General features: G+C 46.5%; 1 protein-coding gene and 1 pseudogene across 2 annotated transcripts in view; both read right to left on the reverse strand.

The window, feature by feature from the left end:
* Positions 1 to 6,532: 6,532 nt before the first annotated feature.
* LOC146175799 (protein-cysteine N-palmitoyltransferase HHAT-like) lies at positions 6,533 to 42,624 on the reverse strand. Its single transcript, XM_084582156.1, has 12 exons — positions 42,465 to 42,624; positions 33,960 to 34,051; positions 27,801 to 27,868; positions 25,708 to 25,818; positions 23,055 to 23,249; positions 19,471 to 19,704; positions 17,744 to 17,859; positions 16,056 to 16,262; positions 15,677 to 15,712; positions 11,475 to 11,676; positions 9,344 to 9,488; positions 6,533 to 6,826 (listed from the first exon to the last, which is right to left on the reverse strand). The coding sequence occupies exons 1-12, from the start codon at positions 42,608 to 42,610 to the stop codon at positions 6,708 to 6,710; spliced, it is 1,671 nt and encodes a 556-aa protein (XP_084438282.1). The 5' UTR covers positions 42,611 to 42,624; the 3' UTR covers positions 6,533 to 6,707.
* A 1,974-nt stretch (positions 42,625 to 44,598) lies between these two features.
* Positions 44,599 to 72,089, reverse strand: part of LOC146175800 (protein-cysteine N-palmitoyltransferase HHAT-like protein) — a 34,851-nt pseudogene continuing 7,360 nt past the window's right edge. The window contains exons 3-12 of the transcript XR_014701344.1: positions 68,705 to 68,772; positions 68,351 to 68,461; positions 66,606 to 66,800; positions 65,399 to 65,632; positions 54,901 to 55,016; positions 52,146 to 52,352; positions 51,189 to 51,224; positions 46,648 to 46,849; positions 46,305 to 46,446; positions 44,599 to 44,909 (exon numbers count right to left, since the gene is read on the reverse strand). The product of XR_014701344.1 is annotated as a protein-cysteine N-palmitoyltransferase HHAT-like protein (transcript). The remainder of the gene's footprint in view (positions 44,910 to 46,304; positions 46,447 to 46,647; positions 46,850 to 51,188; positions 51,225 to 52,145; positions 52,353 to 54,900; positions 55,017 to 65,398; positions 65,633 to 66,605; positions 66,801 to 68,350; positions 68,462 to 68,704; positions 68,773 to 72,089) is intronic.

The following is a 72,089-nucleotide window of genomic DNA, read 5'->3' on the forward strand; positions in this document are numbered from 1 at the left end:
ATGTCGGTAACTTAGTTATTTCTCTGACCCACTCTGCACATCCGCCTCGCATGCAAGAGGACCGGGGTTCAGATCCCGGTGCCGCGCAATTCTCCACCGGATAAAAAAAAAAATTCTGTGTGTCGATGGAACTACATAAACAGGTTTGGGGTGCGACCTGATGGCGGTGAACACCTCCGGCAACGCACTCCCTCACCAGAACAGGAGTTGGCCACCCTGGGGCAGTAATTGGCTGCACCTCCCATGATAAGCTCCGCTCTCAATAGTGCTTGAAAACTCGAGAACGCTTGAGAGAGCGACTTCGGGCTAAGCAGGTTCGGGCTCGATTGCACTTGAAAGTTGCCTCCCATGATAAGCTCCCATGATAAGCTCCGCTCTCAATAGTGCTTGAAAACTCGAGAACGCTTGAAAGAGCGACTTCGGGCTAAGCAGGTTCGGGCTCGATTGCACTTGAAAGTTGCCGCGTGCAACCTTGATCTGCATTGATTTGAATGCAGATCGTTACTGACGAGGAGCTGTATAAAGAAACAATGAGCCCAAAGTGGTTCTGACGCACTCTTCGATTTACGGCTGAGGGAGGTTTAAAAACAGCATAGACTCATACATGCAGCTACCCATCCAGGCGCCTGAGCAACGAGACGTGTCAGGCGTCGAACCAGTCCCATCGCTCTAAATCGAACGGTTTTCATTGCGATCATATGACACGATGAAGCCGGCAGCGCAAGACACTCAGCGTGCTGCACGCCTATATGACCGCATCACTTCGTATGTTACGCGCCTAGCTGCCTCTCCAGATTCATTCGAACAGCTCACGACAAGGCACTGCCCTATTTCATTACACGTATTACAATTCTGAAGTTTAATACTTTCCTGTTACACTATTGCCTTCTATTTTATGCATGCAATGACCGCCACATATATCGACGATGTCGGCTATCTCCAGAAGTATAAGTTCCGCTCGCGCCTCCGGATCGCAGACCAATAGCGGTTGGGATCCTTTGCAACGTACTACGCACGTGTTCAGCATATCTGTCAAGGAATACAGTTGAGCAAGTTGGTATACACTGATCTTGAGAAAACAAAAGTGCTACAAACACGAACACAAGGGGGAACACAGCGCTATCCACGCATATCCATGTCGGGACATTTATTCCGTCGTCCCGAGTCGGCGCACTTCGTCACGCATGTAATGCTGAAATACTTTTTATCTCCTAGCAGCAACAGTGAAGGTTTCGTACCTTTGAAACCACGTCGTCCCGTCTTTACTTTTTTGTCTAGCAAAAGCTCAGACTTCACTCTATTGCGCTTTGGAGATTTCGGAGCAAGTGGGAGGCGGCACGCTCACTCACTCCGGTGAGCTCGCTGTCTATGCGGCATTTGGATGAGATAGAAAGCTGATGCTGACTACTTCTTATGCCAGCCACAGCATATCTTTTGCCTGCTTTGACAACCATCGGTTCTCCAGTCTCGCTTTGATCTTCTTTCGGAGGTACACGGCGGACAGCGAAGAGTAGACGCCATATCTTTCTTTAAGGGAGGTGGGTGTCTCGAAGACGAGACGAACGCGAACACAGAAAACCCGGGAAATAAAAAAAGAAACGCTTCTCAGTCACGTTACAACACTCTAATAATTGCAGTTATGTTAGAAATGTGATCAAGATAACAAGGTTTAGGATTTCCGTTTGTATTAAGGCGTAGCTCCTAACCTTGATCTGTGGACTATATTCAGCGACCCCGTAGATTTCCCAGCACTGCCAAGAAAAGTTGCCGCGGAGTATAGAATGGCTCATCGCTACTGAACCGAATGTCGAATGCTCCCTTAAGGGGTAAGTATGACGTAGAGTATACTGGTTCGACTAATTATCAAAGCCTGGATTATGCGCAGAAGATTCTTTTCCTTATTTCCGTATACGTCCTCAGCCTTTGTTCGAAACACGGCGGATGAGGTTATTTCTAATTTCGCCATTACTACGTTGAAGAGAAGAGGTGAGAGTACCGAGCCCAATGCCCAGAGGGAAGGGTGATGATGTTCTATCGCGAAATTTAAAGCGGGTACTACGTCCTCTCAAGACATTTTTGACATTAGTTATATGTTTTTTCCCCTACATTTAGTGCCGAAAGGCCGTCCATGACTCCGGGGTGCGAGATATTGTCACGTAGGGGTGACAAGGTCGACGACACAAATGAAGGGTCGATGATTGCACTGAAGAAACTCTTTATTGGGCTGACTTGCGCCCGCAAAAGAACTAAGCAACTCGTCGGCGGCGATAGCAACAATCGTGCTCGTCGGTCGTCGGACAAAGAATGCTCGTCACGCTCGGCAACGCTCAATTTAAAGGCTGTACAGAACAATCTAGATAACGTCGCACACAGCTACCAGCACGGGCTGGAACATTGTGGAAAGACACCCGAGTGGCCGGAACCTTCGAGACAGATCTCGGTGCATCAAAACTGATAAAGGTGTGACTCGCGACATCGAGCATTAACAAACAAAGATTACGGAACTGATACGCGGTCCAGAATCAGAGTGATAAGCCTGTATGCCGGCGGCTGTTAAAAAACAACAAATACTGCTTTGAAGGTTTCGCGGCAATATTATCGAATGCCTTCTTTAGATCTAGCCCAAGGACGGCCTTAGCATCTTTGCTCTTGGACCGGATAATGCCATGTTCCAAATGGACCATGAGGTGCTGTTTCAAGAAATGGGAGTGGAAGCCTACCATTTCCATCGGGAACAGGTCGTGTCAGTCGATGTAAGATATGTCTGGTTAAGATATGACAAGCTCCAGTAGCTTTCCCAAGCATGTTAGAGATATCGGCCGTAGATTATCTATCTGAAGCGGTTTACAAGGCTTGGGTATGAAAATAATGCCAACCGTTTTCCATTACTGAGGTATTTCTCCTTGCTCCCAGCGTTCATGCATCAGCTGAGTTAGTGGGGCTACCGATTCGTCATCTATAAGTTTTGCAGTATTTTAATTCGCACAAGTATTAAAAAAGCCCTAGGTCTCCCGCGCTGTACTTTCACCGCGAGCCCCCTGCAACTGGGTAACCATAACACATGAGATGAGGTCGCGGAAGCGGTGCGTACCTAGCAAGTAGAACCTCCGCCTAACATCCACAGGCAGATCCATACGGGAAAAACTAGCGATCGACACTTGCGGAGGTGCTTAGCCAAAATTTGAAATAGACAAGGCTGTATGGGACAGGCTATGGATACCCTTGCTGCAAAAAAAAAAAAAAAAAAAAAAAAAAAAAAAAAAAAAAAAAAAAAAAAAAACATGCATCCCGAACACCATAAGCAGCGTCCAGAAAAGAGAGCTCAAATGCTCAGCAGGAAATTTAGCCGCCGGAAGAAGTCGCCTTTGTAGATGTAGCCGGAGGGACAAGCCCCTTTATGGTTGCAGCGGTAAAGAGCGGGTCTGGTAAACCGATCACCAAGGCAACCCTAAAACTAGGTATCCGGAGACAGCTGAGGAAGTGGCTGTAGCTCTAGCCTGCGTGCAGATGAAGGCGCGTTCAGTGGTCTGCAACAGCAAAACTGCCATAGAAAACTACGGTCGTGGGTTGATTCCCCTGTCGAATCGAATATTACACCAAACTCTGATCTCGCAAAATGTACAGCTGATTTGGACTCCGGCGCACACTGGCGTTCCCGGCAACGAATCCGCCCATACCCTGGCTCGAGGGCTATACTACCGAGCCGGCAGCAGATATGAGGGACTTGGAGCGGGGAGCGTAGAGTGTGCCAAATGTTATAATTCTACAGCACTAGCGACTGAGTAGGCAGGTGGCTGCTGCGGAAGCCCCTATCCTAAACTGCAGGCAGGCCGTCGCCTGGCGCCGCCTTCAGAATGGGGCAATCTCATACCCGCTCCCGGTGAGTCATATGCTCCCATGAGAAAGATCAGAGTACTGCGTAAACTGTGACTCGACAGGGATCCTTGAAAGCATCATCTGGGACTGCCTTTTTTCTCCACGGAGTGGCCTAAATCTGACGCCGCAACCCCGTGAGACCGTGCTGCGCTGCTCGGATCCTGGGCTCCATGGTAGCCGCCAATCCAGCTGGCGTGGGACGCCACCGGCCAACAACGTCTGCCGGCCTGCGTCTGAGCCAACGTTGCTAGGTCTGAGCAACATCCTCGGCGGGCCCCCCGCCATCCGTCCCAAGCGACGGAGGCCCGAAATCCTTCATCCGCTGATGACACAAGACTGGCTTCAGTGTTTATTTTATTGATTTCTTTCACGTTGTAACGATTATGAGGATATAATTGAGATAACTATAGTAAGCTGCCATGGTTTATGTTTATTAGTGAAATTATAAGTCAGTCTAGAAGAAAGGAAAGGAGGCACATTCTGGCTGGGTACTTGAACCATGTTGTAAATGAAGGGAGGAAGGAAGTATTGAAAGAACTGCCATAGTGGAAGCTAGGGTCCGGAAAATGGCGGCGGCCCTCCAAATTTAGCAGTTGCTTTACGCACAGTGTGGCTGGTCAACCAAATCTGGCACCCGGTCGCTCTCCTATTTGAGTTGGCACCGCTATAGACGATTTTACCGAAGGGTGAAGGGTGCTGCCATATTGGGACGCTGGGCTGCTTCCGTAGAAAAGGAAACAGTTGACGACCCCCGCCCCCCCCCCCTCCCCACTTAACAGCCCAGTTAAACCGGTTTCTCCGAAGGTCGTAAAATGGTCTATAGCAAAGGCTTTGGTATGGGTGGTGGTGGTGGTGAAAACATTTATTATTATAATACATATAGGTATGTATGTACACTAGGTGGGATGCCTAGACAGGCACTCCATTGGCGTTTGCCGCAGCCCGGGCGCGCTGCGTTAAGACCTTTTGGGCCTCTAAGGTACAGCAGCCGGACAGGGTCGCCTCCCAGTTCTCTCGGGTGGGGTTGGGGATAGGGGGCAAAGATGGGGTTTTTTGGCAGGCCCACACCATGTGGTAGATGTCAGACACCTCCCCACAGTGCGAGCACAGCCCGTCGAATTGCGGATCAAAATGTTTTAGAATAGCCGGGCACAACATTGTATTGGTGAGCAGGCGCAGGAGCACCCGCTCGTTAGCCTTCCCCAGCCCTTTGCACGGGGTGGGAAGAGTTTGGTGCGTAGATCTGTAATATTCACATATTTCTTTAAATTTGTACACTGGGCTGAAATCAAAATCCCGGTCCGCGTCGGGTCCCGTGGGAAATGCCCGGAGAGAAAGCGCGCGGGCGGCGGCGTCGGCTGCCTCATTCCCTTGGAGACCTTGGTGACCTGGAGCCCAAACGAGAGATCGGTACGCGGGATCCGAATCTCGACTGCAATTTTTGTATATGCGGTAAGCTAGAGGAGCAGTCCACCCTTGCTGGACGTTCCGACAAGCCGCTCGCGAGTCGGTTATGATGTATTTGGAGGAGGAGTCAGAGGCTGCGAGGGCGATGGCAACCTCTTCTGCGTGTGTTGGTGACTGGGCCTTGAACGTAAGGCCATCTACTGTTTTGCCCTTGTGGATGACCGCGGCTGTGTACCAACCCCTAGGGTTTGGGCCGGAGACATCCACATAGAAAACTCCTGGTTTGCTTCCATAATGGCGGTCCAAGGCTTCCGCCCGCGCCAGGCGCCGACCATTATGGTCATCTTTGGACATGTTGGCGGGTAGAGGCCGCACATGGAGGGCGCGTCTCCATTTTTCGGGAATGCGACATCGCTCCTCTGTGAGTTGGGTGTGTTGGATGTGAAGTCGGGCAAGAAGGCGGCGACCCGACTCTGTCTTTGTTAGACGCGTGTACTGATTGGTGAGGTGGGCCTCCCGAAGCTCCTTGAAAGTATTCACCACACCCAGCGCCATGAGACGGCTGGTAGAGGTGGAGACCGGGAGGTCCAGTGCTCGTTTCATGATTTTACGGAGGATAACTTCGAGAGTATCCTCCCCCTGTTTCCGCAGGTGGAGGTAGGGAGTCGAATACAAGATTCGACTGGTCACGAATGCGTTCGCCAGCCGCAAGGCGTCCTTGCATCGTAACCCACCGCGCTTGTTGGAAATCCGGCGGCAGCTCGTCTGTGCAGGCTTTATTACTTAATAAAGCGTGTCGTATTGTTTGTTGCGTAACGATCCTCGGGTGGTAAAAAGTATTCCGGAGCCCTCCACTATGGCGCCTATTTTTTCCCTTTCACTCCCTCCTTACCATAGGCGTGGTGCAGGTGTGCAAAAAGAGGAGTGATAGATACTGCGCCTTTCCTTTGCACTACCTTGAGAACGACGTTCGTATGGAGGCTTCTTAGACTAGCCTTAGACTTAGTTGCGAGGTAGCGCTTGTCCGTGTCTGTCTTCCTTCCGTCCTTCGTGTACTTTCACGCTATTTTCCATCATGAATGCTTCTTAGGCTACCCTCACTTCTACTTTCCACGGCAACTGGCGCTGTGTTGCCATGGAAACCGCCATTTATTTACGATTCACAGAATAATGTGACATCGGTAGAAGTGAACCAGGCTTTGAAATGTCCAAAATTTCTGGGTATGATTCCTACCGAAATGCCATTCGCTTGAAAGAAAAAAAAAAAAAAGATGAGGCCTATTTTGAGTGCGCATGGGTGCTAGTGAAGAAGACCCAAAGAGTTCAAAAGGGGATGATGAAAACGAAACAACGAAAGTCTGATGGTATCACATGAGTCGAGTTGTCCGACTGTTCCAGTCGCAGCGAATTATTTTGTAAGTAGTTTATGAGGAATTTGTTTTTTTTCTGGTAGATGCCGACTCCTCCCACTCCTCCGCGTCCATGGCAGCGTGACATGCACAGTAGAGGACAGCTAATACAGGAACAAGTGGGAACGGAAAACCTGGAAAAACAAATGAAAAATAAATCTTAGAGCTTTATGTAAGTTGGCAAGTATGACGATATAGGCGCAAATAATGTCAGCTGTGTTCGTGAATAGGGTGACTTCAAGGCAAACGGCAGCAAATATTTCCCTCTCATATGTCAAATATAAGAGCACTGTCAACTATGATTGTGTGCGGCTATATGAATGCTGAGGCCGAGCTAAAACATTGAATTTAACCACGAAGGCAACCACTCACTTTCATGAACTCTGCTTGACGTACTTGTTCTTCAGCCAACTGATGAGTTGCTTATGTGTGAAGCGTGTGTACTGTATTGTGCTTGATTACTGTCAATTGGCGTAGTCTGGATAACTTCAAGGACGTATAAGAAAACAAATCGTCATTGATTAACTATCTTTCTCCGTCTTTTCTATCTTTCTCTTTGGATTCGTCGCGTGGTTTTTCTGGGATTTAAAATTGCAAGAAAAGGTATTTAAATTTCTTCTAAGACTAGAGACGAGTGTTGCAGATGTAGAGGAGAAGCGGAACTCATATTTATTTTTTTTTCTTGTACCTTTGCTGTGTTGTATGGGATAAGCAGCATTTGTGACCCCAATATTTATGAAAAAGATTGCGAATATTGATTTCATTTTACAATCGTTGTATTTATGAAGATACACAATGACAGAAAAAGGGAAAATGTGCCAAGGAACTACGCGACAGTTCCCACTCCTACCACAAACCTTGCATAAAAAAGTAACTGTTCAATCCCAGACGCGTAACGCATCTGCGGAAACCGCTGTTAGATGCGCATATCTATGCACTATGCAAAATGGATCAGTAATAAAGTACCCACGCTAATAACTTCAATGGATGCTCCTCGCTGCAATTACGAACGGCCCTATACGTAGTTTAGGAGCAGTATTCATTGACTCAAGATTCAAGAGGCCTGGATTCAATTCCTATATCACAAGAGCTAGCCGGGTAGGCAGCTGCTATCAGTTCGACAACCCGTTGACCATGGCAGTGCTTATTCACGTAACCCGCATGCCACCTACTGCCTGCCAGAAATGTTATCGTGAGTGTTCGCTCAATACGCTGAAGCCGCCGGATTTTCTTGAGAACGAGGCCTTTCTACTGCGTTGAAATTACGTCACATATTTAGGAGATGCCGTCAAGAAAACAGAGAAACGTGCCCCCCCCCCTTCCTCCTCCCCCTTCTTCATTCCTTCAAGGAAGTATGAAGTAGAAGTTTTCCCAATTTCTGTGCTTGATCTTCATTTCTCTGCCTTTTTGTTATCAGACCAGATATGCTTGATCCTCTAATGTGTCTCTGTCACAAATCCCCGCCTTTACGGTCAACACAGGCGCGGGATCCCCTTTACGGTTACCCGCTGTACCTCCATGAGGTTTGAGGACATAGTTAAAAGTTAGGCCGGTCAACCCGTGAAGTACGTGTGTCAGTGTGTGATTGAGGAATAAGTCCAAGAAAGTCACCTTTTTTACAAAACAATTGGATATTTATAGCTAGTAGTCCAAATTATACTGCATAATAATTGAACAAAAAAAATAAGGAAGAAACGCCACGACACGATAGTGATAAAAGACGACTCGGTAACTGAAAAGAGGAAAGCCCGAGAATGAACAAACACTGCGATAAAAGAAGACTATAAAGGTAACAAAGCAAGTATTCCGGACATAGTAAGTAGAGGCAAGAGTTACGCAGAAATCACAGCGTAAAATATTAAGCTAGATCAAGGTTTACACAAAGGCAAAACAATATTCAATTAACCGTTTTTTCGTTAATTGAATATTGTCGTTTTTTTTTGTATGTGTGTGTGTGTGAGTGTTTGTATGCGCTCATTACGGCTGCCTGACCAAGTTTATTCTGTACTGGACCGTCTACTAGCCCCTCGGCTATCGGTCCAAATATTCTTTATGTATTTCGTTTCCTACAAATAAAGATCACTTGATTGATTGATTGATTGATTGAACCGAGTCCGTGGCAAAAAGGAATTCTCACGGCTTTCTTGTTCGATGAGGCGTCGTAGTCGCAGAGTTGATCGCTAGCGGCGGCCGTATAGGTGAGGAGAAACGATGAGTTGATCGCGGGATTGGTGAAAAAAAAAAACACTTTTCCCAAAGCGAGCGACCGCGAGAGATGCCCGGAAGACTGAATCTTCCCAGAGCGCATTGCTGCGGGCGTGCTGCGGTCTGCCTTATATACTCTCGGCTGGTTGCGCTGCGGCCCATCGTCAAGGACGCGCGCTGGCCGGTCGCTGCCCCGGAGATTCATGTCGAAGTATGCTCGGAGGAGCGGGAAGATCCCGTAAGTTCCGCTCTATATGTGAGGCAGGCGATCCCGTAACTTCCGCTCTGTATGTGAGGCAGCTTGTGGCAGTCTCCTCTCAGTTTAGTATCGCACTATTCGGCGCTGTTGTTACAATCAATTATTAGGTGATAGTTGCTACTTGTCACATGGATGGACAGACGCCACAAACACGGAATAATAATGCTGCGACAAACGCCCTTCATACCTGTCACAGTCTTCCTGCAGATCACCAGGATAGTGTCCAATTCCGCCAGATGGAATAGGCAAGCGCAGATGGTGAGCATAAATTGAGGGGTTCCGATCAAGGCCGTGACCACTCGCATTCGATGAGGTGAAGCCAGATAACGACTCTGTAGCAGAAAATAACATTCAAGATCTGAATTCGCGGACGTTGCTTCTTCACAGACCAGAACATATCGTAAGGACGGTTGAACGGTTTGTACTTGACGAGTTAATTTCCCGTCATATAACGTCCAGGCTTCGGCGCCAACTTCACCCTGCCTGTTATGTCAAGGAGCTCACGTCATGGAGCTCAAGGCACTCGGAAAAGAAGGAGCGTGTGTATCGTTCTGAAGCCCCATCAGACATAAAAACCCGAATGTCCATATTTCCTGCGGGCGCTCGCGCTATATAGGATATACTTATTATTTATTTTTGCTTAGACCAAATGGTCCACTTATTTAAAGACACGTACTCGCGCAAGAAACACGTAGACAAATGAAATAACGGAGAGGAGAAGGAACAATCCCCTCCTTTTCCTCAGTTAATGCTCACCTTTACGTTTCGTCGAGTTTCCGCCAAATTTTTACATGCTAATTTTGATGTTATGAACTGTGTTTCCGGACAGTTTTAGAGCCGTTAATTCACTTTACTGCCTCTGCGTTTTGTTGGTGTCTAATTTTTATGTTTAATTCTTGTCTCTATCAGTTCGTTACCTCCCTCCCTTTACTCTATGCTACGAACTGGGATCTCCAAGGTATATTGAATAAATAAATAAATTTTTTCAGTGGCACGTACACGCGAAAGAAAGCGAATAAAAACTAAGATGTTACTTCGTGTATACGTACCACTGCAAATATAGTTCACGTATTTACATTTGACGGTGAGCATCGAATGAGAAAAAGTTGTTCGGGCTCCTCTCCATGCGTTCACGTGTAGTCCTAGCCAGTACATTTTTAGCTGTGAACTTAAGGGGAAACCTCAAGAGTTCTAAGCTGGTGTCACGATGTAAATGTTGCAGTGATTGTAGAACGCGAATGAAACGCAATAACTGAACGTAAATCATGGACTTGAAATTATGACTCGCTCAATCTTGTTGTATCATCCGCAGCAAATCAGATCATGTAAAGCTTAATCAAAAGTTTATTCTCCGAAGGAGAGAAAAATTCTAAGGACGATTACGATATTCCACAATGCGGAATTCTAGCTCAGGTACTTAAGCTTTTTTTGCTATATATTGCGGCAAAGATTTTGAGGGATCCTTACATGTATTACGAATGCGCAGTTACAAAGCACTATTTTCTCACGAGTCAAATAGAATTTCTCAAAAAAAAAAAAAAAAGATAGAAGAGGTAGAAGCGAGCGGCGCAGTGCTCGCGGCTCTTCTTTCTTTTCTGAGAATTCTCTTGGCTCTTCCGCACGATTACGGTAACGACAACAAATGGCGATGTGGCTCGACCGCCGAACAAGAGCAGCTCTTAACAACAATCAGATCTGTTTCAGTAGCCGATAAGTGCACGATTCGCCGTTTATCGAGACACGAGCGCTAACAAATGCTGCCATTTTGTCGCCGTTAAAATCATAATTTGGCTATCTAACGTTCTACGCCTTTCTTCCTACACATATAGTTGCTGCTTGCGGTTATTAGTTTGTTCATAAAACGCAGTATATGGTTAGTATATTGTCAGTACTAGTTATTCAAGGATTATAATTTTAACGCAGCTGCCAACTTTCAACTCCAAAAATCAAGGAAAAAGAGTGTTCTCGATGACAACTTTGCAAAAAGCATCAAAATTGGGACACATCGGAAGGGCTTTTGTCTTACAATAAACATAGTCAGGCTGCAGCTGATGATGATAGTCTTGTAATGCATCTGAACCTCGACCCGTGGGCCTATTATTGGAGCGGTCGCAATCACGGACTCAGAAGCATTACGCAGCTGCCAGAAAGACTGTCGTCGCAGTGAAGACTGTCGCGCAATTCCCAGCTGTCTGGGCATGCAGTGCCCTAACTTCACGCGCTTGCAAGTAGCAAAGCACGCAAGCGGTAGCACGCGGTCTTACGGCTTACGTGTTTTAATTTGCACCACAGCACAGCGTATAGCTGCAGTCAAATACCTCGAGATTCCTGATGGGCTGCCACTTCCTGATTTCAACGACCAGCACCTCCAGGGTGATGCCCAGCACACTCAGTGAGCACCAGATGGCGTCTCTTGTTAGCATGCTGTGCCATGCCCAGGTGAAAGTGAAGGCCACGGCCGCCCCGAGTATCAGCCTGACGAAGCGTTTGCCTTCGCCAACTACAGGCTCATAGATGTACCTGCGTGTGCAGCGACACGTTTGCAACGAGATGATATCCGCCTGGGACGCGGGGTCCATGACAACTAACGCCAGTATCACTGCCATATTGCCAATACTTTTTGTCACTATCGTCATTATCATCGTAATAAGCCTAGCCATGGTCACCTAGCTTATGCTCCTGTCACGCGGCCACTTTCAGAGGCTATTGAGTCGACGGACTTAGGGATTCTCAATCGCGATCGAACTCGAAGGAGCTAATCGCCGTAGAGATTCCAGCATCTTACAGTGAGGTGTTGCAGCGCCACCAAAGCCCCAATAATCTTGCAGGCATTATGGGCTTAGTTAGACCTTAAGCATCAGCTAATATTAATCAAACTAATTACAATTGGGAAGGTGAAATTACGGCCAGTTTGCGTTCAGCACCAACGTATTTACTTTAATTCGACCTTTTAGATCTTTAGGCTGAGGATTAGCTGCACTTAAGCACTCACGTTAGGCTTAAGATGGCGTAATTACACCAAAAGAGTTTTTATACATGTTCAAACTTCAATTCCTAAAAAAAAAAAAAGGGATTTACAGGGCTCGATACAGAATATAAATTCGTGATTTGCATACATTCTGTTTATAGAGTACCTCCACATTTGGTTCGCACCTTTGATGCCATACCGAGCATGGTTTTTCTAACAAATGAACTAAAAGATTTTTTCATGAAACCACGTTTTACCAGTGAGGTGCCTTCTAAAACATCACTACTCGTGTGTCTAAGAACGGGGCTCTCAGCCTTCGCAATATAACAGCGGTGTTTTTGCCATAAAGGAACGTATGCTTTTGTGAGGCGAAGTGTATTTCTTTCATGAAGGCCTGTTTTCCGAGGTGCTACACGACGGATGAGCCGAGTAGTTTGATGAGCATGAGTCTGGACTGCTTTGAATTATAGGCTTACAAGTTTTTAAAACATCAAAAAATAAAACTATTATTCATTGAACAAATATTATTCACTCTTGATATGAATTTGTTGTTTTGGTGTAGCTTTATGGCATCCTTGCACTATTCGGAAAGCTGGTTTTGGTTGTTTCTGTGTCGCTAGGAACAATGGTATTGTGCTCGCTGCTGCGCTTCAAATCCACTCTGCTCTTTTGGTTTTGGAAAATAAGTTGTTCAGTCTGAAATTTATACTTATTTATGATTATACCGCTCTAATATTCACCAGCGCATTACTACAGTGCTCCGCGCGAGAGAGTGCGCGTTGCCACCGCTCGAAGGCCTTCGAGATCTCGATAGAGTTCCGAGCTGAGCCGTTGACTCAGGCTACTGGCTCAATGGTCATCGAAACCGCTTGTGTAGCAGCACTCAAAGGTCTTTGAGTTGAGAGACTTCGGTACAAGAGCCTTAGAAATACCTGCTTCATAGGGGTATTAGTCCACAGCAGCACAAATACCTATCTAGCTGCCCTCCAATCAGCCCTAGCTGTCCTGGTCTGCTGCGGCCGGCAGATATGTCAGCAAGTTATTACAGTGCGAAATGACTTCTAGTCGAGAGCGACTCATAATTCGCGGATTTCAGGTTTAAGTCCGCATGGTCCCCAAGTATTGTAACCAAGTCCAGCTTTATTAGGTATACATTGTACTCTTGACCTGCTGTGAGTGACCACAACTACCATGACCAGGACCAAGGCCAGAGCTAATTAGATCTAATTGACGGTATTAATTCTGACCAAGACACAGGACAGGAATTGAAGTTTGAACATGTAAGAAAACACTTTTGGTGTAATTACGCCTTCTTAAGCCTAAGTCGAGTGCGTAAGCACAGTTAATCCTCAGTCTAAAGGTCTGCAAGGTCACACTAAAGTAATACGTTGGTGCTGAACGCACACTGGCCGTAATTTCACATTCCCAAGCCCAATTAAGCTTGATTAATATTAGCTAATGCTCAATGCTTAACTAAGTCTATTTAGTGCAAAACCACTTCTAGCTGTCGCAAGCAAAACTTGCACTTGCATATGACTAAACCTCCGCCATTTTTTTTTTATTTCGTCATATCTTATCTCTCCCTGCACGAGACCTGAACTTCAAACAGAACTGTACTCTTGGTTTGTAAAAATGACATCGCTCTTATTTTCTGTACCCCTGGAACGCTGCAAGCATTTGATCACAAACCATATACGTGGCATGTATCTACATTGTATAAAGTAACCTGCGACCTTTATATGGCAAAAACGCAGCTGTTATATTGTGAAGGCTTAGAGCCCCGTTCTTAAACACACGAGTAGTGATGTTTTAAAAGGCACCTCACTGGTAAAACGTGGCTCTGTGAAAAAGCCTTTTAGTTCATATGTTAGAACAACCATGTTCGGTATGCATCCAAGCTGCGAACCAAATATGGTGGTACTCTATAATCAGAGTGTATGCAAAGCACAAATTTATATACTGGATCGAACCGTGCAAATTCCTCTTTTTGTTAATATAAAGCAGAACCCTCTTGTTCGCACAATTTGACTAGTGCGCTGTTCTTCTCATTTTACTTTATTCCTAATCAAATGAAAAAGAGCAAACACCGAGGCATACTTCACCCTCTATATTAGTTGCCGCTTGCCCAGATTGTGCTTTAAAAGGCGCTGCTTTTGCGCAATCCAGCACTTGTAATTCTTGTTTAAATTAAGCGCAACTAGTTAAATTATACGTACATAATTTTACATTTCGGTACAGACGCGTCCTACGAGCTTCGACATATTGTGAGAATGGCATAGATTAGTGAATACGTAAGCGAACAAGCAATGAGCGAAGAAAGAAGTAAATGATTAGATAAATAAAAAAAATGAAAGTCACGTGTCATTCTGTTTTGAACCCGAAATATCGACTGATCACTTTGTGTGGTCTTGCCGCTTTTCCTCATTATGAATGTGCCTGAAAGTTAACCTCCTTGAACGGTTCGGTCTGAGTTTGTCTACTGGCTATGCAAGCAAAATCTCACACTCCATGACTCCCTCCAGAACGGATGCATTCAGGTACTAATGCATCCTTTCTCGAGGGTGTTGAAGCCACTGAAAAGGGCGCGATTTTTTAAGTGATATATGGGGATCTTACTTCCCTTGGCGCACAGTAAGGCAGTGGCCTCCGCCATTGAACGCATCCTTCAGAGACGAAACGAGTCCCGTTATTAATAATCTTTGAATGCCAACTTATTTTTCTTTATGCTCCAAATTTCTTTTGTAATTTATATGTTTAAAGCTCCGTGCACCTAGCCATATAGCCCTAGCCATGAATTCAATATTCTATTTGAGAAAAAACATATTTATTCATATATTATATTAGCTCTTCACCTATACTTCGTGCTTTTCAAAACATCTTTGAACATTCTTCAGCAAAAGCCCATCTCTTGGCCGATTCCCGCTAGTGGGCACCCGCCATTTTAATCTAGGATAACAGGTACATGCACTTGGGGCTGCCCCACAGCCCTTGGAACACTATCGTCTGAAAAAGGAAATTGCGTAAGAATATAGGTGTGAGCAATAACTTCGTAATTTTACGTGTAGTATATATCGGGCGTGAATAGTTATCTCTGCATTTATTAGACTTTATCTAGCTCTGCATATATTTACAAAGGCTCTAGAATCTTTAATTATTGTGTATTTAATATGCGCCGAAGTAAACATAGGGTGCTCTTAGTATAAAGCATTTGTGTTAAAACTCGCTCGTTGTCCTGCAGAATGAATCTTCTATAGCATAGGTATGAAACATTCCAAAATCTCACAAGAATTTTCAGGAGCGGGAAACAAAGAAGTAGAAACTGGAGTCTAGTTTTTGTCTCAGTATCTGTCAAGATGGTAATGCCGTATATCGCACACAGGTCGTGCGTCCTTCTTCTTATTAATATTATTATTCTGACAACGCAAGGAACTAACTTCGCGGAGGTTTCTAGTGAGAAAAATCAAGAATGAATGCGCATGTTCCGATAGCGGCATGTGTATCGCTAACAAGACTTCATATGATAGTTGAGTGATGTGTAGTTCAGATGCGTACCTTCGTATCCATAGGTGCATGCCCCGGTCGAAGTGCCTGCAAGGGAGATCATGTGACGATATGTTTTATTATGCGTAAATACGCAATCTCTTCATTTTCTATACTGCCTAAAGCGACTGCTGTGGAGTCAGGCTAAAACATGTTTATTGCGGCGTACAGCAACGTGTCATGCACTTGGAACTTGCGTCGCAATTATCGCTAACAACATCTTGTTCCGGATTCGTAGCAACAGTACCATTTAGGCCGTTTCCCTTTTCCTTTTTGGCTTTCTGCTCTTTTGACATTCATGGGATAAACTCATGTAATTCTGCAATGTACTTTTAACGTGTTGTGCGGACGCAGTGTACGCCCTGGGCAGAAATCGACTCGGGACACTAACCTCCAGAAGAAAGAGCATCGGGACATCCTTGCGATGCACTTTCCGGGGGGCGGTACGTCGAAGCCTTCTGCGCGGCCGAGGGCCCCGGGAAATCCGTAGGTGAAAAAGTAGCGCACATAGAAGGAGAACAAGAGGGCCAAGGCGAGGCCCACGATACTGGTGGGGTCCAGTGTCGCGACTACCATTGACTGCTTGGACATTGCTGCACTGTAAGGTCAGAATGGGAAAAGAGAAAAGTGAGGTTAGGGATGGAGGTGAGAAAAGCAAAGTCGTTTTTCACTGAAAGTAACCAGTCAATAGAGTGCTGTTTCTGAGCCAAGAAATAAAGCTTTTATGGCATATGCCTTAAGCTCTATGTTTGTGTAAGGCAAGAACGCCTGTCTTCACTTTTAGAAATATTTTTAGTACGTAAGGGCTCGGTAAGGGCTGTTTTACACTGCATGACAGGCAAACCCCGTTGCCCGATTATTTCTGACAAATAACGTATGAGACAAGTTTTGGATGATTCGCAAAGCGGGAATAAATTTTCATACGGTGGGGGAGACGCTGCGAATTCCGGAAAATGAGTAAGGCCATACATCTTGTAAGGCAGGGCTAAAGTGTCAGTGTGTTAAGGCAACATGCACCGTGAGGTCGATTGCTGAGAAATGACGCAACTGCGAACAGTAATCATGACTTTTAAGGGAGCGAGGCCGTCGGCCAAATGCCGTACGCGGTGATGGGCCGCTTTCAAACTATCATTAAAATAGGGTTTGGAATGGCACAGTTTACTTACTTTCGCCATGAGACAACCCTGCCTGCTTGACGTGCTTCGGATTAGCAGCGCTGCTGATATCAATAACACGTTCGTCTAGTAATTATATTGAGCGCTGCTTAGAAAGTGGCGTTCACATGACGGGTAAGGTGACATAGACACAATGAATTGCATTAGTTGTCATTACATGCTGTCCTCACTTTTGCGTGAATGTAATTTATAAGCTGTGTACGAAGTTCTTAATTACCAAACAAAATTGTAAACCAACTAGCTCAACAACTTTGTCTGCTCAATCGCAATCGTGCAAGGGAAAGCTGCGGCGACTACTGTAATTTCACAGTCGATGACATGCCCAGGCCAACAATTATTGATTACAGAGGAAACCTACCATGTTTTATCAGAAGATGGTCACGTGATGGTACAAATTCTCATAGGACCAGGTTATTAATAGCAGTACAACTTAGGAAATTGCGGAATATCTTCTTAAAATGAAACTCTGGGGAACCAGCTGATGTGGCCGTTGGTTGGTGACCCGGTCCGCTGAGGTGGAACGTGCTGTTCAAGCGACGGTTAATGTGTTCTTGGTAAACTATTAACTTTCTTGTCAGTGTCCGACAGCCCGATTAAGCATGTATGTGACTGAAAAGCAGCTTCTGAGTGAGGGGGAGTTTATTAACATGCTTCTAAAAGGTGTTCTTAAATGACATCCTAGAGGCGCTGCAAATGAAGTTATGTGACGTTAGGAAGATAGTGAGAGACCGGAAAGCGTGGCGTGATGTGGTCCATAGGGTCACGAAGAGTCGGACACGACTGAAAGACTGAACTGAACTGAAAAGGTGTTCACAATTCTGGCAAGTTATACGTTAAACCTGGGTTTAAGACTTTATTCGTGAGAGGCCCGTGCTTCCATAGTAAGCCTTGAGAAACCACTTACCTGTACAAATAGTGAGTCATGAGCTCCATGAGAAGATAATGTGCACCGCTGCGCAGAATCCTTCCGACGCAAGAAGCGATCTCTAGCAGCGTGCAGCTTGGCCTTGGCTTGTTCATCTGTGGAAGCGAAGTTCAAGGAGTTTATTTCTAAAGATCCATGCATGGAGCTAGCTAGAAGTGTATATGATTGATTACAATCAGTAATAGGAAAATATCTCGTAAACAGCGTGTCTAAAATAGCTCCATTACAACGAGTTTGCAGGTGTAGACATTGTAACAGTTAACAGTTCGCGGTCACTGGCGAAGTAATGAGTTGATGTTTCAGAGCCAATACGGGGCCATTTTTGACAGGAGCCTTGCTAGTGGACAACGGAAAGTATAGTGGTCCTGAAATTTGATTAAATAATTGAATTATTGCAGGTAAGTAGCATCTACAATCTTGTTTTCAACTCCAAAGTATTTCGCAGTTCTCTTCAATCGATTCATATGGACAAATGAAAAAGGCGCATCTATAGCTTCAAGTCATTATCATCATCAGCCTGACTATTCCCACTGCAGGGCGAAGGCCTCTCCCATATTTCTTCAATTAATCCTGTTCTGTGCTAGCTGCATCCATTTGACCCCTGCGAACTTCTTAACCTCATCCGCCCACGTAACTTTCTGCCGCCCCCTGCTACGCTTTCCTTCCTTGGAATCCAGTTTGTTACCCTAAGCGACAATCGGTTATCCTCTCTTCGCACTACATGTCCTGCCCATGCCCATTTATTCTTCTTAATTTCCACTAGAATGTCGGTAACTTCAGTTATTTCTCTGACCCACTCTGCACGCTTCCTATCTCTTAATGTTATACCCCTACCATTTTTCGTTCCATAGCCCTCTGCGTTGTCCTCAACTTAAGTAGAGCCCTCTTGGTTAGCTTCTAGTATTGTCACCTTGATCGCCTTTCGTGCTGTCTTTCAGCTGAGCTTTTACGCTTTGTGCTATTCACATCGTGATAAAAGATCGAAGGCTTCTACACGATTCTACATAAGGCATCCCCGTCCCACTATGTATTCGCGGTTGCGAAGAAGGAATGCTTTCAGGCAATTTCTTCGTGATATCAGACTTCGCCTGAAATGGTAACTGCGATAGCTAGAAACGCTCTAGCTGGTTATGCTAGGAGAGATAGAGCAATGTAGAAAAAAAGACTGCTCCACGGGTGCTCTGAGGTTTTATTTAAACTTTGTGTAAAATGTTGCTACGTCCGAACAGTATTCGTGCCGCTCATTGTTGGGCATAATGTAATCAGTATCTGAGAACAAAGTCAAGCTCGTAATATTAGCCAATGTTTTTACTCGCTGAATGCGACTTATAAGGGTAGGTATTGGTAGTTGCACAAACTCATATTGTTCCGCGCAAGCGCATCACAGACAATGTGTGAGTGTAAATATTTATAAAATTATGAATGTAAAATGAGACCCTGTGCTCCAGAGAGTCCCTAACTTGAATTCCAGTCTTCATATCTTGCATTGCTCTTTCTCAGAATAGCCTGCACCCTAAGCTAAAAAAAAAAAAAAAAAAAGCTGCTTACTGCTCTTGCTTTTTCGGGCTGTACTGGTGACCGTTTCTTTTCTTTCTTTTTTTTTGGGTGCTGCCTTGTGTTTATTAGCGTGTGAGCTGAACGATAGCTAGCTCGAACTGCACCTTGGTAGAGGTGAGTTGACATGCATGTACAAACACGTATAATACCTGGACCAAGAAGTCGTCGTAGTTCTGCGGAGGCCCCATGTACACCGTGGGCAGATAGAACGAGTAAGCGAGCGTCTTCCAGTAAGGCGGCCAGTTCTGGCGGCGGCTTTCATCCTTCTTGGCCCGCTGGCAGCGGATGAACTCAAGGCTGAAGCTGATTCCACGCATCAGGTTCCAGTGGAATGTGACGAAGGCTGCCCGGTATGGCATGATTCCATACTTGGGATACATATACTATGGAAAGGAAACAGGAAGGTAAATCCGATTTAGTGAGTCAGTCACATGACCCATTGCCAAAAAAGACTATGCAATGCTTACCCGCTGCCGCCCACTGCTCTAAAATGAACGGGAAGCGTGCCGCGTATGCGCTCTGCGCAACTTTCAGCGGCTTCGCGCAACATTAGTGGATGCAACCTCTGCTAGAATCAACACCACACAATCTCGCCTTTCCCTCCCAGTTTCCACTGCGCTTACTCTCACTTGCGTCCGCAAGAGGGGCCGAACTTACCGGTACGGCGGTGCTCCTTCTGCCTGCCCCGCCGCAGTGGTGCAGTGGTTATGGCGCTTGACTACAGTGCCTACGGATGCGGGACCGAATCCCGGTCTCGGCGGCCACTTTTCTATGGAGGCGAAAAGCAAGGCGACCGTGTGCTGTGCGATGTCGGTGCACGTTAAAGAACTCCAGGTGGTCGAAATTTTCGGAGTCCTCCACTACGGCGTCTCTCATAGCCTGAGCCGATTTGGGACGTTAAACGCTAAGAACCAAACCGATCTTCTCTGTCGTTTCGTCTCACCCACGGCTGACCAGCGTGTGCGTGTCGAGGGACGTGCAATATACAGGGCTCGCTGTACATTTCTATCTCGCACACACTGAATGAATATCTAAGTGGATTAAATTGTTAAAATGATATCTTCGTATCACTACACTATTTCACGACTATGTATAAACAAGACATAACAAAAAGGGAAACGCATTAACACCCTTAGCGGTGCTTCAAGACAGCATAAATACATACTCTTTTCCTTTTATGTTCCGCCGCAGGCCAAATGCGTCCGGTAGCAACTAACAATAGAGAGTTTTAGTATACCGTGATCCGCCATCGCGCATTCCACTGCGCATGCCCAGATCCCCTTGACGCCGATAGATGGCACCACCTACTGGATGTCGGCACACAGACTTACCGCGTCGGGACCAATAAGCTTGTGCGCCCGCCCACGCGCGGTAACAGGTCACGGTGGCGGATCGCGGATCACAGTAAACTAAATCTCTCTAATTATATTAAAACTCACTGCAGAAGCTGCGTTAAGTGTGCAAGTTGTTCTGCCTTCTTCCTCTTTGACCCGCCAGACGGTGGCCCAGTCGATGAGCTACTAAGCTGGAGCATCAAGGCTCAATCTTGAAGTATTTTTTTTTAAGCGTGGCGCAACGGGGCACAAGAAACAGAGTAGACAAGAGAAGAGAAGAGACAAGAGAAGGCGCTACTAGTTGGTGTATTTCTTAACTATCCTGCATTAGCGTCCTCGCTTAATCCTGGTCTCTGCGGCCGCGTTTCGATGTCGACGAAATGCAAAAAGCGTTCGTGTGCTGTGCGACAACAACGTATGTTAAACAACTCCAGGTGGATTAAATGCATGTGGGGCCCTACGACGCTCTTTATAGCTTTGCGACACACAGGGACGTTAAATCTTGCTTAGGTCAGTCTTTTTTCAAAACGTTTAGCCTAAATTGGAAAAGTCGTTATTGTCCCACTGCTCTTGTACAACGTCGCCACGAACTCATGTGCTAGCTAGTGATTTTACCTTTTGTCCTTGAATCTATTATTCCGGTCAAATAGAGTACAATTCGGCTTGTTGTGCAAAGAATAACTGAACCCGAGAGTGAAGAAGTCAGGAATTGTTGAAACACGCGCCAGAGTAATGCCCCTCCGGCCTGCTGTTCCTATAATGGCCAAGGGTACACGAGTAAGAAAGAGTAAATGGCGGTAGGTGAAGACGTCATCTTACAACAAACTAAACACGTGGTGTTCAAAATAAAATCTTTGTCCATCAGCCAGGCTTCGGCTGTAGGCAGCATATCGCTGCAAATGAACACGGTTACATCTGTCGGCAAAATTCCTGCAAAAGCAGATGTTTCCTTTTATGCCAAGATTGGGCTGCGGTACCCCTACCGGGCGCTTTTTTTTTTGTCCAAAATTTTAAGCAGAAGGTAACCGACTTTAGACTTATTTCAGTCCTGTGACCATAATAGGGGCTAGGAGGACACCAGGTAAAGTGCAGAATGCTCCAAATAGGTCGCTGCTTGACCACATACGTTGATTAACATTTTATTGCGAAAGAAATACTACGCCAGGTTTTGGCCCGCCGCGTAGTCCGTGACTGCAGTCATGAATGACCTTGAGCAGCCGCGAAGAAGTCGAAGACGAAGAAGAAGAGGAACGCTCAGTCACCCGCAGCTAATGCTTGGGCACAGTCACAGGCCTGTTTTTACCGCCATGCAAAATTTTTTACTGCACTCAAATCGTTTGCCTAGCTAAATATTTAAGCATCACTTGTTCTACAATTGTAGTGTCAATCTCCCGTGAGTGTTACCACTTTTCATTTTATATTTCACTTATTTCCCGTTTTGTGTCCTTTCCTCTACCCCTCAAATCATTTTTTATGCAAGTATACTTAAAAAACAAATAATAATAAAAAAAATTCTTTGCTACCCAATTCTTGGCCGACCCCCCTCTGTGGGTATGTGCCATAAGTTATTTGGACAACAACAACAGCTAATGCTTTTTCTTCATATTCGATTCAGCAGCGTTGAACATAAATTTTTAGAGGTGTTGTATTTTCAAAATCCGAGCTCCTCTCCGAATAATACAGCCGAGAATTGTTTCTTAAAACAAACTGTCGCACGTGTTACGAGGCCTAAAGATGTCGCGGTTTTACCCAGTAACAAAGCGCGCGCGATTTCGTCACTTTTCTGGCATATCTAGATGGACGCTTGGCGGCAATATCGTTTCGACCTCGGCCTCGCTGATAGCCGCTGCGTCGGTACCCAATGCGCGCAATCGTTTCGCTGGAAATTCGCCCTCGTAACGCTCATTGGCGGATCTACCAACGCAAGACACGCCCTCTGGCACTGTGTTGCGTTGTGAAGGCGCCCACCAGGCTGACATATTCGGACCTCGTAAAGTTCACGTAATTTTTTAATAGAAACATATCTTCTTGGCTATCATATTGAGAACAAGCTCAAATTCCGAAAATACAACAGTCTCCTAAAATAAAACCAAAAGTTAATTAGCGAACCAGTGGAAGAATTCTGCCTTTGACCTGGCGTGCGCCGTAGCCCCCAATATAGCCTCAGGGCCAAAATACCTAAAGTCAGTCACATTCTTATTAAAATTTTTGGACTTTCTAAAGAAAGCACCTGGTATACCATCCATTTCTTGTGGAACAATGGAAATGAATGCGTTATTTCTCCTTTTCTCCATTTCTCTTTTCCTGATGCTTTGTAGCGGCAACGACTAGCAGAGTTATAAACTGGATTTTAAGAATTAGCTTCAGGCGCGAAGAAGAGAATTATCAATGAGATTTACCTCCTCCCACTCGTATGGAATGACGAATTTCTGGAAGTGTATCGCGAATGCGACCGCGTAGCACAGTATGGGCTTCCGAAACCAAGTGACGGCGTAGAATGCGGCGTGTTGGCCCAGGAACAAGACCAATACTTCCCAGCCGAAGAGCCAAGCCACGAACATCGACGAGTACGTGGCGTAGAACACAGGAAGGAGCTGAAATGTCGGAAGGGTCATATACTACTTTACTACTAAGCATTTACTACTACTCCGAATAAACTGTTAGGTTAGTTCTCTCATCCTACTAGAGAGACTATGATGATTCAAGTTTTCGCTTTTTAATTTCAAGTGAAAAAAAAAAAAAGTGACCGAGAGAGAACTAAAATTAGAACGGCTGAACTGCCTCTAAAATTGCTTAAAAACGTGCTCTTGGCCTAATAAATGCAGCATTACTGACGTCCACGCATTTGTCTGGAGCGCTCGAACAGAGACCTTCGATGTATGCTGCCTTCAATTAGGACAGACCTTTTGACTAAAATATCAATTTCGCAGATGCATATTTGTAAAGGTCATGGTTTACTTTGCCCGTCTCAAAAGCCAGCATCTCTACCGGTAGGCAGCGAAAGAAGCCACGACCAGTTAACAGAGCGTTCGATTCGAATGTTCTTTACAATTGTGTGGACGACTCGACAAAAACAGGCTGCCTATCTAAACGGTGTGATAAATGCGTTTAAACACACACACACACACACACACACACACACACACACACACACACACACACACACACACACACACACACACACACACACACACACACACACACACACACACACACACACACACACACACACACACACACACACACACACACACACACACACACACACACACACACACACACACACACACACACACACACACACACACACACACACACACACACACACACACACACACACACACACACACACACACACACACACACACACACACACACACACACACACACACGCACGCACGCACGCACGCACGCACGCACGCACGCACGCACGCACGCACGCACGCACGCACGCACGCGCGCGCACGCACGCACGCACGCACGCACGCACGCACGCACGCACACACACACACACACACACACACACACACACACACACACACACACACACACACACACACACACACACACACACACACACACACACACACACACACACACACACACACACACACACACACACACACACACACACACACACACACACACACACACACACACACACACACACACACACACACACACACACACACACACACACACACACACACACACACACACACGCACACACACGCACGCACGCGGCTTGTCTTCTTTTAAGACGAGCAGCTGCTTGAGTCTTGCTGCAATTACATATATGTTCGGAATGACACAAAACACAGGCTTCGTGCTTCTGAGGACGGCGCTACCTAGGTAGGGTAGAACACTGTTTTATGCGAAGCATATTGCTAGAGGTAAACCACAGCCCTTCGTGACGGTTACACGCCATGCAAAGAATGTGGAATGCTACGTCACACCACGTGATACGCTGACGTCACGACAGAGGAGAGACGGGGGTCCAGCTCGCGCCGTCGGCTGCGGTTGCACGCCGTGCGGACCACGTGGTATGGTGACGTCACACCACGTGATACACTGACGTCACGACAGAGGAGAGACGGGGACCGGCTCGTGCCGTCGGCTGCGGTTGCACGCTGTGCGGATCACGTGGTATAGCGCAGGTTTATATATAAAGGGGAGACGATGGGGCTGGGACAGTTGGGTCACTGCCGCTTGCGGCGGGGGCTGGCCTGTTCGAATTTTTACCTGTTGTAGGCCGTCATTGCACCCGCCACTTCTTCGGTGGTGGACGACGGCTGTTGTTGCGGCGCGCGTCTTTCTCTCCCTCACCCTTTTATTTCTTCTCTATTTTCTCTTCTATCTGCACGAGGCAGCGGAGGTGGCTCAGCTACAGAGCCAGTAGCAGGCCCGTGCATTTTCTTTTCTTTCTTCCTATACAGCCACAACAACAACAACAACGCCTCTCCGCATATTCTTCACTAGCCCGGCTGGCTGGTGAAGACGTAACGACCGTTGGTGCACGTCAAGCCGGCTGGATACGGGTAGTTTACGGGGAGGCTTTCCCATACGACCGTGTTGTTGCCGAAGAAATCAAAATCGTTGATTCCTTTAGCACGTCGGTGTTCTAAGAGCTTTTGCTTTGTGTACATATTCGCGTAGTGGCAATCGAGTATCGTTGGCCTTGGGGACGACATGTTCGTTGTGCGTGTCGGTAACACAGTTAGATTAGAGATGAACGAGTCATGCTATTACCTAGTTTTATGCGATGGGAAAACATTGTGCATTCCAAGTTTAAACCGTGTAAAAGCACGTGCAACCAAGGAAAGAAAAGTTTAGCCAAGTGTAACCATGAAAAGCCGAGTTTAGCAATCAATATGCTTCGCATCTGACCAGGCTTAACCAAGCTAAGCCTCAGCCATTTGTTTTTCAATACTCGGTGGAATTGGTGATAATGGGGCGAAGAACATCGACAGCCGCACGTTATGAGTGCGACATATTGAAAACATGCCCATCGGATGTCGCTACACTTTGTTCTTGTAATAATTTCTTGCCCACCGATGGTGCGAAGTTGGCGGTAAGTCTGGCCAAGACGGGGTGCAGGAGGTACCACTTCCATCCTTTGCGAGCCACAAATTTTGTTGTCCGCCATCCCCAGTTCGACATGTCCTGCGCACCATGACAAAACAGCATTGTCGGCGTTTAGGTAGAATCTATATTATAACACATGAGAAGTGCCCCGCCGGGGTGGTGCAGTGGCAAGACGCCCGAACACTGTGTTGGAGTTCCCGGGTTCGAACCCGACCACGGCAGCCGCGTTTCGATGGAGGCGAAAACGAAGTGGCATCCGTGTGCTGTGCAAATTTCAGCGCACGTTAGAGACCCCCAAGTGGTCGAAATTACTCCGTAGCCCCCCACTACGGCTCCTCCCTCTCTCTTTCCACTTTCACTCCCACCTTTCTCCCTTCTCTAATGGCACGTGTCAGGTGTCTACGAGAGGCGCCTTTTTACTATAAATGCAAAAGGAACCACTGCGACATGGGCTGGTACTTGATTGTGTCCGCCAGTTACCGCGTGCCTACACCGGCCTTTACAGGAATGGTCCAATCTTACAATGCACAGCAAAATCTTTCTTTTAAAGTTTCTTCTTCGCTGGCACGGAATAGATGAGGGTGCCATAAGAAACTATTATGTAAAGTTCTAAATAGATAATAAATTGGTTCACAGGAAGTGAAAGGCCGCAGTATCTGTCACACTTGTTCGATGGACATCTGAATCGCGCAGTAAGAGAAGGGAGGAAGGAGGGTGGTGAAAGTGGAAAGACAGAAAGAGGAGCCATTGTGGTGGGCTAGGAAGTAATTTCCACCACCTGGGTATCTTTTAATCTATTTTCTCTTCTTTCTGCAAGAGGCAGCACAGGTGGCTCAGCTACAGAGCCAGTAGCAGGCCCGTGCATTTTCTTTTCCTTTTTCCTACAGCCACAACAACAACAACAGCAAAGTAGAGTTCTGGGTTAGTTGGTAAGACATGATTACTGAGAGGCTTAGCGCGGAACAAACAAGGACAAGAGAGGCACACAGGACGAGTGCTATTTCTGGGCTAGTTGGTAAGACATGATTACTGGGAAGCTTAGCGCGGAACAGACAAGGACAAGAGAGGCACACAGGACGAGCGCTAAATTAGCGCTCGTCCTGTGTGCCTCTCTTATCCTTGCCTGTTCCGCGCTAAGCCTCCCAGTAAACAACAGCACTGACATCGCACAGTACGCGTGCGCTTCTTCGTTTCTCCTTAATCGAAATGCAACTGCTGCGGTCGGTATTGAATCCGGGTACTCTGGGAAAGTAGTGGAACACCTCAACCATGCCGCTGTGCGTGTAAAATTCTTGAGTGTTGCAGATTTCTTGAGTAACTAAAACAATAATCACAAAAAAAACTACGGGTATCCCCAGGAAAGACCTGCGGATATATTGATAGTTATAGCAGTAGTTTACGATATGCAAAAATTGAGTTCATAAACAACTTTCCTTAAAAAATGCGCTTGTTGATAAATCACGGCAATGTTAATACACCGAACACATTTAGCACCTGTAGCCAAAGTGCTTCCGATTAAGAGAGCGCTCCACACAAAAGAATGTTTATTCAGTATGTTAGGCGTTTTGGGAGAGTGTCGTTGGTTATACCTTTATTTCCGGCACCTTATAGTGTTTCCTTCGTCACTTGTTTTTCAAGTGCATTTTGTATTCAGAGGGTTCTTGTGCACGGTTATATTGTACTGAACTGGGTGCGAAAAAGATTTGCCTTGTGCTGTCATTGAAGGGCCATTTGTTTAATCTACACCAGTTACACGAGTGTAGAAAATCTCCTATACACCTACAATGGATTTTTGTTGCCCTGGTGTAGCTGAGTGTAGCTGGTGTAGATAAAAAAAAAAAAAAAGGCCCTTAAGATAGGCTTTAGATACCACACATGTGTAATTTGAGCGTACAAGCTCGTTTATATTTCACAAGATTGACACGTATGAATATACAGTGAGATAGAGTTTTAAAGCGACTCGTGCTGCGATGTAACAATGAGAACATTGCACTTTTCACTTATGCCTATTGTCATCGTGATGACCTTTTAACCTCTCTTTAAAGCAGCGCGTAGCTTACCTGCGGGCTTTTGAGTCCATACGGACTGCGGGCGAAGGCATACCGCATACTCCTCGGGAGGGCTGCACCTGAGGAGCAGAGAAAAGAATACCGTGGACCACCTGTCAAAAAAGCTAGTCATTGTTGAGTGACTACCCTGTTACAATTAAGTTGAAGCCATTGCAACTGAAGAGGCCAGTTTTAGAAGCTAAATATAATAAATTATCGCAGCAACACGTCGGTTTTGAGAGAGATGGAAGATTAACTTTACTGAACCAATTACGTTTAGTTGCCTAGAGAACGAGCCGACTACGCCTGGTGAAGTCGACAAACTGGTCCGAGGCCAAATAGGCACACCATGAGAATTGGTGTGGGTTAGAAATAGGGCGGGGGGGGGGGGGGGGTATAGTGACTGGGCACGGATTGTTTTGCTATGACGGGGATGCTGGGCTGTTAAAATTTTCTCATTTGCAAATAATCTATCATTGCCGAGAAAACCTAATAATCTTACCGCGTGCGATTGAATCTGTGACCCCCCTTCCACCAAGTATAATTCGCTGCTACCGTTTGGATGGATCTCGGATCCGCATCGGACTTATTATCGAAAGCGACCGATGATGAATCTTTGTCATTATAGCGCCGTAGGCTAACGACACTATCGACAGATCTATAGACAGAAATCCACTTCAATTGGTTATCGGAGTCCTTTTAACGCTCCCCGGCATCACACGGTACACAGGCGCTGATTCCTCTTTGTGGCGTGAGTTGCAGGTAAGATGAATAAACGAAGGATAAAAAGGCCGGTGGAAAATTTCGACTTGTGTGCATAGCGCAGCCACCTTACCGTCGCTATCCGTAAAAGTGCTTATATGTTAGTCTAATGTAGAACGAGAGGAAGATGATGGTAGCAGAAAATAGCGCAGAAGACGGGACAAAGAAGTAGACAACCCGAGCGCCGACTAACTTCCGTGTATTCACACGCTCACGCTTTGAATACATTCAGTTGTTAGTCGGCGCTCGTGTTGTGTCTACTGCCTTGTCTCGTCTCCTGCGCTATTTTCGTCTACCATGATCAGTCATGAACTCGCCCAGCAACACACTTTGAGAGAGAAAGATGGTTACACAGTATGAAAGACGCACGAACAAGGGCTGAAACTTGTCGAAACATTGGGTCGGCTTACCAGCCTTTGTTCAGTGCTCTTTCATATACTTATGTTTCCTGGTCAGTGGAGATTTGCTTGCTAATTTTGCCTATACGTGCGAGCCCAACGGTACTTCATTAATATGTGACTTGTGTAAGACTTTCAGGGAGGTGTTTAATGTGCACTAGTACGCATTTACGACAAGGGGATTCCAGTCCGCTGAGATTCATCAGTCGCAAAGCGGAGGAACTGGGATGGAGCCAAAACGAACGACATCCTTGAATTTAATAACAGGAATGCTTGGCTCCTAGAGATATTTGAAACTTATCTATACATATAATAAAGTGATTGCGACGTGTGACGTTTCAGCTTATCTCAAAGATGAAGCAGCCTAAGATGATATTCCAACGACATGGACGTTTCATGCAGCAAAACTTTTGTTGAAGAGACCTTTTCCAAGAAGCGACCTTCAACGGTATCCATATCACTAACGATTTTAAGCGTTTTTTTTACCATCCTTACAACTAAGCCTTTCTATCGTCCCTGCTGCAGCTTTGAACTTGGTTTGAGATTACATCCTGTAACAAGTAGAACTTGACGAAAAGTTCAACGTGTGACTGGAATGTATGCCAAACTAGATTAAGAGTGAAAATTATTTTCTATTGGCAACGTTCTTGAATATTCTGGTCGTTGTCCTACGTTATCCCTGCTTAGCTGCAGTAACGGGAAATTCTGTTGTTTACTATTAATCTTTTTCTCGTTATTATCTTTTTATGTTTATTTTTTTTTTTTGATCGGCTTTTGGCTATTGTTTATCCCGCTGAATCCTGCGGACAAATCTCGCCCACGTGTGATTTTGACCAAAGTACGAAGTAAAGTTTTCGCCTTAAATAAGTAATATAGGCTTGGCAACCAGGTTAATTGGAGAAATATGGGAGAGGCCTTCGCCCTGCAGTGGGTATAGTCAGGCTGATGATGATGATGGCTGCAAAATAGACTATTTGCAACAATATTTTCGATTCTGTTTTGCCAAACGGTATCGAAAATATTGTTGCAAATAGTCTATTTTGCAGCCATCATCATCATCATCATCATCATCATCATCAGCCTGACTATACCCACTGCAGGGTGAAGGCCTCTCCCATATTTCTCCAATTAACCTGGTTGCCAAGTCTATATTACTCATTTAAGGCGAAAACTTTACTTTGTACTTTGGTCAAAATCACACGTGGGCAACCCAACATAAGACGGTTGTGATTACTGATCTCGAGCCGGGCATCCTGAAGAGTGAAGTTGAATGGGCCTTAGCCAGCCTTGCTAAGAACAAAGCTAGCGGAATTGATGGTATTCCAGCTGAGTTGCTTCAAAACCTCAACCATGACGCTGTTAACATTCTGCATACATTATGTCAGAAGATTTGGACAGCCCTGCAGTGGCCACAGGATTGGAGGAGGTCAGTTTACATCCCCATTCCAAAGAAAGGCAGTGCCAAAGATTGTTCCAACTACCGCACGATCGCGCTTATTTCGCATGCTAGCAAGATGATGTTGAAAATCCTCCAAGGTAGGCTGCAGCAGTACGTGAATCGGGAGCTTCCGGACGTGCAAGCTGGGTTTCGCAAGGGCAGAGGAACTAGAGACCAAATTGCTAACCTTCGCTGGATCATGGAAAAAGCAAGAGAGTTCCAGAAACCAATCTGCTTCTGCTTTATTGATTATGCGAAAGCGTTTGACTGCGTAGATCACAGCAGATTGTGGCAAGCTCTCCAAGAGATGGGAGTTTCAATTCACCTCATCTGTCTCCTCAGGAACCTATATGAAGGGCAAGAGGCCACAGTCAGAACTGGGCATGGTCTTAATGATTGGTTTCCGATCGAGAAAGGAGTGAGGCAAGGCTGCATACTGTCGCCCTGCCTATTTAACTTATATGCGGAGTGCATCATGAGGAAGGCTGGTCTGGACGAGTCTTCAGCTGGAGTGAAGATTGCTGGAAAACGTATCAACAACCTTAGATATGCGGATGATACCACTTTAATGGCAGAAAATGAAGTGGAACTCAAGAGACTTCTGATGCGCGTACAAGAAGAGAGGGAGAAGCTTGGGCTTAAACTGAACATTAAAAAGACGAAGATCATGGCGTCTTGCCCTATCAAGTCCTGGAGCATCAACGGACAAGAAGTGGAAGCTGTGACAGATTTTCTGTTCTTGGGCTCCAAGATTACCTCGGAAGGAGACTGCAGCCATGAAATTAGGAGACGCCTGCTTCTGGGAAAGAGAGCAATGGTTAGCCTTGACCGCCTAGTAAAGAGCAGAGACATTAGTCTGCCAACCAAGATCCGTATAACTCGTGCTATGGTCTTTCCAGTTGTGATGTATGGATGCGAGAGTTGGACTGTGAAAAAGGCTGACAGTCGAAGAATTGACGCGTTTGAATTGTGGTGCTGGCGAAGACTCTTGAGAGTTCCTTGGACTGCCAGAAGATCAAATCAGTCGATATTGTCGACCAAAAACCCTGACTGCTCATTGGAGGGTCAAACTCTAAAGTTAAAGCTCAGCTACTTTGGTCATCTGATGAGAAGAGAGGAGTCGCTGGAGAAAGATTTGATGTTGGGAAAGGTTGAGGGTCGCCGGAGAAGGGGTAGGCAGCGAACGCAATGGTTAGATGGCATCCTCGAGGCACTGCAGATGAAGTTATGTGATGTTAGGAAGATAGTGAGAGACCGGAAAGCGTGGCGTGACATGGTCCATAGGGTCACGAAGAGTCGGACACGACTGAACGACTGAACTTATATATATATATATATATATATATATATATATATATATATATATATATATATATATATATATATATATATATATATATAACACGAACGGCGCCCACCAAGCTATAGCACGCGAGCTATCGTGCGTCAGAAAAAAAGATCGGGATGACGCCACCGAAACAGCACCTGTTCGCCCACGCCTGCACGCCCGGGTGACATTATTGATTTCTCTGTAAGCGGAAGCTGTTCTGACGGGAGCTGAGCAGCGCATGTTGGTAAATGTCGAAGTGCGGCAGCGTCTAGAACAATGTGTTCCCGCACTCTGCCGCTGGCAATTAGTGTACAAGGCCGCGTGTAATTGTAAGAAAAAATAGGAAGCGCAATTTGTGTAATCGTTAGCCTTCCTTATTTTCAAAGCTATAAATAAGTGGTAGAAGCATCATTCACGTTCAAATAATGGTCGTGCTTGTCTCGAATAGAATTGGTGTCTGTGCGAGCTATAGGGATCGTAAATCCTGTCGTCATGTCGATTTCGAAAGCGACACATGCACCCCATTGATAAGGTATCTTTTTTTGTTTTTTTACGCGGACCCTCTCCAGAGTCCCACATATTTTACTTTTACGCCCCCTCCCCCCTCATTTTTTTCTCATTAGGTTTTTGCATTCGCAGATGTTTTTCGCCATAGAAACCTCAAAAATACTAAAATAAACATATTTGACCGCAGCCATAGTACTCCAAATGTGTACTATCCTCAGTTCTTTCTTGCGGAAGCCAACAGAAACTACTTCGTTTTATATGCATACCGCGTATTCCAACTAAATGTTATGAAAGTTTAAAAAGTATGTGGTTCACTGTAGCCCTGCAAAACCAACTGAAAAGTTCTTGAGAGTCGCCTATACTAATCTGCAAAGATTTTTCGTGCACCAAAATTAGTAATTTTTAAACACATGTTAGCTAACTTTTCATTTATTGACTTGAGGAACAAAATGTCAGCGCAAAAGTTGTACACCGGCTTAAAGAACTACTAGCTGCGCTGTTTTCATCAAGCTGCGGTTTATACAGCTTTTTATTGGCCTTCAAATAGAGCTGTCACGGGACGAGCTGCTACCTTAAATCACTGTTTTAGTGCGCACACAAAGGTTTATCAAAGTGAACGAGTCTGCAATTAAACAAAAAAAAAATATTTTACCTGAGACGCGTCTCGCCACTGAAGTGGCCGAACTGTCGCGTGAAAACTTTTTCATCCTTTTTATGACCGGTAATTTACGAAGACTTTAGCTTGATGAAAATAAAGTAGCTAGCTACTTTTCGAGACTATCTACAACTTTTGCGTTGGCATGTTCTTCCTAAAGTCAGTAAATAAAAGTCAGGCAATCAGTATTTAGAATGAAATAACTTTAGTGAACGGAACAAAACCTGCAGACTGCTGACGGGTCAGACAACTATAAACTCATCGTAGTTTTACTACGATGAGACACACCGTCTTTTTTATGATCATTGATTTAGTTTAGCTATGATATATATCACGGATTAGCTGTGTAGTCTTCAAGTTTAATATTGACGTTTAGGCCGAAGTACGGCTGGAACGTTTATCACAATTGCGTAACATAGCCAAGAATCAACTTTCCAATACGTATTCCCAGTTGATGACTCGTGTGCTGTTATGTCAAGCCGAAAGGGCAAATGTCACTTCCCAACTTATTATCGCAGGGCTTTGTTTCGGCTTCTACGAGCATAGGAAGCTTATTGACTAATGACAGATTTAGCTAACGATAGTATTCGAGCGCGCTGTGCTTGTCGCAAACAGTAGCAAAGCCACGAAATTATAGTTATATGAACCAGCTAACTATTGCTTTGGCAAATCATGCCGAAATGCGATGGTCGCGTCAGTGCGACTGAGTCACGTGGTCCAAGTCTGCACAAACTGGAAATAGGGGGGGCAGCAGTAAAAATATCATCGTCAGCCCTCCACTCACTCCATGATTACCCGTTTGGGTAACAATGTTCTAATTGTAACCAAAAAAAAAAAAAAACGTATTTGGTGCACCTGTCGGGACGTTGTCGATACGTTGAGCTTGCATTATACTCACATGATCGACCTTACATTCGCCCTATTTCAATGGCGGCAATCGAATGTATTTTCAAAAGTTAACGCAGCTATAAGTATATTCAGATTAATGCTGTTTTTACATCGCCTAACAAAACAAGCAACCAAAGCTGAGCAAAAAGGAGCGGAAATAAGTTTTTTTTTAATATTTCACAATGAGACTTACTTTGTTCGTTGGTCGCGAAACACCACATTGCGTAGGCGACGCCTGCAATAGTGACGGTCCAGTGGATTGCTTTTTCTAGGTCCCATCTCCACCTTCGAGAAACACGTTCATTGTTACGCTTGCATCAGTTCGATACGCAGGCGAGTTTCGTATCGGTCACGCCATCTTGGGCACCCCGCTAAGAAATAATAATTCACAATTCACTAAAACCTACTTCATACTTTTAAATCAGAGCAAGGCATTAGCAGCTTATCGGTATCGCTCAAGAGGACAGTATACAACAGTTGCATCTTACCTGTACTCACCTATGGGGCTGAAACGTGGAGGCTAACCAAGAGGGTTCTACTTAAGTTGAGGACAGCGCAGAGGGCTATGGAACGAAAAATGGTAGGGGTAACATTAAGAGATAGAAAGCGTGCAGAGTGGTTCAGAGAAATAACTCAAGTTACCGACATTCTAGTGGAAATCAAGAAGAAGAAATGGGCATGCATGGGCAGGACATGTATTGCGAAGAGAGGATAACCGATGGTCGCTTAGGGTAACAAACAGGATTCCAAGGGAAGGAAAGCGTAGCAGGGGGCGGCAGAAAGTTAGGTGGGCGGATGAGGTTAAGGAGTTCGCAGGGGTCAAGTGGATGCAGCTAGCACAGGACAGGGCTAATTAGAGAATTATGGGAGAGGCCTTCGCCCTGCAGTGGGTATAGTCAGGCTGATGATGATGATGATGATGATGATGATGATGAAGAAGAAGGCATTAGTTGTCCCCTTAGGTGCCACTGTGCGTTTCTTGAGTTCGTAATTTTTCTCGAACTGCTTTTAGGGCAAAATCTTTACTGGCCCAGTAGAAGCGAGCAAAATCACCCAAGCAGCACAATAATCACGGCCCAATATTGGTTCTTTGTTGGTCATGCATTGTTCAGGAGGTGGGCCAAAATTATCAGCGCAGTACCAAGATTGGACCAATGTTTGTGTTGCCTGGGAGCCTTGCACATGCACACGCACTTGCGGCACGCCGAACCGGTGGCGCTCGCTCCTTCTGCTGCAGAGAGCTTTATACTCTTACCTAGAGGGAAAGTTGTGTCGCCATCTATGGTAGTTTGCATGGAGCTTCCTGATGACTAGTTCAGCCACCATGGGCGCCCAAAGCATCATGGGGCGGAGAGCTACCGAGTACAGAACTACAACATTTGACAAAAATAACGCAAAAATAAACGTTGTTCTACAACAAGAAATGTCGCAAAATTTCATATTGTGACTATAAATTGCAACAAACGAGCGTAACACTATGCAAGTGTAAAGTCCAAAATAAGCGATAGCTTTCTCTCCTATTGGCTAAGTATTGACCAGCACAGAAACCAATATTTCGCATCCAATAGGCACACATCAAAAAGAAAAAAAAAATGTTTTGAAAATATATATGGCTGCTCAACCCCTTTAGGAAGTTCTTTAGCGGCATTTTGGAAAACAAGAATCTTTTATTGGCGTCGTCTGCTTTTGCGCGTTACCACTGTATCTTTTGCACTCTACGTTCGCGCCTCGAGATGATGATGATGATGCTGCTGCTGCTGCTGCTGCTGCTGCTGCTGCTGCTGCTGCTGCTGCTGCTGCTGCTGCTGCTGCTGCTGCTGCTGCTGCTGCTGCTGCTGCTGCTGCTGCTGCTGCTGCTGCTGCTGCTGCTGCTGCTGCTGCTGCTGCTGCTGCTGCTGCTGCTGCTGCTGCTGCTGCTGCTGCTGCTGCTGCTGCTGCTGCTGCTGCTGCTGCTGCTGCTGCTGCTGCTGCTGCTGCTGCTGCTGCTGCTGCTGCTGCTGCTGCTGCTGCTGCTGCTGCTGCTGCTGCTGCTGCTGCTGCTGCTGCTGCTGCTGCTGCTGCTGCTGCTGCTGCTGCTGCTGCTGCTGCTGCTGCTGCTGCTGCTGCTGCTGCTGCTGCTGCTGCTGCTGCTGCTGCTGCTGCTGCTGCTGCTGCTGCTGCTGCTGCTGCTGCTGCTGCTGCTGCTGCTGCTGCTGCTGCTGCTGCTGCTGCTGCTGCTGCTGCTGCTGCTGCTGCTGCTGCTGCTGCTGCTGCTGCTGCTGCTGCTGCTGCTGCTGCTGCTGCTGCTGCTGCTGCTGCTGCTGCTGCTGCTGCTGCTGCTGCTGCTGCTGCTGCTGCTGCTGCTGCTGCTGCTGCTGCTGCTGCTGCTGCTGCTGCTGCTGCTGCTGCTGCTGCTGCTGCTGCTGCTGCTGCTGCTGCTGCTGCTGCTGCTGCTGCTGCTGCTGCTGCTGCTGCTGCTGCTGCTGCTGCTGCTGCTGCTGCTGCTGCTGCTGCTGCTGCTGCTGCTGCTGCTGCTGCTGCTGCTGCTGCTGCTGCTGCTGCTGCTGCTGCTGCTGCTGCTGCTGCTGCTGCTGCTGCTGCTGCTGCTGCTGCTGCTGCTGCTGCTGCTGCTGCTGCTGCTGCTGCTGCTGCTGCTGCTGCTGCTGCTGCTGCTGCTGCTGCTGCTGCTGCTGCTGCTGCTGCTGCTGCTGCTGCTGCTGCTGCTGCTGCTGCTGCTGCTGCTGCTGCTGCTGCTGCTGCTGCTGCTGCTGCTGCTGCTGCTGCTGCTGCTGCTGCTGCTGCTGCTGCTGCTGCTGCTGCTGCTGCTGCTGCTGCTGCTGCTGCTGCTGCTGCTGCTGCTGCTGCTGCTGCTGCTGCTGCTGCTGCTGCTGCTGCTGCTGCTGCTGCTGCTGCTGCTGCTGCTGCTGCTGCTGCTGCTGCTGCTGCTGCTGCTGCTGCTGCTGCTGCTGCTGCTGCTGCTGCTGCTGCTGCTGCTGCTGCTGCTGCTGCTGCTGCTGCTGCTGCTGCTGCTGCTGCTGCTGCTGCTGCTGCTGCTGCTGCTGCTGCTGCTGCTGCTGCTGCTGCTGCTGCTGCTGCTGCTGCTGCTGCTGCTGCTGCTGCTGCTGCTGCTGCTGCTGCTGCTGCTGCTGCTGCTGCTGCTGCTGCTGCTGCTGCTGCTGCTGCTGCTGCTGCTGCTGCTGCTGCTGCTGCTGCTGCTGCTGCTGCTGCTGCTGCTGCTGCTGCTGCTGCTGCTGCTGCTGCTGCTGCTGCTGCTGCTGCTGCTGCTGCTGCTGCTGCTGCTGCTGCTGCTGCTGCTGCTGCTGCTGCTGCTGCTGCTGCTGCTGCTGCTGCTGCTGCTGCTGCTGCTGCTGCTGCTGCTGCTGCTGCTGCTGCTGCTGCTGCTGCTGCTGCTGCTGCTGCTGCTGCTGCTGCTGCTGCTGCTGCTGCTGCTGCTGCTGCTGCTGCTGCTGCTGCTGCTGCTGCTGCTGCTGCTGCTGCTGCTGCTGCTGCTGCTGCTGCTGCTGCTGCTGCTGCTGCTGCTGCTGCTGCTGCTGCTGCTGCTGCTGCTGCTGCTGCTGCTGCTGCTGCTGCTGCTGCTGCTGCTGCTGCTGCTGCTGCTGCTGCTGCTGCTGCTGCTGCTGCTGCTGCTGCTGCTGCTGCTGCTGCTGCTGCTGCTGCTGCTGCTGCTGCTGCTGCTGCTGCTGCTGCTGCTGCTGCTGCTGCTGCTGCTGCTGCTGCTGCTGCTGCTGCTGCTGCTGCTGCTGCTGCTGCTGCTGCTGCTGCTGCTGCTGCTGCTGCTGCTGCTGCTGCTGCTGCTGCTGCTGCTGCTGCTGCTGCTGCTGCTGCTGCTGCTGCTGCTGCTGCTGCTGCTGCTGCTGCTGCTGCTGCTGCTGCTGCTGCTGCTGCTGCTGCTGCTGCTGCTGCTGCTGCTGCTGCTGCTGCTGCTGCTGCTGCTGCTGCTGCTGCTGCTGCTGCTGCTGCTGCTGCTGCTGCTGCTGCTGCTGCTGCTGCTGCTGCTGCTGCTGCTGCTGCTGCTGCTGCTGCTGCTGCTGCTGCTGCTGCTGCTGCTGCTGCTGCTGCTGCTGCTGCTGCTGCTGCTGCTGCTGCTGCTGCTGCTGCTGCTGCTGCTGCTGCTGCTGCTGCTGCTGCTGCTGCTGCTGCTGCTGCTGCTGCTGCTGCTGCTGCTGCTGCTGCTGCTGCTGCTGCTGCTGCTGCTGCTGCTGCTGCTGCTGCTGCTGCTGCTGCTGCTGCTGCTGCTGCTGCTGCTGCTGCTGCTGCTGCTGCTGCTGCTGCTGCTGCTGCTGCTGCTGCTGCTGCTGCTGCTGCTGCTGCTGCTGCTGCTGCTGCTGCTGCTGCTGCTGCTGCTGCTGCTGCTGCTGCTGCTGCTGCTGCTGCTGCTGCTGCTGCTGCTGCTGCTGCTGCTGCTGCTGCTGCTGCTGCTGCTGCTGCTGCTGCTGCTGCTGCTGCTGCTGCTGCTGCTGCTGCTGCTGCTGCTGCTGCTGCTGCTGCTGCTGCTGCTGCTGCTGCTGCTGCTGCTGCTGCTGCTGCTGCTGCTGCTGCTGCTGCTGCTGCTGCTGCTGCTGCTGCTGCTGCTGCTGCTGCTGCTGCTGCTGCTGCTGCTGCTGCTGCTGCTGCTGCTGCTGCTGCTGCTGCTGCTGCTGCTGCTGCTGCTGCTGCTGCTGCTGCTGCTGCTGCTGCTGCTGCTGCTGCTGCTGCTGCTGCTGCTGCTGCTGCTGCTGCTGCTGCTGCTGCTGCTGCTGCTGCTGCTGCTGCTGCTGCTGCTGCTGCTGCTGCTGCTGCTGCTGCTGCTGCTGCTGCTGCTGCTGCTGCTGCTGCTGCTGCTGCTGCTGCTGCTGCTGCTGCTGCTGCTGCTGCTGCTGCTGCTGCTGCTGCTGCTGCTGCTGCTGCTGCTGCTGCTGCTGCTGCTGCTGCTGCTGCTGCTGCTGCTGCTGCTGCTGCTGCTGCTGCTGCTGCTGCTGCTGCTGCTGCTGCTGCTGCTGCTGCTGCTGCTGCTGCTGCTGCTGCTGCTGCTGCTGCTGCTGCTGCTGCTGCTGCTGCTGCTGCTGCTGCTGCTGCTGCTGCTGCTGCTGCTGCTGCTGCTGCTGCTGCTGCTGCTGCTGCTGCTGCTGCTGCTGCTGCTGCTGCTGCTGCTGCTGCTGCTGCTGCTGCTGCTGCTGCTGCTGCTGCTGCTGCTGCTGCTGCTGCTGCTGCTGCTGCTGCTGCTGCTGCTGCTGCTGCTGCTGCTGCTGCTGCTGCTGCTGCTGCTGCTGCTGCTGCTGCTGCTGCTGCTGCTGCTGCTGCTGCTGCTGCTGCTGCTGCTGCTGCTGCTGCTGCTGCTGCTGCTGCTGCTGCTGCTGCTGCTGCTGCTGCTGCTGCTGCTGCTGCTGCTGCTGCTGCTGCTGCTGCTGCTGCTGCTGCTGCTGCTGCTGCTGCTGCTGCTGCTGCTGCTGCTGCTGCTGCTGCTGCTGCTGCTGCTGCTGCTGCTGCTGCTGCTGCTGCTGCTGCTGCTGCTGCTGCTGCTGCTGCTGCTGCTGCTGCTGCTGCTGCTGCTGCTGCTGCTGCTGCTGCTGCTGCTGCTGCTGCTGCTGCTGCTGCTGCTGCTGCTGCTGCTGCTGCTGCTGCTGCTGCTGCTGCTGCTGCTGCTGCTGCTGCTGCTGCTGCTGCTGCTGCTGCTGCTGCTGCTGCTGCTGCTGCTGCTGCTGCTGCTGCTGCTGCTGCTGCTGCTGCTGCTGCTGCTGCTGCTGCTGCTGCTGCTGCTGCTGCTGCTGCTGCTGCTGCTGCTGCTGCTGCTGCTGCTGCTGCTGCTGCTGCTGCTGCTGCTGCTGCTGCTGCTGCTGCTGCTGCTGCTGCTGCTGCTGCTGCTGCTGCTGCTGCTGCTGCTGCTGCTGCTGCTGCTGCTGCTGCTGCTGCTGCTGCTGCTGCTGCTGCTGCTGCTGCTGCTGCTGCTGCTGCTGCTGCTGCTGCTGAAGAGGAGATGTCTTAGTAATGCGACTCTGTGTTTCGAAAAAATGTCACTATCCGATATCAAGTAGCATACCGGCCCATGATTCTTAGCGCGCCCATGGTGGCTGAAATTCAGCGCCCCCAGCTTTCCCTCTAGGTGAGAGTAAGGAACTCTATGTTTTGCTGCTCCCTTCTTCTACTTCGCGCATCTGCTCTTGCCTGTTCTTCTTCACACACTTGGCAAACTTCATTAGTAGAGCTACACTTCTCCACAAATAGGCAACGTTGCCTCACACAATGCCACACAGCCTTCCAGTCCCCTGCTGTACCCTTTCTCTCCATCCCCACTTCTTCCCATCTGGCTCGCTTCCTTAGATCTCGCCCTTCGAAATTCCCTCGACACCTTTGCTTCGTCTTGACCAGTCTGTGGTGACCTTTATGTTCGCTAACAGACATAGAGAAGCCTCGTGCAAGAACCAGTGCTTCGGCTGCGTTTCCTTGAAGTTCGCAGACAGACATTGATGAGTCAAACCAGAGAAAACCATGTCTGACCATGCTTAAATCGAGCTTCCACACTCTCTGCACTGCCGGACGATTGTCTTAGCATTTTATAGTCTCTGCCACTTCATAGTGATAATATGTTTGATTACTTATTGTTTCTGAACTTTTACCATTCTTTGTTAATCATGTTATTTTTTGTATAATATGAAATGTTTGTAACTTCTATTTCTTGACATACCTTTGTTAAAATCGATTTCATTAAGGAATAATGACACTTGTACGCTGCCAAGTGTAGGGGGGGCCTGCGGCTCTGTCAAGCGTTCACAGATGACAGCGTTTACTGCAGGTCCCCGGTGTCATATATGTATGTGACGCAAATAAATACATTATTATTATTATTATTATTATTATTATTATTATTATTATTATTATTATTATTATTATTATTAATGTTAATATTATTATTATTATTATTATTATTATTATTATTATTATTATTATTATTATTATTATTATTATTATTATTATTATTATTATTATTATTATTATTATTATTATTATTATTATTATTATTATTATTATTATTATTATTATTAAACTACGTTCAGATCCACGTGAGTCGAACCTGGTTTAGCAATACAAAATAACGAAGCATAAAAAATCCTTCGCTTGTATAGCCGAACTCAGCAGCTAAGCCGTAGTCATTTTTCCCCCATTATACTACGAGGCATTAATTGGAAGCTACCTATTCCAGTCCTTTCTCTTCCTCTTTCGCCCTCCTCCCACCTTCCTGCCCACTCCCTTATTTACTCATCCACTTAATTCCCCCTAGGAGACCTCATCACATTCACATTCTCGCCCACTGGTTAATTTTCTCGGTGTCTCACACTCGGCGACACTCAACGGCGAAAGGCAAAGGGTGGGTACCTACAGGCTGTGCCATCTCTAAGTATTTTAAATAGCCTCTGTTGGTAGAAATATATTCTTCATCCTAGTTTCGTTCAGCTCTACCAAAACTTCGATGACTACAAGGGCAGCGTTCTGACGCGGAAGAAATTAGGGCCGCGGTATAAAATGGTCATACGAGCAAGCGGAAGAACGTCTGCGCAAGGCTGCATTGTGAAATGTTAATTCAAATCGAACCTTAGCGTACGCTCCCCTCACGTAGGCTCTTTCCCGAGTTTAGGGTTCGCGACCCACGCGTAAGATAAAATCGCCTTGTCAACATGGCGGAGCGCTTCGATACATCTCACTTCGGAGTGATCTCATCGTCCTCGCTGGATTTTTTTCAGTACGTTCGTTAATCATAAACTGCGAATCGAGTTTTCGTTTGACCTTATCTCACCGACAGCAGCATCTAAAAGCAAAAAAAAAAAATTATCTTAATTTTTATTTAGAATCCTGATTCTGCTTCTCCTGGGCCTAAATGGAAAAGTCGGCTTGTTAAAAAAAAAAAAGACAGTTTCAGTGCGAAAAGCCACACCTCGACACTAGGCTGAATTTATCGCCAAGGCCTCCTTTGCATATGCTTAAACGTACGCATGTGGCGTGCAGCGTAACGTAACGCAGTATGCTATTCTAAACTTCCGAATGCTCTTCCAGCGTTTGGCAAGTACACAGTGTCTATGTATACTATTTTGCAGCCATATCTGCATAACTGCGAGCCGGCGATTTGCAGATGACTCAATGCACTCTCATGGTTGGTTGAAGGGGTCTCCTAGCTTCCATTGTGTTGCAAGCTAGTTATTGGATGGAGAATATTCTATTGCATTATATTGCTAACTCATGTTTTCTCTTAACCTGCTCTTTCCTTCGCTCTATCTTCATTCCTAACAATCCCTCTTCCATCTTTGCGAATTACATGACTGCATAGGGTGAGATATTACAAAAGTTAGATGGTTCTGGTGCCCTTTAATTTTCATTAAAATGTTCTTTATTTTTTTTCCCACTATCACACGCTATTACTCACTCAACTTAAGCCCACCTCCGTCTCCCCTGCCACAGCCAGGTGGAGCTTTTCCTTATTTTATGTCAGGAAATCTCTCTTCGTTTTTCAATCCCTTTAAGCGCCCAGTGAAAGTATTGTTTCGAAACTGTTTGCTACTTTCTTTATACGACCGGTGTATTAAGTTTCAGACATATTCAGTTCGGGCTATATCTTTTCATGTTATGGGAACTAACTCTACCTTCTTATGATTTGGTCCACGCTGCCACTATCAAACAGACACGCTGGGAAAAAATTAAGACGTCAAAAAACACAGAGTGAGCTTCCTACCTTCGGTTTCCATATTCTCTCTTTGCAGATATGTCGCGCTCTTTTGCCACTGCCACAGCCGTCAAACCGGCATCCATTTTGTCCAACGTGAGCAAACCCTCTGAACTTCCGAGTGAGACGTGGAATACATGAAGGGCATGTGGCATGCTTCAGAATGATCGATCAGTTTCTGCCGTTGCGTTGAATGCGTTGAATTGAATGCGTTACGTTGAATGTTGAAATTAACGAGTGCTTTAGCAGATGTCTTATTTCTCTAAAAATGTGGAAGAAAAAAAAATCTGTCTCCAGGCTACAAGAAATCGCGTTATCGTTCTAGTTAAAAGCCCAGTCAGGTAATAAACTATGCTGATGGATAGAGCATAGAATATGCGCTGAATAATATTAAGTTAGAAAAATGCGGAGTCCTCTGAAGACGCTAATTTATTACAAAAAAAGAAAAAAGAGAACAATCTTTAGCGTTTCCGTTTGCTGCGGTCATGTTTACTTTAGCATTATGGAAGGCTGTTGTAATAGAAATTATGCCTTTTCTGTCGTTCTGGTACCAGGAAACGAATAATTGAGCTAGTTTTCACATTCTTATTTGGAACAACAGCGCTATGAAAAGACAAAAATGTAGAAGACAGGACCGGAGCTACCAACTGAAGGTCTTATAGAAAGAAATAAAGTATGCTTCTTTTTTTCACAACCAGGAGCGCGTGTGCAATACCAAAATGTATATTGTCAAGGGATGACAATGCCTAAGGCAAGCTCCTTGGTTCAACTGCGCTTGCGAATAAAAAAATTGGTATGTTAGCGCTGTAGAGCGCATTCAGTTAACCTAGAAAAATTTGCGCTGATATGAAGATGACCGTGCGGTATCTCCAGTAGATAATGGCGAGGAAGGTTGGAGCCCAGAGCCCGAGCGTGGGTCTGGCCATCGTGGAAGGTGGCATTATCGTTTGTGTACTCCTCCAAAAACCGCTGAATAAAATCACCTTACTGCATATGCAAATAAACTCTATTCACCAGGCAAAGAAAGAGGGAGTAACCTCGTCCTCAATGCTCTCGTTTAACTCAACGCACCCTTAACGTGATAGAGGCTGACAAGGGTTCGATACACATCTAACTACATCGCGAGAAATTGTTTCAGTCACGAAGACTGTGAAGGTAGACAGTGTACTGGAAGACTATAATTGCTACAATACTTCGCAAAATTATTTGTTGCCACATTTGCACGGAGTATCGTCGTTAAAAAATTCCTATCACTGTTTGACTAATGCGTCTTGCGCTAGTATTTTCTTCGTATGCTTTATTTGTGCGCACTGCCGTGGCGTTCAGACCGCAAAACGATAATTACAAAGGCTATTTATCAAGATGTGTTGCGCAGTTTTTGCTTGCGAGCGTTCATCGAACTCCTTGGATTAGGTTCCTAAGACTGGCTTATTGCATCTAAAGTCTTATGTTGTGATTGCTGAAAAGAATGCAGTCAATACTTCAGGGTTCGTGATTAAGCCGTGCACCACATTTCTTTTTTCATGCCGGTACATTGATTGCATTATAAAAGAATGTAGCAGCAGTAGTCGGGTGAAAAGCTAGGGTAATTACATGCAATTCTTCATAGAAGAACAGCGAAACGCAAAAAAAAAAAAAAGACGAACGAGGGCACACCAAGTTCCTTTATTTCTTACAGTGTAATAGCCGATGGGCGCAAAAACACTTAAATGACCAATCAATTTATTTAATCGAAATACGATGGCTTCCTTCAATATGTCATCGCAGTAGAACGACAATGAAGATATATCTGAACACTTTATTCATCGATTATATTTATTTGAAGCTACTGGCGTGCTTTTGAAGACGAAATCCCCCCTGCCATCAGCCGTCAATATGAGGGCTGTTTCGCTGCAAAACACGGCGCTGTTCTGCCTCATGTGGCGCTGCGCTGGGATGTTGTACACAACTGCATTCCAATTTAATCTGTTGTCCTTTTCTAACTCTGCGTCATTGGCTCAGGCTAAATGATACGCACCCGCTGCCGCTAGTTTGTACATATTCAACGAGGAGAAAACGAATGCTTCGGTGTCGCTTCAACCGTGATGGAGCATGATAAATACAAAAACAGGGTAAGATTGGGAATGAAATCATTCTATCATCCTCAGCGAGATTCCATTCGCGGCAAAAGGTGCAAAGGTGAGGAATATTTTTGTGTTCCGACGTACGCATGGAAGCACTGAGAGCCGAAAGTGTCCATGAATGCTGATGAGAATGAATTAAATATGAAGACTGGACGGTTTGAGCCGGCTTGAATCGTCAGACTTTTCTTGACATAGCGATTGATTAAATATGTTTAAGAGGAAGCCTGTTTTCTCCTGGCTGAAGCTGACGCATCCCACTCCGCCGCGTCCATGGAGGTTTGACAGCCGCAATAGAGGAGAACCAGGATAGGTAAAAGAGGCAGTGGAAAACCTGTAAATAAAGAGAAACACACAAGAAAAGAAGAAATTGAGTGCGTTTCGAGAACTTTACTGATTGACAATTACCAGAATAAGTGCGGCAATATTGAAGCGACGGCGTTATAGTTTCCCGTTTAGAGGAACTCCAGCACCGGCTTTGCAGTAGCTGCCGGCGTTGCGAACGAGGTGTCGAAATCATTCCTCGGGCTGGTGTTAGCTTGCAGGTGACATGACGGGAAATGATTGGCAAGCTGTTTGTATGACGTCACGAGACCTCACGAGATCGCCCAGTTGGCACGACAGCAAGGAAGTTATTCGTGTCTACGAAATTCTAAAAATAAATAAATCTGATGTAGCTATTAATAAGGGCTAGATACGAAACTGTAACTGCAACCAAGCACCCTTCTGTGACCTTCCTCACCTCATATGTCACTTCAGGAGCAATGAGCAGAGGCAGGCGGCCCTGCGCGGAAGGGTCAAATGTCACATGGATCGTGTGCCATGGAGCGATGCGATTTGATGGACGCCGCTGTAGGCACACAGCCGGCACGCGACTTTCGAATTGAGCAAGGAATGGCTGAAGTCTGTTGAGCCATAACGCCACGCGTCGTCTTATATATGTATGGTTATTTCACAACCTCAATGGCTGTTGCTAATAGACAGCTGACAATCTCTAATTGCAACAATGTACCTGCCTGTTGCTATTAAAAGTTAACTATTACAATTCAGTTAACCATTTTGGTAGGCAACAGTTATCACTTTCTTCTGATTCGTTAACACCGGTAATATTTTGGCTAAAAACTCATGTTTTACCTTAAACCCTTTCTATTAAAAAAATTATTGCCGGACTTTCCTGAAACGCCTGTATATTAAGCTTTCGAATTATATGATAACAATGACTCATGCATTGAACTTATTTTTTTTGCCTAGTTCTGTCGACCACAATGCGCAAAATGTGATGCTAATTTAACACTGAACCCAGTCTGCGCATTTGCCCGCTTAGAAAGGCTCGGTAATTTGTACCACTTGATGGCGTTGTTTTCAGCGTGCTGTTTCTTATATAGCTAGCTCAATGACTGAGTGGCATTTGTGTATTTATACACTGCATCAAGCGGCATTACTGTGGGGGAGGGTGTACATAAAAAGAAAACATAAATTAAGTAGTGGCAGCCATGCACGCAAACCATCCCTTTAAGAAAGCAATGACAAAGCAGAAAAAGACAAATCTCACAGTACCTAATACAAGAAGTATCTGAAGGCAATTTGTTCCGATCGCATAATATGTTGAAAAAAAAAAGAAAAGAAAGAGGATCTAAACACCTCAGTTGTTATTCTGCGAGCATGGATGGACAGACACCGCAGAAAAAAAAAAAGATGCAGTAATGTCTGCGGGGCCGTCTCCACATACCTGTGGCCCTCCTGCAGATCACAAGGACAGTGTCGATTTCGGCCAGATGGAAGAGGCAGGCGCAGATTGTGAGCATAAAGTGAGGGGCGCCTAGTACGGCCGCGGCCACTCGCATCCGGTGAGCTGAAGCCAGGTAGAGACCCTGTCAAAGAATAGAACATACACAAGACCTGCATGCGAGCCTTGCCGTTGCACAGTCGGCTTCATATGTGACAGACATTGTGGCACACGAAGAGATGAGCTTCTGCTGCGCTCAGGTGTACACTAATCAGTAATTACTTCCTTATTACAAATATACTCCGCCATGGGGATCCCCCAACAAGCATTGGACAAAAGTATATACCTCAAATTTCTTGATGGGTTGCCACTTCCTGATTTCGACGAGCAGCACTTCCTGGGCGATGCCGAGTACGCTCAGCGAGCACCAGATGGCGTCTGCTTTCATCATGCTATGCCATGCCCAGGTGAAGCCGAAGGCAACGGCCGTCCCGATGACCATCCTTACGGGGTGTCTTCCTTCGCCGACCGCGGGAATGTAGACGTACCTGCGTGTGCGACGGCATGGTGGCAGAGAAATTTCTTATGAGACTTCTCAAAGTCGATCTGGGACAATCGCCATCAGTACTACTGCCATGACCACTACCACTATTGCCATCGGCATCATCACAAGCTTAATCAGGTACTCTGCAGCAGCCCCTCTAGAACCACCTCCAATAAGCGCTGCCCTGGGCCTGCTGCAGTCGACCGGTATATGCAAAAATCATTTTCTTGATCTTGTCACCCCATTTTATCTTATCTCATATATATTCGATACATATGACCTGTAGTATATGTTAGAGAAGTTTGGGTCGCTTTAAAACGGCATCAAGTTAATATAATTGTTAAACAGATGGTACATGAACGCAATGGAAACATCCATGAAGGAACAAAAATAATAAAAAGAGAGATTAAAGGCAAGCAGTAACACCCCAAACATTTCCCAAAGGAATAATAAGGCATAATTTTCTAACGTTATGCTCAAATATAAGCAATATACTTTGTATATTTATGATATCTGAAACAATAGAAAAAACATTGAAAATGTCATTATAGTTTTCCCACTTTTTAAGACAAGGGAACGGTATATCGGGAAGAAATAGTCTCTCTCCGCCTTAAAGGCCAACTGGAACTGTTTTTCGCGCTCCGTAAACAGTCTTCGAATAGTACGTGAAGAGAGAGAGAGAGAGAGAGAGAGAGAGAGAGAGAGAGAGAGAGAGAGGAGAGTGAGATTACAGAAAATAAAATATGACATTCGTAATTGAACCGAGTGCTTCAGGAATCACTCTCAGCAGCCGTCGTTTTTCTAACCCAAAGTAAATAAACATAGGTCATATTACTGATAGTGGATATGACGAAGAAAGGCGGGCCTCGGGGCGCTGCAGTTGGGGCATTTTAAGGCTTTCTGCTGCTTTTAGAAACCTCAGCAATAGGACACGCATTATGTTCAGGTATTGTGAAGGACACGAACGCCCATCTCATGAATTTACAGCACAGAGCACAAATTTTAACCGGCAACACAAATAACATTTCTTTTTATTGGGAATGCGGTGGGTCGAAGGTCAAACATTCTCTACTTACTCCGAAACGAGAGCTCGGCTTAACTGGATCATTTGAATGAATTCCACTTTGTCCCCATGGCTTTCCAGTTCCAACAAACCCTTCCCAAAAACCCAATCTCTTTCCCTTATTCCAAACCCTGCCGCTACTTCAACGGAAATCTTAGGAGAGACTCACCGGGCCCGCACCCCCGGGTTTGGGTCGCTATTGTATACCTTTTCTCCGCTTTGTCTCACTTGTGGGACTTTCCACCTTCGACCGTGCCAAATCAAACTCTATCCTCTCTGACCAAATATTTCATATGTCAAATTGAATTACGCGCGTTATACGTCGGTAGTGTCGGTTGAAACTTTTTATTCTTGTTCTTTTCCAATTAATAGCCTCAACATACAGTGTGCGCTTCTGAAGGGTATGCAACCTGCCTCAGACGACAACACAACGTTCAGGCATGGCTATCGAGGCAGAATTTATGAAAACTTCACCGTGTAACGAACTTAACACCTCCAAGCTACATTTAAAACTCCAAAGGTTTACTGCCCGCCGTAAGTAATCCATTCAGCCATAATCTGACTTGGCTTGACGAGAAAGCGCGTGTGCGCGTTCCTACATTCCGACTAACTTTCCCAATTACGCGACACGCGCCAGACATACACGTCGTCTCCTATTTAGTTCCTAAAACACTTTTAGCAATAAAAAAATTTTATAAGAATAAAAAAACACCATTACGGCTAGCTTTGGGACTCACCGATCATATTAACAGGTATTGTAGCCAAAGTGAACTTTTATTGTAGCTGGCATTGGGGCTGGCGGCTCCAAAACAGTATATTATCGATGGGCAGCAAAACATTAGATTCCTAGCTATTTATAAAACGACAGATAGCATTTGATAAAAGCATCAGCTCACAAAAAAAAAACCTATGACCTTTCATAGAAAATGCGCACTTATGTCGCGAGGAATCAGAGCCGCTTAACTGAAGATATTCGCCATAGAATTTAAAGGCGCTTTTATTGGTAGATATTATCAGTGGAAGACTATTCTTGGCTCAGATGCTTAACTATCCACGCAGGATGATGCGGCCGCCCAACGAGGAATGAAATGTGACAATACTTTATAAACAGAGTGAATGCATAGGGTGGTATGTTCTCCATGCATGTCATTTTCTTTTTCAGAGAGTGTTAAAGCCGTACTATTCACATTCTATTTGGTTTCAGAAAAGGGCAATATTCACATAGACTAAATTTTATCAGCCATTCGCAAGTCGAAAAAGTTTCCGATAACTTCTTTTCTACTCAGTTTTGCCGAAACAATAACTAAAACCGCTCCTACCGCCAAGGCATGCCTCATGCTACGTTGAGGAAGTACATCTGACTGATGAATAATTCTGGAATGTTCACGTTTGGAATGTCATGGAAATTTTAAAAACAATTTTGCCATTCAGAAGAGCAGCCTGCCCATTAGGGATTACCTGCTAGCCGAAATCGCCTCTTATGTGCTTATGGGGCTCTGCTTATTTAAAATTGGGAACTGTCAATTAGCTATGCTTACTTATTTTCTCCATTTATTTTCATGTTGGATCGCTTCCGATAAGTACTCAGCGATATGAAAATATTTTGATAATTGCCTACTTAAATGAATAAAAGGTGTAAAAAAATAACAAAAGAAAGGAAAAAAATCAAACAGTGAAAAACATAAAGTGCTTATGGGCACTCCCCCGCACTTGAACTTGAGCAAAAAACTATTACATGAAACTGGCGGCTGCATATAGTACACTTAAGCAATATGTTTGTACTGTTGTGCGCAGTCTTCCTTGCATTTTCTCGTGCATAAACTCGAGGAACTGTGAAAATGAACTGTTGATGAGTCTATCAGCTCTTTTGGACAAGCTTTTACTCCTATATTTTCACATGCGTAAACGTTGCCAGGAAGTATACAACAGACGTTTTTCAACCATCCGTTACCTCGGCTAAGGTAGGATAACATACTACAGAGTTTTAACTTAAGCCGAGCAGACATGCGAAAGCTGGTTTGTCGCTAAACCATCTGACTGCTGACGTCAATCAGATGCTCATCTAGGGGCGGCATCTAGTACTGGCATCGGGACTCAATTTTCAAAGGTCAGATACTATTCACCAGGGTGGCTCCGGTGCCGGAAGAGGGGGGGGGGGTGGGGGGGGGGGGGCAGGGTATTTTATGCTATACATAGCTTGGCTTCGTTGGTTTCGGAGGTATCCGCCTTCAGGAAGCTCTTGGAAGAAGACACTGAACCATCTTTGGGGCCTCGATTCCTGGTTAAAAAAAAGCTAGCTGATTTTGGTCAACTGCACACCAACTTGTCGGTGAGGACATTGCCTGAGGAGAGGAAATTTTCGGGAGATTTATCCCACTGACTCGGCCAAGGGAGACGATGGAGAGAGGAGCGCTTTCAATTAATGCCAAGGCCTCGGTCAGCTGAACAAGCGAACTAAGGAGCGTCCCTGACACCACTCAGAAGCGGCGTCCAAGACCAAGTCGCTATGATTGTATGGGAAAAGACGGACAAACAACGAGACAGGCAATTAAAAGCGTCCAGCCCTCTCATCGAGAAGAGATTCCTAAGGCGATTCCTCAGCGGCTCCCTAAGCAGCCATCTCAACTCTCAGTTTGTTAGTTTTTGTAACCCTTCAATGTATAGATACAGTTTTTCTCGATTTTCCTACTGTCTGTCTTCGGCCCAGCTTTCCTTACTCAACCGGCGCAGCGCCCCTGCACCCGCAGCCTGGAAACACGTTATTAGCACGTACCACTCGTAACAAGACCCCCTAGTGAATATCAATGCTGCCTCTTCCCACAGCTGCAGCTTTAACTGCGTTCATATTAGCGCCGATGCTAATATTTGAACGTTGGACTCGAGCATTCACTTTGTACGAATTTTCGTGAAGAACGAATTATCCATCGAATACTCAATTCGCATGAGATTCGGTTCTCCTGCTATTCAATCCTTACTATACACTTAGTTTCTAACAAAACTGTTAACACTTTATTCAAAATTGAAGCCAGACTATCCAAATTTGTTTTCGTTGAAAAATAAAAATTGCATTACACATTCCTAATCAATGGGTGTTTTGGAGCGTCACAGTAATGTCTCATCAAGGGAGCCATATTTATGCGCCCTTTCCTAAAGCCCTAGAAACAAACTGCGTACATTTCTTGCGAGACAATAAACAATACGTGCGCATATTTAGTTGACGAAGTATTTCGCAAACATGGCTGCATTCAGTAGTTTAGAGATGCGCAGTTCAGATGCATACCTTCTTATCCACAGGTGCATACCCCGATCGAAGTGCCTGAAAAAAGAAAGAAAAACACGTGACGAGTTTTTTTCTCTCACTGAGTTAAACTGAACTGTATCTTCTTTTCTATTCTATTCCTTATTCACAATTGCCTGGGGTAATTAGTGTAGCCAGGCTAAGGACTATATTGGGGCAAGGTGCAGCCATGAATCACTCAGAACTTGCGTCACATTCGTCACCGTCATACACCTTGTGGAAACCACACGTTAGTTGTAGACTCTGTTAGAGAAAAACTCCCCGCTACTCACAAGTGTCGTGGGTAAAAAACACACAGCCCATCGCTTTTTCCTCTGGACCATGCGGTACTTTTCTGCTTTCACAAATATACATTGGGCGCCAAGTGGAGCGTTATCCGTCGTTGGCTCTAAGATGCCAGAGGAACATTAAGAGGAAGGTGCAGTCTAACAGGAATCAATTTCTGTAGGCGTCAAAACCTGGAGGCGTCAAAACCTGCAGGCAGCCCCTTTCTATTGCGTGTATCTATCTCGCACTGTTGCACGGTCGCATAGGCGGACCGAATGGATCAAGTGTAAGGGCGAATACTTGTATCGACTGCGAGCTTCTGTCTTTTTATGCTTCCGACGCTTAATTCTCTCGTATGAAAGCACCAGTTCACACTTTGCACCTAACAAAATCTGAACACTTGACAGGCCGGACTTTTTTCATTACTGCTTCGAAGCTTTGTATTGTCAGGTTCAGTATAAATTAAAGCGCCACTAGACTACTTAGGACCTAACCCCCAGAACTGCATGTTTGTGGCACCTTTCAAAACTGTTAGTTCGATTACCTCCACCTTTTCTATATTCCTTTTAAGTCGACCCTTATTTCGATGTCTACGATGTTTTCACATAATTGTCAGACACGTTTCATGGTTTCTTAATGGGCACAGTGCAAGATGTGAATGTGAGCACCAACCTCCAGAAGAAAGAGCACCTAGACATCCTAGCAATGCATTTCGCCCGCGGCGGGACGTCGAAGCCTTCAGCCCGACCGAGGGCACCGGGAAATCCGTAGGTGAACAAGTAGCGTACGTAGAAGGTAAACAGTAGAGATAAGGCGAGGCCCAAGACACTGGGGAGGTCCATTGTTGCCACTACCATGGGCCACTTCGACATTGCCGAACTGAAAAAGAAACGACGTACGATGAGAAAAAAAAAAAGACGTGAAGGAAGAAGAACGACTCGCAGTCAGCAGAAAAGTTTAAGATCGTTCACAGCACGGTAAAATATAACCGGAATATTGTCGGATACAGCTCAGAAAATTAAAATGAAGCTTTTGCTGACAAATGACTGCTATGCAGCCTATGGTATCGATCTGCTCGCTGGAGGTAGGGAATAATCTCGTCGTACCTGCTCGGTTGAGATTTACGATGTCGCCGATGAACGGGGGTTCACAACTGTTTAATCGGATTAACCGCAGCGTCACGAAAATGAGTCACAGTCATTAGTCGGATGGTCTCGTTCGAGAGACATATGTCATATATATCCTGAGTAGTGTGCGACTTCAGCATTAAAATGATTCGAGATTCGAGGCTATCTGGAACTTCTTTTAGGTCACGCATCTTGTATGACAGAGTGACGATCGGCCGTGTAAAGTGACGCTCACGGGCCGCCGTGCGATCACCGTAGGGGTCACAAGCAAATTTTGAGCATATTTAGCTTGACGTGGCTCCCAAGAATTTACAGAAGACTGAACGCGTGATTGGGTGGCTATCTTTTAAAAATAGTGTTGATACGTTACGGTCGGCTTCGGTACAAAGTAGCTCTTAAATTTGTCAAGGTGGCATCTTTCTCTTCTTTTGCCGTACTGCATTAGATTATTTTTGCGGGCGAGTTGGCGCCCGTGTTGCCTTGTTTGTGTTCCTTCGCCTATTGTCCCGTTTTTTTCGCGCAGTTTACATTTTGATTTGCCGTACATTTGTGAGAAACTGTCCGGAAAACAACTTCGACGAGAAACGCTGCAACTTAGCTCAATTTTAGCGGGATAACGTAAAAGACCCGTTTCTCCAGAAAATAGGATGTCGGTGTCATTTTTGAGCGAAAAATCATGACACTCGCACATTCGTCAAATGTTACCGGACCCCATGACATGACCAATCCGGAAATAGCTGCCAACTCGAGTCTTTCCTTTCAGGGGGGAGGGTGGTATCAGAATCGGCCCGCTGGGATCCTTCTATTCTAAATCCGACACGCTGCCTCTAGACTACGCAGGCACATCTGTACGGCTTCGTTAAGCGAGGTTTTACATATTTCTTGAGCGATCTTTAACTTAAGACTTTATATTCAAGAGTATATGAGATATAGTAGGGAACTAATTTAGGAATTAGTAATTAGATGAGCAGGAATGTTATTGTACGCTAACATGGATCCGTAAGAAAAGTTGGTAAACGGGAGTCACTAGCTCTGTCGCGTAATACTCTTAAAGGCTGGAGCTTAAGTGTATCACACCCTTCCCGCCTCCTCCCAATATTAGTTATGTGGAACATACGCATTCTTAACACTAATTGATTGCACAGAAACGCATTGTCGCGGGTCAGAAGATGGTCATGTGATGCTACGACTTCCATCACGATCAGGTTAACTATGTTGCAATTATTAATGCCTTAGCATTGTATAGTTATGTAGGCGGGTTTCGCATGCACGTGACCTTGTTGGAGCAGTAAAAGAGGAACTAGTTGGTCTATTCGAAAAAGAATGATATCGTTGAATAGAGCGTGAAGAAAAGGTGTGCAAGTAACCAATTTTTAATGTGGTGTAATTAGGTAAATAACTAAATCCGATTATGTGTGTATTCGGGAGCCAAAATGGCCGCCAGCCATCTTACGGTTTCGGTTCTCAGCTTACGGTCATCTTTCTGAATGGATTCCGCGTGTCTCAGTGGAACGCCCCTTGTCGTTCCTTTGAACGCATCAAAGTTCACCGGCGTTCTATAATTGGTTTATAGGAACGAAAAGGCGCCGTATCTGTCGCTCGCGGAATTCCGCTGACACATCTTGTTAACACAGTAATGCTCAAGCTTACAGATTTCCCCAGTGCAGATCCTGCAGTGATATCGAAAAATTTTGCTACAAAAAAAAAAAAAAAGATCTGGTTTTACATGCCCTGCAATCATACACCTGCCCTATTCCGTGGAAGAAGTTGTGCGAGGAAGAAGCTGTGACTGTTCATTGATGATCGTGAAAATGGCCCCCATTAATTAATTGAGATAAGACTTGCAGTTCAAATGCAGCCGGTCCCGTATTCCAGTTCACATCGTTTTCAGAAGTGTAGAGTTCGATTGCACTTTAAGACGGCTGATTGGTGGAAATGCCGGAAGTGGCGGCGCACATTAATTTTATCTGTTTCCTGCGATTTTTTCCTTCCGATAAGAACGGAAAACAGGGAAAACGATACTTCTAGACACGACGCAAACTCGTAGTACGGACCCTTACGTCTAATTCTCTAAATTTCTAATTGTTCTTTCAGCGTTCGACAGCCAGATCCAGTATTATTGTTATTTAAAAGCTTCCTACCAAAAGGGAGTTAGCACGCTTCTGACGGTGGCCGACAAATTATGTCGAGTTATACGCGTAGCGGCTGAAATACGCGACTTGATTTTCTGTGGTCATGAGCGAGGATGTTCATGACCAACCGGGCCTTTGTTTTCGCAGGCTGCCTTGAAAACCACTGACCTGTACAAGTAGTGAGACATGAGCTCCATGAGAAGAAAGTGTGCACCGCTGCGGAGAAGTCTTGCAATGCAAGTAGCGATCTCTGGCAGTGTACAGCTTGGCCTCGGCTTGTTCATCTGCAGGAACGAATTTCAGAATGCCTTTTTAAAGATACCCTGGAAAGATAGTAGAGTTTTTGCGTAGTGCGATATGCGATCCGTTATCCTAGCCGCGTTTGTATGAATACGACTACAGCGCATCGTATTCACTTTCTGGCGTATCGCATTCATGTAAACCGGTATAATGCGCCAGGAAAGCGCATCACATTAATACGCCAGACGAGGGTAGGTCGAGAGGGGGAAGTTGACCTGGACGGTGCATGTAAACAGAGCGGCGCATCCTATTGCGAATAATGAGAAGGCGCGCCAGTGCTCACTTCTGGTGACATACGGCCCTCGTAGACGGCATGGATACGGGCAGACGGCACACAGGATGTCGGCGGACAAGGCGTGCGCTGGACGTGTTCTCTTCTCTTGCGAGGAAACAACAAAATTTTTCGCAATCGTAAGCGAAATTAACATCGGTAAACTACTCGATTCAAGACGGTAGCGCATTTTCAACTCATACAACAGAAAATGAAAGAGTTGGGCGTCAGCGTTCCGGTTGGCCTAAGTGCGTCACATAACCTTCACAGCGCTTCTAACCACTTTTGTTGCTGCGAATTTGGGCAACGCGTACTCCAATGTTACTTGCTATCCCTGGCTAATTGCGACCGATAAGCCGGCACGGCTGTCTTTACGGCTGGTTTGGTTTGGTTTGTGGGGTTTAACGTCCTAAAGCAACTCAGGCAATGAGAGACGCCGTAGTGGAGTACTCCGGAAATTTCGACCACCTGGGGTTCTTTAGCGTGCACTGACATCGCACAGCACACGGGCGCCGTGCTTTGCTCCTCCATCGAAAAGCTGCCGCCGAGGCCGGGATTCGATCCCGCGTCCTTGGGAACAGTAGTCGAGCGCCGTAACCACTGCGCCACCCCGGCGGGGTGCTTTACGGCTGGTGTCTGCCGGCCGGAACGCTACCGTGCGATGCATTACACTTCTGTCGATGGATGGGTGGATACTTGACACCGACACATTTGTCTAGGGCGCTGAAGCAGAGAACTGCTGGTCCAAGAGAAAATGTTTTTAAAGCAGGTTCTATTTAAACGCTTAGCTCTCTTCGCACCCGCGGGCATTTTTCGAGTGCTCTGGACACCCTTGCTCCAGCCTGCATTGTGTGATTCTATTGTTTTAAAATCCATTCGTTGCCCGTTCGCCCTGCAGCAAGTCCAGTAGCACGCAAGGGCGCTTCGCTGCAGGCTGTCCATCCGAGGGCAACGCTGTAGTTGTTGTATGTAGGCTATGGTACAAAGCTGGGACATGGACATTAATTAGTCCATGCTGCTAAAATAATAAACGTATTAACGAAATGCTGCGGTGGGATGCATGATGCAGGTATATTCCAAATTTAACGCAGGTATCTGAAGACCGACAAGAGGCGCCGGACGCTTCAGCAGTAGGCTCCGTGGTCAAGGTATGCCGTGGTGCCGTGGGAGCGCAACCGGAAGAGTGAGTTTGGTTTCGCTCTCACTCACAAATGTGACGCAAAGCAGCGCCACTGACTTGACGCGGAACGTGTAAACGATAGCGCATCGTCTTATCGAGATGCGCTAGGAAATACAGTGCGCTGGCGTCGCATTCATATAAACGCTGCTGCAATCTGCCACCGCGCGTTCTACTGCGCATGCCCAGGTTGACTTGACGGCGATAGATAGCGCCACATGCTGGAAGTCGGCACACAAATCTGCCGCTTCCGGAGCAAGCAGTCAGCGCGTACACATCGGTCACCCGCGGCAGTGGGTCACGATGACGGATCGCGGATCGCACTGCGTTCTTTTTACGGTCATGACATAATGCAACATATCTACAGAGATAGTCTTTTTGAGTATTCGAGACAATTTAACAGTGGTCTGTTTTACAATATAATTTGTAATTAAAAAGAAGTATTTTCTCCCACCACGTGGAATTGGGTATGGCGACACCTCACGAGCGTTCTTTGTTACTCTTGCCTTTTCAAGTAAACAAGGCAATCTCGGTGTGTCCTGCTCAGTGGCCAAGCCCAAGTGACGCGGACGGGCAGGGACACGCTAGGGCGCACTGCAGACCTGTTTTCGCTTTTTTTCTTGATGGTCTGAGTCTGCTGACTTGAAGAGGAGATAAGGAGTATCCGTTCTGGATCCCCAATGTCTTTAATGCTAGTAGAGGTACCCCAAACATTTGTGGGCTGTGGAGACGATTGATGAAACATTCATAATTTGTGCAAGTTTTCCACTTTTCATAAATATATTTTCCTGTCTTTAAATACCCTGCACAGACCTCGAAAGAAGCGTTAGGGTTTGAATATGTTCATGAATTGTAAATGGACTAAACAGTTTATCTGTGAGGGTTACACAAAATCTCGCCTAGAAAAAGGAATCCAAACAGTCGACAGATCGTGGTCACGAACTAATGGAACGCCTTTTCGGTGCCCATGCGGGACGTTTAATTTCGGGCTATATTTAGTAGACAAAATGAAGGGCTTTATTCCACCATTAATTTGTTCAAACAAGATGATTTGTTCACCGTACAGAAGAGGAAAAAGAAGAAGCCGACGGGAGCGGACGCACTTCGATTGGGCTCGGCTAACATGAAAGGAAATTGTGTGGAAAATCCAACAAATCCTGGAAAGTTTGTTTCGAGGACCTTCCTGAAGTCATCCGGAATTCACCGAGGCCTTTCTCAAACCCGTGAGTGTTTTATTGGACAGCGAAATGGGCTTTTGAAGCTCCTCGGCGGCGGCAATGCTAGGGGATGCGAGGCCTAGTAATGCCGACCCAGAGTGCATGGATACCTTAGACCAAGGCGAAGCGGGATCTAGTGGTCTGTGTTCAACAACCGCTAACCCAGCTCACTCTGCTAAACACAAGGGAATGGAATTAGACGTCCAAATCCAAACTTCTAAGGACATGGAAGAGGGTCGTGCCTGGACGCCGGATGACCTTTACTCCAACTGGCACGTAAACATACGCAAGAAGAATCGCCAAAGGTTAGCAAGAGGCGAACAAGTCGTGATCGCAGGAAAGATCTATGCTCCCCCGACGCACTTGCTGCAGACCGTCGTGAAACCGAGGAAAACGATAGCATCGCCAGTACAGCCGGCTATGGATCAAACAACGTCTCAGAAGAGGAGGAAATTACCACCCCTTCCTAAAACTGACTATAAGGTGATAATATGACCCAAGAAAGGCATGGAACTCAGAAAATTCGTTCCTACTTAGTTCTCAAGAGCCATCGTGGCTGCCTGCAACAACCCAGCATTGTGCGACTTCTCCAAATTTATTGTGAGACCCGGCACAGGATCGAACATCATCATAGTCAGCACTCCTTACGACGAGACTGCGGACGCCATACGGCACATCAAGAGTCTGACCTTGGAAAACAAGGCTTACGAAGTTAACGTCTACCTGGCGGCGCCTGAGGACGTCATCAGAGGAGTTATTCATGGAGTGGATCCAAACACACCATCAGAGGAGCTTCTATCAAACATCCGACTACGCACACAAGGGGTCGAGATCGTTCAAGCACGAATGTTGGGAAAGTCTCGCACGGCAGTGCTAACATTCATAGGCGCCATTCTCCCCCGCTACGTCATCTATTACGGGGGAGAGACGGCATGTTACCCATATCGACCAACCCAACAGATCTGCCAAGACTGTCTCAAGGCAGGCCACAGAGCGGATGTCTGCCCAACACCCAACGCCAAAGTACGTCGGAACTGCGGCCTTCATGAACCAGAGCAAAACCACACATGTGAAGCCAAGTGCGTGGCCTGGCAGGGAAACCACCCAACGGGAGACAAGGCCTGCAAGCAGCGCCTCAGGGCACATATCGGACGTTACAACAACAAAGCTAAACAAAGCAATAACAATCAGCAACAGAAGCCCCCCAAGCAGCACGTTAGCCGGAGAGATCAGCAGATCAAGCCGATGGAGCGCCGCTGGTTTTCATCGGAGGAGGAGGAACAGCAGCTGGCAGAGAAACAGAGACCCCACTCCCGATCGAGATCCAAGGGACGGGACTTGACAGCCTACTATTCCCAACAGAAGACACAACAGATTAGGCCCAACCAGCAGGGACCACCAGAAGCGATAGGGGCGACGCCAGACAAGCTAGAGCACGACACCAAAAGGGTAAGCTGGGCTCAGGTTGCCTCTCCCACTGCTCTAAACGGGTATGGTCCATGTCAGGATTGCACTAGGCTCGAAGAGCACAATAGACAACTGAAAATCAAACTATCAGAACAACAGAAACGCATTAATAAGGTAGAACAACTACAACAACTCCTACAAATGGGTCAGAAGCAAACTGCCCCCCAACCCTCATCAATAGTATTGGTACAACCACAACCGGTACAAAATGCTGTAAACACCTCCGCATCTCAAACACAACTGGCGAGTGTACTCCAAACGCAACGGCAGAAACCGCTTACACAAACTCTCGGACTTCACACTCAAGAAAACGCACCAAGCATTCTTACTCAAATGCAACAAATGATTAATCAAATGCAGCAGACCATGACACAACTAACCAAACAACTCCAAGACCAACAAATTGCCACGCAAACTCAATTTGCGGCAGTTCAAGAAGAATTCAATTCGAAATTCCAAATAATAACTCAGGGGGTGCGAAAACGCACGGGAATCCCCGATGACCCTCGACTAAAAGCCCACCGAAGGTCCGCTGGCATGACAGATCTCAGCGACTGCGAGTCAGTGGCGAGCAACGCTGATGGCTGCCGCCCCTAACCGGCAACCAAACCACCTAGAGCTCTGGCAGTGGAACTGTCGCTCCTTCAAGAGGAAACGCAGCTCCCTGCAAATGTTTATTCAAAATCAACCGATACCTCCGGGCGTCATCTGTCTCCAAGAAACAGGATGCACAACATACCTCAAAGGATACCTCACATACACCCATGGCACGGCACTTAAATAGCTACACTAGTGGCCCCCACACTAAGTCATACCGCACGACCTTCCCTTCAGTGAAATTAATCAAGTTCTCATTGAGGTCATCTCTCAAAAAGAAGAAAGCAGAGTGTGTTTGTCCTAAACCTTTACAGTCCTCCAAGCAACACGCAGGAAGATTTCAAGCCACTTTTACTGGAATGCACACGCATAGCGGGAACGAACCCCCTTATTATTATGGGGGACCTAAACGCTGTACATACGGCATGGGGCTACCACAAGGACACCCCGAAGGGAACCAAGTTGTTGGAAGCGGCTGAGCAGCTGGATCTCTGTCTTATGACGGACACCATGTCCCCCACTAGAATAGGAAACAGTGTAAGCAGAGACACCTGCCCAGACTTAGCTTTCACCAAAAACATAAGACATTGCACCTGGACCAATCTAGAAGAAACATTCGGCAGCGATCACAAAATCCTTAGCTTATCCCTAAGGACAACCCGTATTAAAAGGAACATTGGCTCTACTAAAATAACGGACTGGGATAAGTTCAGACAAATTAGACCGCCACACAACGGCATCACAACAATTGAAGATTGGGTTCAAAGCCTAAAGGATGCTCATGCAAAAACGACCCAGACCAACACAACGACAAAAACCCCAGAAGTAGACAGACGTCTCCTACATTTATGGGAAGCCCAAAAAAGTCTGTTAAAACGGTGGAAAATGCAAAAATTAAATAGAAAACTTAAAATGAAGATAGTACAGGTTACGGCTGAAGCACTAGAGTATGCTATAAAGCTCGCCAAGCAAAACTGGACAGATTTCTGCAATTCGCTGAAAGGTACCCTAAGCACGGCTAAAGCAGGGTCAATATTAAGAAGCATGATAGACGCCTCAAAAACCAAAACGGCCACAAGAAGAACCCTCCACACCATAGCCCATAAATACCCGGGCACAGATGCAGAGTTGATCACCGCCATGCACAAGAAATACATAGGAGACCCTACTCCGGCTTGCCAAACTTCATATGCGGGTCAACCAAACCCCTCCCTTGACTCCCCCATAACACTGGCGGAGGTCTACTCAGCCGCCCGTACATTTACAAGAAACACTGCCCCTGGAGGAGACAAAGTCACCTACGCCATGATTAGGAACTTAAGCACCGAACATCTGCAAGACTTAACGAAGTACATCAACGAAGAACTGTGGGAGAAGGGACAGGTCCCATCAGCTTGGAGACACGCCGATATCATCACCATACCAAAGGCTGGAAAGCCACCGGCTGTGGAGAGTCTCCGTCCTATCTCCCTCACTCCTTGCCTGGGAAAACTCTATGAAAAAGTAGTCCACCTCAGGCTCCAAAATTACATCGACGAAAACAACATCTTTCCTTCCTGCATGCTGGGCTTCCGCAAGGGACTCTGCACGCAAGATGCTTTCCTCGGGATTAGGGAACACGTCATCAACACCATACCCCGAAAAGGCGAAAATTTCATTCTGGCACTAGATCTCAAAGGAGCATTCGACAACATTGGCCACCAAACCATATTGCACGAATTAAACAATATCAACTGCGGGGAGAAAATCTTCAAATACGTGAAGGCTTTCCTCTCAGATCGCACAGCCACCATAGGAATTGGAGAGATCCGATCACCAAAAGTACCCATGCCGAACAAAGGTACACCGCAGGGTTCTATAATCTCTTAAATGCTATTTAACATAGCAATGATAAATTTAGCAAAAAAACTGTTGACCCGCAATGGTATTGGCTTCACTTTATACGCGGACGACATCACCATCTGGGATACTCAGGGATCCTTGGCGCAAAAAGAAGAAGCTCTGCAAGCCGCTGTAGACCTAGTCGAGGAATTTGCCGGGGAGAGCGGTCTTCAATGCTCCCCAGAAAAATCCGAACTTATCAGGCTACACAGAAGAAATTACAAGTCCCCAGGAGAAATTCAGCTCTCTCTAGGAGACCGGACAATTCAAGAGAAGGACAAGATCAGAGTTTTGGGGCTGTGGTTGCAAAGCAATTTGAGAATGGATTATACAATCAAAACACTCAAAACCCCAGTCAACCAAATTTCCAGAATGATTAGGAGGGTGACCTGGCACCGGAAAGGGATGAGGGAGGAGGACACCCTCCGCCTTGTACAAGCCCTAGTCGTTAGCAGGATTACCTACGGGCTCCCATATCACGAAATTAGAATCACTGATAAAAGGGTCATTGACACTATCATAAGAGGAGCCTATAAAACGGCCCTGAACCTCCCGTCAACAACATCAACGGAACGTCTTTGGGCACTCGGAGTGCACAACTTCGAGGAGCTCAAGGAGGCGGTTCTAGAGAGTCAGAAACAACGCCTAACAACAACGCAGGCGGGTAGGGAAATCCTGTCAAAACTAGGGCTATGGCAGGCACTAAGAACTTCTGAGATCAAATCACAAATTCCGACATCCACAAGAAACAACATCTATGTGAACCCGATACCAAAGCACATGCACCATGAGTTACAGAAGGGTCGAAGGAAAGCCGGAGTCAAATCATTGGAAAAACAATTGTCTAAAGACGCGGAAGTTGTCTACGTGGAAATAGGGGCTTACGGCGAGCCTGGCAAGTTCACAATAGCTGCAGTTGACCACCAGAAGAGGCCAATTATTCAGGCTTCGATCTATGCCAATGATCCTGCGGAAGCGGAATCACTGGCAATAGCCATCACCATAAAAACACGAGACCACCAAAAGAAGTCATCACACGCAGTGACGGACTCCCAACCAGCCTGCAGGGACTGCCTGGCCGAAAAACCTCACAGAAAAGCGTGTGCAATATTACGTTCTATCTCCCAGACGCACACAATTACATGGATACCTGGACACGAAGGCCTAGAAGGAAATGAGGTAGCGAATGATCTAGCCCGAGCTCTCACAAACCGGGCGGATCCCCATCCCTACCCCACCCCTCTCCTAGGACCCTACGGCGACAGGCTGGAACACCTACGGTTAGAAAGAAGAATTTTCTCACCACCACACAAACAACTTCCTTCCTCGGACGCTATAAACTGGAGAAAAATACGAACAAACACATTCCCTAATCTTCACATTTTAAATAAGATAAGTCCAACAAAATACACGAGTTACTGTCCTTGGTGCGGTGCAAGCCCCACACTCTATCACATCTCTTGGGAATGCCAGGACAAACCTGACCCAACGTTACTAGTGCCATGCCCGATACACGAGCAGTGGGAGGCGGCCCTGACCAGCGACAACCTGGACCAGCAAGCCTGGATTATTCAGCTAGTCCGCAAGTCAGCTGCTGCCAGCGGAGCCCTGGACTAGGGGCACCGACCACCCAGCTCCTGCGAATTCTTACTGATTATTATGCTCATTAAAAGTTTTCTATCTCTCTCTCTTCACCGTACAAAGAAGAGGAGCGACATGTTTACTGTCCGCTTTTAACCTTGTGGAGTTCCCTTTGATCGATTAGAATGCACAAAAGTCCAGTTTTGACGTTTGTATACTTGTTATATCGCGTTGTTTTCTGAGTTTTCACGATTTTTTCTGTTCTAGTCATTATTATCATCATTGAAGAGGAGCAAGGTGTAACAATGCCTCAGAGAAGTCATTTTTCTCTCTGATTTAGCTGGGGGTTCTATAAAGGAAGTCCTCCCGACTTTTGGTTCGTTGCGGTGTCAGGCGGAACCTCATACAACGACGTTGGCAGCGAGAAATGGTTTCGACTTTCTATTCGAGTGGTGAAAATGCTTTTGAAAGATATGAAAGTATACTACAGCTGGTGACAGTTCTAGGCAGCGTTTATGCTCAGTGGAGTCAGAGCAACAACTTTCAAATAATGAATAGTTTTCAGTAAAGTTGATTATCTGGCACTCACCGAGTTTGTTGGCATCGGTCCTGCCGAATAAAATAAAGACGATTAGGGATAGGAAATTGGATACAAACATTTTCCTGCCCGTCGATTTAAACTCGAATGTCCGCATCCAGGACTGGTGGAGGCCGTTTTGATTTGAATGTCTGTTAAGAATAGCCTCCGGAATCCGCAAGTGAACAGTGCCGGTGCAGGCAGTTTAATTGCGAAATAGGCCGCTGGCGGCGACACGTGTATTTCTTTTTTTTTTTTGCTCTTTCCTTGCTTTCGAATGACCGTTTTTGTCGGGTGTGATCGACCTATCTTTCGTTAGGAAGGCGCAGTCTATAAACGCCAACATGTACTAAGTGTCGCTACGTCATAGCGGTGTGCTGGCGGCACTGTAATGAATGGCCTATCTGCACCATTATGGATGAAACATATCAGGCGCATTATATATATGGACCTCTGTAAATGAGCAAAGTATCTACATCCTTATTGCGACTCCTGATGGGTTCGTGATGATATCTGCATCAGCTAACGTTAACGCAACAGCAGGGCAGGCGTGTCATCAGTCAAGGTATATAACAGAAGAGGAAATGACACAAAATTAGGGGGACATTTAAGCTCCGCCGTTAAAGCTATGAGGCGATAGCTCTTCGTAAACACGGACGATGTGTTTTCACTCCTTTAAGTTTTTTTTTAAGTCGTTTATACACCGATGCTTTGTATTGTAAATATTGGCTTTTTATTCTCAAGGAGTTTGACACCTTTGAACCCAATTTTTACTTCTCAGTTCTTTCAATTCATTAACTGATCAATCACACACTCAAAGCGTTCTCAATTAGCATCATCAGGCATTGGCTTTTCATTCTGAGCATTTAGGCACCTTTGAAACAACTTTTTCAATTTCATATTTTTCACTTATATCAAATAATTATTTAATTGATCAATTACACTCTACATTTTTTTATCAGGATTATCAAACAATGATATATCATTGTAGCATTTTGACACAATTGGACAACCGTTTCAATTTTTATTTATTTAAGAAAACTGTGAACAATAATTGATCAATTACACGCTTTAAAATTTTCTAATTAGCATTATCAGGCATAGGGTTTTCATGCTGAACAATTGGATATTTGTGAACACCTTTCTAATTTCTCAAATGTTTTCACTTCTTTAAGTGATCAGTTAATAACAGTGATCTCATTAAGTCTTCTTCGCCTATCACACACCAATCAATCATTAATCACTAGAACCACAAATTGCCATGATACGAATATTTTACGCAGCCCCCCTTTACGACACGCCGACTACTGCATTTACTACAACTACTACGACGCCGACGGCTTTTCGACCGAACGAGCTCTATAAGCTATCACCTGAAAGTCAAGACAGAAGTATCGATCGAGCTCTGGAGAGTAAACGAATTAGCTTCTATGTCCTGATCTGGCGTTACAGAGCGTCGAAAGCACTTCAAGCGCGCTAAGCAGAGAAGCAAAAAAAAAAAGAGGAAAAAGAAAAGAAAAAGAAAAAGGAATTGGTTGACAGGACTTCAAGGGTAACTAGCTATAATTGGAGCATGCCTCTACAACCGCACATCATACCTGCTCCATGAAGTAGTCGTAGTTTTGTGGCGGTCCCGTGTAGATCGTGGGCAGGTATAAAAAATAGGCGAGCGTCTCCCAGTAAGGCGGCCACTTCCGGCGGCGGCTTTCGTCAGTCTCGGACCGCTGGGTGTTGATGAAGTCCATGCTGAAGCTTATGCCACGCATTAGGTTCCAGTGGAACGTGACGAAGGCTGCCCGGTATGGCATGAGTCCGTACCTGGGATGAATATACTGGGAAAAGGAAGCAGAAATGTTCATCCGACTTAGCGAGTCGATCACATGACCCATTGCCAAAAAGACTGCAAAGCTTTCTGGCTGTCGCACCATGCAACTCAGCGGGAAGTGTGCCCCGGGTGCAAGTTTTTAGACCTTCACAAGCACCGGCTATGCCATCTAGAAAGCAAGGCCATAAGAACTCCCCTTTCCGGCATGCTTTAAATTTCTTTTTCTTTTTTTAACCTTTATTTTACTTCATGCCTTTCCGCCCAGCGCCGGGAGCAAAAGGGTTTCTTTCTCCCCTCACCAGCGGCTACGAGTAGCGTCAAGCACGCATGCTTCGTATTCCTCAGATTCAATTTCCAGCTTCTAAGCTCAGTCGCTGCTGCCGTACGTTCATTCATTCAGCATCCGTGTACTTCCAACGTCTATGATCCAAGGAAGTTGTATATACAGCTCATGCTCTAATTTTAGTCATGTGGTGGTTCCATACGGATGTCTATCCTGTCGTCTCTGTCGGTTTAGCTGCATGAGATGATATGATGTCTTATAAAGCAACGCAAGAATATTAGTAGAGGTAATATTAGTGGCTTAGGGCATTAATCGACGAAAAATGACTGGTATTAGGTGCTGACAGGCCCGGAGAGAAACTTTTGTTATGGAATTCCCAGGTGTTGGCCCGGTTAGTTGTCTTGCAGTCTCGTTTCAGCGTAATAACACTGACCAATATGCTCACCCTTCCTTGGTGGCACATAGTCCAAGGAAGGGTGAGGTACACTACATGCTGAACTATAAGCGCAGCGATGGAGGTATTGCTAACGCAATTCAACCCGGTTGAACCAGAGCTAAACTACAGCCAATTTTGGTCTTCGTAATGGGCGAAATATATAGGCTTTTCTTCTTTTCATTTTCTTTAAATTTACCGCAGTGCTGCGTGTATGAAAGTATTGTGAACGAAGAAGAGAAAACAAGGACTGGCTGAACTCACCTCGAAACCATTAAATGGGCTCACGAATTTCTGGAAGTGCATTGCGAATGCGAGAATGTAGCACAGTATGGGCTTTCGAAACCAGGTGATGGCGCAGAATGCGGCGTGTTGGCCCAGGAACAAGATCAATACTTCCCAGCCGAAGAGCCAAGCCACAAAAATTGACGAGTAGGTGGCGTAGAACACAGGCAGAAGCTGCAAGGTCAGAAGGGCGATGAGCTTGAAAAGAATAATGTAGTAATTTTTTTACTACGAATCGGCAGAAATCGTTAGCGTGTGAATATTATTTCAGGAAGTTCAATTAAGTTATTCCAGTTTTTCGACATGTGCACAGGCTTGAAAGCAAGTTTGTTTTTAGTAGTCTGCCACCTCCACGAAATGCTGCGATGTAATGGAATATTGAAGTTACGACTGTTAAAGAAACGCGTCTTTCTTCTTAGAAGTGTATCAGTAGAGACAGCAATAAACTTTTCTAGAGCGCTGGAACAGCACCTTTGGTGTACGCTCGCTTCGTACAAGAGTGGCCTAGTGCTCGCAGCTACACTCTGTCAAGCATACATATTCGCACAAAGAGTGATTTATTTCCCAAATCTTGAAAGAATACCTCAATTGGCATGTGGTCGGTAATATTCAAGGTCGGTGAAAGAACGCGCCTTCTAGAGCTCTAGATAATTATGCTTATAAAATCACCCTGAAAACCTATATTTATCATCTTTTAACGTATTTAAGGACTGAAAAATCTGCGATATTAACGAAGTACGGTTCAGCGATTACAGTTCAGTACGAGGTGGTTGGTATGATGAGATTATGATGCGGTACCTAAAACAATTTATTCAAGGTTTAGTGAAACAAAGTTTATCGGTGTGCTTAAACATCGGGGTGTCAAAACGTTTCCACTCTGCGCTTCTTGCACGGTGGTTGTGTGAAGGATTTACAGCAGGCAGTCATATAGACGCCGCTGACGAATCTGGCGCCAGAAAGAGTGGGGCACTGTCTCTTTGTTTAAAACAAAAAGCCAATTTCAAGTTCTACATTTTATACAACTGGTGATAATACTTCAACTACTATTCTGCCGCTACCCCCATTAGCTCCACAGCTGCCTGCCACCTTTACTTTTTCTTATGCTACTACTGCCGCTAACCTTAATTCTGTAATCACTACCAGCACAAGTCCTGCAACTACTATTACTGATATGCTGCTAAAGCTACTGCTTGACATTTTTTTACACTAGGACATGTTTTCTTTCTCTTGAGAGAACGTCGTTTCAAAGAAGTCACCCTCGCGACTCGACTTCCATGCCTCTAGGAGAAATTTATCACAATGAATTCAGAAGAAAAGCATTTTCTCCATAGTGTTAAAGTACGAAATAAGCAGTGTCGACGCAAAAGAGTAGCCTATCGACTCAATGGCAGCTTATCATCAATTGCGGTCGACTAATTGCGGCTGTAGTTTTTCTTCAGCTATCTGAAGAATTATGATAAATACAGGCTGCTGGTTCAACCTCTCACATTTACGCATATATAGAACTGTTAAGGCACACGATCAGCAAGCCCTCTTGGAAATAGCGCACAAAAGGTCTCACTGCGTGTTTCCCTAAGACAGCTTTACAGCATTCGACACTTTCAGGTAAAAAAAGGAGGAAAAAAACAGCGACTTCTGCTGCTACTATCACTACTTGGAACGTTCCCGAAAACATTCGCATCAGCTGTTGATATTTTAGGCGCTTATAATAGCGCCGTACCAACCGATGGTGCGTAGAAGGCGGTGGCCCTGGCCAATACTGGATGCAGAAGGTACCATTTCCATGCTTCGTAGAGAATAAACTTTGTTGTACGCCATCCCCAATTCGTCATGTCCTGCACAAAAGAACAAGAACGGCATTATCGGAGATTATGGTTTATTGCACAATGTATCGAGAATATAATGATAAAACATTGCCGTCTTTGATTGCCTGAGGCCCCGAAAGTAGTAGTGTGCTACCACCAAGGTCCCTAATCATGATTTCGCTGGTATTTCTCCGAAGCGCGCTTCACCTTCAAAATCGAGCCCGGAAACTAAACCCAAGCCGATGCTTGTTTTAAAAGCAGCGCTTAGCTTACCTGCAGGTTTCTGAGCCCATACGGACTAGGGGCAAATCCATGCTTCATTTCCCTCAGGAGGCCTGCGTCTGAAGGGCAGGGAAAGAGAAAAAGGCAGCCGTGTAGCCATAGTCATGCACAAGTTTCACATGTGAAATCTGGAAGTACTTTAGCCCTAAACAAGCTTTGTTAAGCCTATCAGGCTCAGCTATTCTTAAATAAGCCTAGTTGTAATTACGGCCAATGTGGGTCCAGAAAGCAACGTACAACTTAACCTACAGACTAGGCCTTTTAGGCTTAAGTAAACCTAACACGTTCATTTTGTATTAGGAAATAATAATAATAATAATAATAATAATAATAATAATAATAATAATAATAATAATAATAATAATAATAATAATAATAATAATAATAATAATAATAATAATAATAATAATAATAATAATAATAATAATAATAATAGGTTCACAGGAAAGGACAGGCGCAGTATTTGTCACACTTGTTCCGTAAACTGATTTATTTATAGGAAGGGAAAGGCGCGGTAACTGTCTCACTTGTTTTTCTGTGGACACCGCAACCGCGCCGTAAGGGAAGGGAGGAAGATGGGAGTGAAAGTGGAAAGAGAGAAAGAGGAGCCGTAGTGGAGGGCTACGGGGTAATTTCGACCACCTGGGGATCTTTAACGTGCGCTGACATCGCACAGCACACGACGCCTCTTCGTTTCGCCTCCATCGACACCTCAACCCCGTCGTAGGGGAATGGAGGAAGGTGAGAGTGAAAAAGAAAAGAAAGGGGTGCCGTAGTGGAGGGCTCCGGAGTGATTTTGACCACCTGGGGATCTTAACGTGCACTGACATCGCACAGCACATGGACGCCTCTTTGTTTCGCCTCCATTGAAATGCAGCCTCCGGCGGTGAGGATGGAATCCGCGAACTCTGGCACAGTAGTCGGGCATCTTACATCAGGAAATAACTATAGTGACACGTGACCCGGCCGTGCCATAAGGGAAAGGATGAAGGTGAGCGTGAAAGCGGAAGGAAAGATATGCAGTAGTGGAGGCCTGCGGACTATTTTAGACCACCTATAGGCATATTTAACGTGCGCTGACATCGCACAGCACACGCCTCTCCGTTTCGCCTCCGTTGCCGATGTTCGGGTTTGAAGCCTGTTACTCCGGTACAGTAGTATGGGATCTTAAGTGTCCCTCCACGGAGGGACGGGCATTTTTTGTTGAGGTTTGGGGAAAGAAAGGTGTGGTACCTGTCTCACGTTTTGGTAGACACCTACATATAGTTAGGTCAATACAACACCAGATATTTTCATACCGCGGTTAGTTTTGGCCATTTTTTGTAGAGGCGGTTGAGTCTTGGGGAAAGGGAGGTGCGCTATCTGTCACGTTTCGAAGGACAACTACAGCTGATTAGGTTAAGGTTACATCACCCTTTAGTTCCGATGTTTTCATTTTTTCTTTCAGTTAGTTCTTGAGAGAAGAATAGCACAGCATCTGTTTTCACTCAAGGTCATTTGAACACAACGAGGAGAAATCCGAGGTTGAGCCCCGGGTAGGAGATATTTCGCTCTGAAATACCCACATTCACTAGCGAAAGAAGATATTGTCCATAGTACACCGACCTACAACGAATACATGGGAGGAAGGGTAAATGTTTGCATGGAACATGGTATCCATGGTTCGTGTGAATTCTAGAGACGGCGATTAGATGCGATAATACGCGTCATTGTTCCATGAAATTAGCTTTACCGATAAACATAGTGATCACATCCGGCTAAGGCTTCTTTTCACATCGCAAAAGTAAAACAGGTGAAAAAAAAAACTCTAATATTGTACACCCACGGCGCTGGCCCCACAGTTTAGACACTCCGCTCCCGTACGGAATATCTCGTCTTGTCAGATGAAAGGGGGGATGTACCAGGTGCAGTCCTCCTGTGAGGGTACAGACCTCAACCAGAGACCATTATCATTCTTCGACAACCGTAGGCGAGGCCTTCCTCACAACAGGGGTGGGTGGGGGGTTTACTTCGGGGAGCGGGCTTTTTCCAGCCAAGAGACTCATGCAATCTGGCTGATCCCCGCTGGGGTAACGTCGCAGTGCCAGTGCATCACGTTCACGCCAACCCGATGGGTCAAAGCCTGACCTGAACAATTCTTCTAACATCTTACTTCGATGTTTCCCTTTTCTTCCTTGAAAATTATCGTGGCGTGTCCCCATTCATCGTAGAACTTTTTCTTTGCGAGTTGTGTCGTTCGCGTTCAAGATGGAACCACAGCTCCTTCTTAATTTTCTTCACCTCGAGGAGACAAGGTGTTTTCGCGCTGAAGACTGCTCGGCACCTCGCGATCTAAATTTGATAATTTATTTCGACGAGAGTCAGAACGAAATGCTTTCGTGCTGTGCTGGACAACGGGTTGAGATATCGGACGGTGAGGTATGGCATTCCTAGTAGCTCAAACAGTTCTTTCAGGCAATCCAGGAATGAGGTAGGGAGGATGCACTCAACCAAACATGTGTTCCGCGGTCCCCCACTCTTCACAGAAAGGACGCGTTCATGCATGGATCAAGAGAGTGCTGGCACAAAAGCTCGGTGGTGGATCGGTAAATGGCAGCGAGCGTAATGCTACATGAGCGATGCGCGGTGCGCATCCAGAAAATGCGCTGAGATGCACTGACACATGGGACGCTCGACGGACGATAGATCTCTATGTAGATAGTTCGGTAGAGGTGGGGTCAGTATACGTCTAGCACTGCCTTCAGTTGTGCACACTGAGGCTCTTCCTTTGACTTCTTTTGCAGCAGTAGCGAACCCTCCGTATCCATATGATGGAAGATGAGCGGCATGCCAGTGCGACGGGAGGTATGCGACAGGGGCTCCCGGGTAAATGCTGTGAGCCTGGTTGACAGGAAGTGGGTGCGAACATCCTTGTCAGTGGAATGTCACACTCCACTGCTCGCGCTGTCCAACTGACGTGCAACGCTTTAGACAGGGTTGTGAGGTCTGGGATGCCGAAGCCTCCTCTATGTCTTGTTTGGCGGACGACAGGGCGCCTAACTTTGTCAGGGGCGCCCTTCCACAGGAATCGGAAAACGGCTCTGTCCAGCGTCTTTTTTGGTACTTGCGGGCATGTCCAGGATGCTGACAGTAAGCTTATTGTGGTGATGAGGAGGGAACGGATGATGGTTGCCTTTGCTGTAAGAGGGCAACGTAGGAAGTTCAAGTCCGTGCTTCCTGACGAGTTTGTCCTCGGTTGCTCCCAGTTCGTTGTGGAGGGCCCGTTCTGGTCAAAGAATCCAAGCATCCTAGTTTCACGTACTACTGAGATGTCTGCGACTGCAGCATTACTGCTGTTCAGGTGCATGACGGAGTTTTTGCGCTTATTTAGGCGCAC

This window comes from Amblyomma maculatum, chromosome 10 (genome assembly GCF_055883805.1).
Source record: "Amblyomma maculatum isolate TAMU_Amacu chromosome 10, ASM5588380v1, whole genome shotgun sequence".
NCBI lineage: Eukaryota > Metazoa > Arthropoda > Arachnida > Ixodida > Ixodidae > Amblyomma > Amblyomma maculatum.

Excerpts from the sequence above, each read along its gene's own strand:
- LOC146175799 (XM_084582156.1), bottom strand. The coding sequence starts at position 42,610 with ATGCCACATGCCCTTCATGTATTCCACGTCTCACTCGGAAGTTCAGAG. Across the intron at positions 25,819-27,800 it reads ATGGACTCAAAAGCCCGCAG|GACATGTCGAACTGGGGATG; the intron begins GTAAGCTACGCG and ends CATGGTGCGCAG. Across the intron at positions 23,250-25,707 it reads CCGCCAACTTCGCACCATCG|CTCCTTCCTGTGTTCTACGC; the intron begins GTGGGCAAGAAA and ends CCGACATTTCAG.